The sequence below is a fragment of the Ascaphus truei genome, chromosome 15 (assembly GCF_040206685.1).
Source record: "Ascaphus truei isolate aAscTru1 chromosome 15, aAscTru1.hap1, whole genome shotgun sequence".
In the NCBI taxonomy this organism is placed as follows: domain Eukaryota; kingdom Metazoa; phylum Chordata; class Amphibia; order Anura; family Ascaphidae; genus Ascaphus; species Ascaphus truei.
This window is the reverse complement of record NC_134497.1, coordinates 14,968,420-15,038,449: the sequence shown is the minus strand read 5'-3', so window position 1 is coordinate 15,038,449 and position 70,030 is coordinate 14,968,420. Positions and strand designations below refer to the sequence as shown.

Here is a 70,030-nt window from a genome sequence, read left to right as displayed (position 1 = left end):
GGGATGGAGGGGGGAGGGGGCTGGGGTACAAATGGGGGGATGGAAGGGGTTACAATGGGGGGAAGGAGGGGGTGGCTGGGGTTACAATGGGGGAAGTAGGGGAGTGGCTGGGGTTACAATGGGGGGAAGTAGGGGGGTGGCTGGGGTTACAATGGGGGAAGGAGGGGGATGGCTGTGGTTACAATGGGGGGAAGTAGGGGGGTGGCTGGGGTTACAATGGGGGGAAGGAGGTGGATGGCTGGGGTTACAGTGGTGAGGGAGAGGGCTGGGGTTACAATGGGGGGAAGGAGGTGGATGGCTGGGGTTACAGTGGTGAGGGAGAGGGTTGGGGTTACAATGTGGGGGGGGGAGCGTTGGGGTTAAATGTGGGGGGGGGGAGCGTTGGGGTTAAATGTGGGGAGGGGGGCTGGGGTTATGTTGTGGGGTGGTTTGAGGTTGCAATGTGAGGGGAGAGGGCTGGAGTTACAATGGGGGGAGGGGGAGAGAGGGTTGTGGTTACAATGGGGGAGAGGGCTGTGGCTATACACTGCATAGTGGTAGGTTTTCAGTGGGACTTTATTTTTGGGTTTGCCTCTCTGCTGCAACCTTCTGCTCCCTTAGGAGCTCCCCCACTCCCACTCCACGCAGACTGTCCCATTCTCTCTGTATTCCTTCTATATCGTGTCACGTGCTTGCAGTGTGTACAGTGCCACACTTTGCTCCCTTAGGTGAGGTCCTGCGAGGGGACCGCATTGTTAACACTCCCTTCAAGGTGCTGATGAACAGCAACAAGAAATGTGAAGTTCTGTGCGACACTCCCCGCAAACCGCTGGTGCTGAGCCTGGAGGAGAGCAAGCTGGTCGCCGAGCGTATCCGCGAGGATTATTACGTCCACCTGTGAGTTCTCTGCCGCCTCCTCCCCGCGCTGCTAATGTCTGATCACTGTTTCTCGTTCCCTCTCGTCCTGTGTCTGGAACTCTTTACGCAGGAGTCTGGGGGGGGGGGGTTCTTTTCACAACGTAAGTTCTTTCTCTGCTGGTATCGAATGTGCCCTGGGGATCCTTGGTAATATATCTGCATATCACTGTGTACAGGATAGCGGACAACCTGCCTGTGTGCCACCAGACTGGATCAGTATTTGAACCGCGAGGAGGAGGACAAGAAGGAGAAGGATGTGCAGTTTGAGCACGGGTACCGCCTGGGTTTCCGGGACAACAACAAGGTAAGTGACCTGGTCCACCGTGTGATGTAGAAGAGGGGGGGGGGGGCGGACGGATATTGCACAACGGGGTCAGCTGCTCGTAACTTGTAGCGCATGTTCTGCTTTTCTGGGCGTTGCAGGAAGGCACCAACAGGCTCCGCCTATTTGGATTTTTGCTCGCGACCTTCTACACTAGGTCACTGCACATCCTGACAAATCGCTTTTCACAAAACGTACAGGGGAGGGAGACCAATTGGTATACTAACTGATCCAAAACCTAACAGTACAGGTGGTGCACCAACCTCCAAGAATTAATGTAGTGGAAAAAGTTCACACAAGGCTCAGGACCATCTCTAGCACACGCCAGAGTGTAAAAGCGAGACCTTCTCTGTCTGCTTGTCTTCCTAGTCACAGTTGGTGTTTTAGTGCGAGACAAAAGCTCAGGATGTGTACATGTGTCCAGTTGTGTCAGAGGATTAACAGAGGCTGGTGTGTTTTTTTTTGTTTTTGGGGGGGATTTTCAGTACTACCTGCACAATCACCTGTCCTTCTACCTGCATTATCATCGGGAGGAGGTGGAGGACAACAAGGAGCCGACGTCCGGGTAGGGAGGTTCGAGGTCATCCCCCAGAGCCTCAGATTGGAAGGTAAAGGGGCCGGGGGAGGGGACATGAAGGGGGGGGGAGGGGTGCTGTTCTGTTAGGTGCAGCACTCCGAGGGGAGCCTGCTGGGGAGGGTTCTTGGGCACAGGACACCGAGGGGGAGCCATGATGTGGGAGGCGGATCTGTGAAGACCTAATGAGGAGCATACACTAGTGTGGATTGAATGCGGTGCAGTGCCTGCTTTAACCCGGTGAAATTGCAGCGGATACATGCCCCCTTGCAGGCTTATGTGAGCTCTTCTCTTGGCTACAGATCTGAAAGCGGATGATAAAGGGTCCTGCACCCTCCCAGAGAGCTCCAGCTCTGCGCCCCAGGAGATAGACCCCTCCAAGGAGAACAAGCTGCTCTTCACATACTCTGTGCACTGGCAGGTGAGGCGGCAGGAGGACATTTATTTCTACCAGCATTTATATATAGTAAAACAAAGGTGTGGTTACATATAGATTAGAGCAGTGTTTCCCAACTCCAGTCCTCGGGGAACCCCGTCAGGTCTTAAGGATATCCCTGCTCCAGCACAGGTGGGTCAATCAGCGGCTCAGTCATTTTGACTGAGCCACCTGTGCTGGAGCAGGGATATCCTTAAGACCGGACCTGTTGGAGTTCCCGGAGGACTGGAGTTGGGAAACACTGGATTAGCGTCATTGTTGAGATGTCATTGTGGTGGGCAGGGGTTGTAAGCATTATGATTGGGCTATGGGTTAGGTGCATTGAGAGCTTGCTTGGTTAGTGGGCAGGCGTTGGGGGTCAGGTCTCTGGATTTAATCTTGTCGGCGGCATGGTGACAGTGAAGGCAATTGGATCGGTGTGTGACTTTGGAGGGATTTGGAGAGACTTTAGGAAGGGGTGGAGGGTAGGGGAAGATCATGGGCGTGAGGGAGGGGAGGGTATAGGAGGTTAAAGGGGAATCATGGGATGGAGAAGAGATGAGTTTTGAGTTTGCTTCTGAAGATCGGGAGGGGGCAGATTGGATGTGGTGAGGGAGCTTGTTCCAGTGAAGGGGGGCGAGTACGGAAAATTATTGGAATCGAGAGGAAGCACGGGGGGGGGGGGGGGAGTGAGGGTTGTGGCAGTCAAGGAGTGAAGAGGACTGGAAGGGGATGTATCGAGAGATGAGTGCCGAAAGGTAAGGGGGGCGGCAAGACCATGGAGAGATCTGTAGACCAGGGTGAGGAATTTGAAGAGGGAACGTTGTTGGATGGGTAGCCAGTGGAGTTGGGAGAGGGGTGGCGGGGGTAGATCGAGAAGTGTACGGGTTGCAATGTTTTGAATTTGTTGGGGGGGTATGGAGGGGGAGACAGGAGAAGGAAGTTACAGTAGTCGAGACATGTGAAGATGAGGGATTGGATGAGAAGTTTGGCCGAGGAGAAATGAGTGGACACATTCTTCTTACGTTGTATAGGTGGTAGCGCTAGGTGGCAGTGATGGACGAAGAGGAGGGAAGGGTCAAAGATGACTCCCAAGGTTGCGAGCAGAAGGGGAGGGAGAGATGATAGGAGGAAGCGGGAAAGTAGAGGACTTCAGTCTTAGCTGGGTTAATTTGTAGCAAGGGGGAGGACATCCAGGGGGGATTGGCAGAAAGGCAGGCAGAGATACAGGGGGGAAAGTTCGGAGGAGAGTAGTGGGAAGGAGAAATAGATTTGGATGTCGTCTGTAAACAAATGGACGTTGAAGTCATGGGAGGAGATGAGGGGGACAGACATGCTGACTTTATACTGGGGGAGGGAGTGATGATATGGGAGCAGGAGGGTATGGGTAATGCAGCCTGTGCTAGAAGAGGTCTTTGGTCTTTCTGCAGGAGAGTAACATTAAGTGGGCCTCGCGCTGGGACACTTACCTAACGATGAGCGACGTGCAGATTCACTGGTTCTCCATTATTAACTCTGTGGTTGTGGTGTTTTTCCTGTCAGGTAAGTGGGGGTGCCGGTTTTTAATGGGGGGTCCGGTGGGGGTGCTCTGAGCCGCTGCCGATGTCTGTCCTTACTCCCCAGGTATTCTGAGCATGATCATAATCCGAACGCTGCGGAAGGACATCGCCAACTACAACAAGGAAGATGACATAGTAGGGACCCTCAGTGCTGGGGACTTTCTCTTATCTCGCGGGGCTGTTGCGCCTTGGCGGTCTCTTCCGCGTGTTTCGCCCCCCTCTATCGTAGCACGTGCTTCACCGTCTCTCGTGCTCTTTTCACAGGAGGACACTATGGAGGAATCTGGCTGGAAGCTGGTGCACGGAGATGTGTTCCGGCCTCCCCAGTATCCTATGGTTCTCAGCTCCCTCCTGGGCTCGGGAATTCAGCTGTTCTGCATGATCCTGATCGTTATCTGTGAGTTGCTCATTCCTGAGGAAGGGCGGGTGCAAAGGGGCATTAGTATCTGTGCGAACACATCGTGTCCTCTGTCCACTCTAGTTGTGGATCCAGGGAAGAAGATGGCGCACCAGTGGGCGTGGCAAAAACATGTTTTAGTTGTGCAGAAGTACAAGGATCAACGTTTCAGTCCTAGTGTGGACCTTTTGTCATTTTGATTTTGCACTACCAAAACATTTTTTGCCAAGACCTCTGGAGCGCCTTCTTCTTTCTTCCCAGGATCTGCTATACCCCCAACTCGCTGGGGCTTTCTGAGCACTCGTGGCAGCTCTGCACTGTAATTGTGAGCGCTCCTATCTTCTCCTTCACTCCCAGTTGTGGCCATGCTTGGGATGCTGTCACCATCCAGCAGAGGAGCCCTGATGACCACAGCCTGCTTCCTCTTCATGTTCATGGGGTAAGACCACCTCTAACTTTGTGTTGACCCCTGGACCCCAGCTTTTCTCCTTGCCCCTCTCTCTGTGCTCGGCTCCCATAGGCTGCATAATTCTGGTTGTCTTGTCCCCTCAGGGTCTTCGGTGGGTTCTTTGCTGGTCGCCTTTATCGAACTCTGAAGGGCCACCGGTGGCGTAAAGGAGCTTTTTGCGTGAGTGATCTTGCACACGTGTAACTAGGTCCTGTGGTTGATTAGGCTGAGATAAGATATCCTGTGACAGATGGGTTACATATCATAGATTCAAGTGCAATGCTCGAATAATGGGGAACCAACGTTGATTTCTGCCATGTTACGTCTGCCCAGCAGTCTTCTCATACTTTTTCGGTCTCTCCTCTGAGTTAATGCTACCCCTTTTGTTATGGGGATAGGACGGGGTCCTCTCTGCTGTTTGTGTTAGTGAGATGTTATCTGATTTCAGACTGCGACTCTTTACCCCGGAGTCGTATTTGGAATCTGCTTTGTGCTGAACTGTTTCATCTGGGGGAAGCATTCGTCGGGAGCGGTGAGTTTCGGTTTAACGCAGGGGGGGAAGGTGGTCATCGGCAGAATGGCATCGCTCCATGTGACGGGCATTGGTGACCATCTGCTGTCTCCCCGTGGCTCCAGGTCCCGTTCCCCACCATGGTGGCCTTGCTGTGCATGTGGTTTGGGATCTCGCTACCCTTGGTGTACCTCGGTTATTACTTTGGCTTCCGCAAGCAGCCGTACGATAACCCAGTGCGCACAAACCAGATCCCACGGCAAATCCCAGAGCAGCGCTGGTACATGAAGAGATTTGTTGGGTGAGTAGTCTCTGACCCTTGAATAACATGTAGACCGTGAGGCTGGGAGCTGCACCTCTTCATGCGAACAGGGGGTTGTCCCCTAAAACCAGGTGTGGTAATGTGTGTTGGACTGGGTATAATGATCTTTAATATACCTTGTTCAGTTCTGCTTCGTTACATGGATATTGATGCCCACCAGTTTCGCCTTTTTTTGTTTTAGTGCTGTATTTATACTGACTCCAGTATGCAGCTATTCTCTACATGCACTGATATCCTGCTACATGTCCTATTTGTCCATTGGCTCCTTTTCAATCTCTCGATCTGCCTGCCCCCGTATAGATGTTTGTTTATATGTTCTATGCATGGCATTTTCATGGTTCCTGTCTGTTTCCCCCTTTAGGATTCTTATGGCTGGGATCCTGCCGTTTGGAGCCATGTTCATTGAGTTGTTCTTCGTTTTCAGTGTAAGATGTAGAATGGTTATATTTTATTAATAGGCTAGCTAAATTTAGATTTGTTTACTTTAGAAAAGAGGCGTCTAAGAGGGGATATGATAACTATATAACAAATATATTCAGGGACAATACGAGGAGCTTCCAAAATAACTATTCATCCCACGGGCAGTACAAAGGACTCGGGGGGCATCCCTTAAGGTTGGAGGAAAGGAGGTTTCACCAGCAACATAGGAAAGGGTTCTTTACAGTAAGGGCAGTTACAGTGTGTGATTCATTACCCATGGAGACTGTAATGGCAGATACAATAGATATGTTCAAAAAAAGGTTGGACATCTCTTTAGAAAGGAAAGGTATACAGGGATATACCAAATAAGTAAACATGGGAAGGATGTTGATCCAGGGAGTAATCCGATTGCCAATATTTGGAGTCGAGAAGCAATTTGTTTTTCCCCTTATGAGATATCATTAGATGATGTGTCACTGGGGTTTTGTGTTTGCTTCCTCTGTATCAATATACTGTAAGTACGGATATAGGATAAAGTGTCTGTCGTCTAAATTTAGCATAGGGCGAACTTGATAAGTGTCTCTCTTCATCCTCATCTGCTATGTAACTATGGCGCAGGTTGGGCCACATGACCTGATTCCTCTCTGGAAACACGTGTTGTTTTTGTGCAGGCCATATGGGAGAATCAGTTCTACTATCTGTTTGGATTCCTGTTCCTGGTATTCATCATCCTTGTGGTGTGTTGTTCCCAAATCAGCATTGTCATGGTGTATTTCCAGCTGTGTGCGGAGGTAGGTGCATGGATGCATATTTTTACAGCTGTCTGTGAGGTATGTTAATTGGCTATGCAATTCATTCCCCCGCGCTGTGCTGAAAAGCTGTGTAATGTTCCAAGCCATAAACTTATCCCTATGGATTTGAAGCAAAAGGTGACACTGTGCTCATTTGCATGTCATTTCCCTGAATCCCTAGCTGCAATGGAAACGCTATGCTAAGAGATAATGGCAAACCAGCCTGAGACATGAGAATGTGCTCACAAGTGATATTTTGATTTTTTTTTTTTTGTATGTATGCGCGCACTCTCTCTATACATACATACACACACACAGCCTGTGATGTGCGCGCACACACACACACACACACATGCGCGCCTGTGATGTGCACACACACACGCGCGCCTGTGATGTGCACACACACACACACACACACGCGCCTGTGATGTGCACACACACACACACACACGCGCCTGTGATGTGCACACACACACACACGCGCCTGTGATGTGCACACACACACACGCGCGCCTGTGATGTGCACACACACACACGCGCGCCTGTGATGTGCACACACACGCGCACCTGTGATGTGCTGACAGGTGACTATTTGTGGAGACTTTGTCAGGGATCAACGTGTAAAATAATTAATAAATCACCAATGTATGCCACAGCGCAGATAAAATGGAGCATGGGGATCGTCAGACTCTAGAGATAATTATACTTGGCTGACAAACTCCTGAATGCCTTAGGTGTGTAATATAGTGCGCGCTTGTGTGCTACCGTGCTGACAGGTGACTATTTGTGGAGACTTTATGTAACTGGCATTAAGATGGGGGGATGTTAAATGCTGTTACTGAGCCAACAGTGAAGTTCTAACCACTCTTATCTTTTGTACTGCTCTGATCCTGTGTTGAGTGCTGCTTGCAGCAGTGCCTCAGTCCTGGTTACTGCATGTTTGCTGCGATCACCGTCCGTGTGTTTTGACATTGAGAAGTGACCAGCTCTCTATGCTCCTCGCTCACCTTGCAGGATTACCGCTGGTGGTGGAGGACCTTCCTCGTGTCCGGGGGATCTGCTTTCTACGTGCTCATTTACGCCATCTTTTACTTTGTGACTAAGGTACGGGTCCGCGCGCAATGGTCACTTCAGACTCGTGCCGCGTATTTTGCCTGGCGCGTTCTTCATTCCGGCTCTCGTTTTGGTTTGCAGCTGGACATCGTGGAGTTCATCCCCTCCCTCCTGTACTTCGGCTACACGGCGCTCATGGTCTTATCGTTCTGGCTCCTCACGGGCACCATCGGGTTCTACGCCGCCTACATGTTTATCCGCAAGATCTACGCGGCGGTGAAAATAGACTGACCAGCCAGTTCTCTGCAGGGAATCCAGCACAAGGGCAGAGTGACGTCTCCTCCGCCAAGACGCCAACATCAGGGAGAAGTAACAAATCAAACCATCATCTTCATCCAGAATGTAATGTTTGGTACTGTGTCCATGGAGGGGGGAGGGGCGCTCGTGGAGTTATATCTAACTGAATTTTAACCTTTGGTATTCCAATTTAAGTCCGGGTTTTACTTTTTTTTTTTTTGTCAATGAATCCCGTTTATATGGACTTTCCCCCCCCACCCCCCCACCCTCTTAAATTATTACTGTCGGTAAATGATAAATGAGAGTTTCAGGAGGGGGTTTGTGGCAGCGGAAGCACTTTGACCTTTGGGGATTGCATGGCTGGTGCTGCAGTGTGAGAAGGGATGGGACTGGCGTCTGTGGGCCTAACGGAGTTAGCGCAGGTAGAATCTGAGCTCCACCTTTGGCTGCAGGTATCTGGATTTCTTGCTGCGCTGTATCCACTGGCAGCACACACAGCAGTGAGCTACCTCCTTTAGCAGGGGTTGGGCGTCTCCAAGGGCCAAGGGCCAACAACGGGTCAGGTTTTTGGGATATCTCTGCTTCAGCACAGGCGGCTCAGCCTTCGACTGCATCACCTGTGCTGAAGCAGGGATATCCTGGAAACCTGACCGGTTGGCGCTGCTTGAGGACTGGAGTTGGCCACCCCGGCTCTTGAACATGCCATGATCTGCAGCCAAACGTAAGAGATACTCAGCAGCGGTAACACCCCTGCCTGTTCCGATCCTTTATGCATTGGGATAACACGGGTGAACATTGGTCTTCCCTTCACTTATTACGTGGATCTGGCCATGCAGGTCCTGGGTATGGTTTTTTTAGATGGGTACTGAGGATGTGTAGATTGCCAACATAGTGTAAGTTGTGCCACAGTTGGTGCCATCTATTCAGTTCGGAGAAGCATTTACACTCGAGTTTGACACTAAATTATTTGCCAAGAACTGCAAACAAGTGCCTGTTTGCAGAGGGGAAGTATGATTTCAGTGTTCTCTCAACATGATCGGTTAACCAAATTTGCTTGTTTTAATCCCGCTTTAACAGCAAGGAAGGGTCCATCCTCTGAGAGAACAGCAGTCATACAAAGGGTTGTTTCTCAAACAATATCCATGTGCACCACAAATCTTCGTGACATAAGATTGAAAGCGTAATCATTTTTGTTAAGTCTTTGGGACCAGTCTAGACTTAGTCTGCACATTTTATTAATACGAAATAAAATATCTAAATTTAAAATGAAATGGATTCATACAGAAATAGTTCATGATTTGTTTTTTTTTTACTGTATCCTTGTGTCCTTTTTGTAAATAAACCTTCCACTTCTGGTGTCTACATGCTTTTGTGGTTTTTTTTTTGTTTCATTTTAACATTGCTCGTTTGTGAACGCTTTAGCGGACCTGTGCTACGAGTGGGGTAATTCTGAGGCAGGGGCAGTTCGGGGTGAGTTATTACCTATGTGAGGACATTCAGAGTTTCCCTTTGTGTTCCAGTAACCGCATGAGAAATGACAAACTTGCTCTTTAAGACTCTACTCAACTTTTTATTTCTTTGTTATGCCAGCTTCATTCTTTAAACCAAAAGCCATATTAATAAAACAGATCTGTGCTATACACAGGGAGGTTTTTTTTTTTTTTTAAAGAAAGTGTAGTAAACAAATCCAGAAAAGTACCAAAAAAAAGCCACTGCATTTATGTACGAGGGCTAAAGTGTGTAATTGGTCTGCAGTAAAGAGGAATGGTACGGACAGCTCGAAATGAAAGATCTGTACTTTCTGTAGACTTCCTGTCACAGCCATGGGACCCCCTGCCCTCCTACACAAGCACAGCGATCAGACAGGCATATCCCGCGGGTGGAGGGGCTTTAAGTGCTAACAGAAGGGAGACCGAGCTTTTCATTACTAAGGCTGCGCTTATAGTGCCTGGCGACAGCGGCGCCAAAACAAATACATTGAATCCGTCGCATGCGCTTATAGTAGGCGCGACCAAATTTGGAAGCCCAGTGAAATATGGTTTTGGGAGAGTCGCCACATGTGACTGTCTCTAAACCAATCACAGAGCGCCTATTGCACTCCCCCTTCGTGACGGCACCGGCCTTGTCGCCAGCGACGTAGCTCAAACCTAAAGTTCAACTTTCGCCGCCGGCAACGGGTGACGTCATCGGTTGCATCGCCGGCACTATAAACGCGGCCTAAATAAGCAGACCACGCTACAGCAGTAATCGCTTTCATTGTAACCTACATATTATGGAATCGACGGTTCAGTGTTTTTTATTAAGTCACCAGCTACCATTTATATCTGGTGTGTAATGCCGTTTCTGGCAGACTCCAGTGGCAGTGATGAGGTTAAAGGAGCAATCCAGGCCGCTTTGTTTTACCTTCATTTTTTTTAATACAGGTTTGATGTGGGGGTCTCGGGAGTTAACTTCATTCATTTCCACTCCGGGGACCCCCCTTCACCTGGAGATAACCCCCCAAAGGGGGTGCCAGTATCTTTGCAGTTTTCAGCTTCCTCATCCCATTAGCCAATAGAACGCCGCACTGGATCTCACAGCTTCCTGTAGCCCCGCAAGCTGTGAAAAGCCGCAATAGCGGTGAATCCTGAAGGGGCTACAGGCAGGGACGCCGATTTCCCAAGACTAGCGGCCTTGCAAGCTCCCTCCATCACCCGCCTCTCCCCATGTATTTCTCTTTCCCCCCCCTTCTCTTCTTTACTCCCCCACTCCCCCCCATCCATCACTCAATCCCCCCCCCCTCATGCACCCAATGCCTGTCCCCTACAGTACCCCCCCCCTCCCACACACACACACACACTTAGGGGTGGATGGAGAACTCTGGTGCGCCAGCTCTCCCCAGCTACTGCTGGGTCTCTTTCCAACGCGGCCTCTTCCTCACTGCGAGACCGGCCTCTCTCCCGCCGGTGCGTGCTGTAACCTGGGCCCGCCCGAAGTCATGCTCCGCTTTCCATGCGCACCGACGGGAGAGGGGCCTGCAGCAGCTGGCCGGGGCTCAACTTCCAGCACTGGCCGGCCGGGCCCGGGACACGTGTCCCCCGGCTCTCCCCCTCTCAGCAGCCCTGGTTACGAGCACCCCCTATGGGAGGTAAGTATCTCTAAAGCAGAGGCTCTCCGGCACTCAAATGAATGAAGTTCAGGGCCGGTGGCCCCCAGCTTCCATCTTGTATTTAAAAAAACAACTGCTTGGAATGACTCTTTAAAACAGTGAATAATGTCAAACTCCCAACAGAAAAGTCCCTTGAAATAGCCAGAAAGGCACAAATAAAGGATTCAGAGCCCAACCTCTAAACAAAGTAAAGAAAACAAGAACTTCTGCCCAGTCTGGGACAGATGGCTGTCCTGTTCAATTTCAGGAGTGGCCAACTCCAGTCCTCAAGGGCCACTAACAGGACAGGTTTTCAGGATATCCCTGCTTCAGCACAGAAAATGCAGTCATGACAGCCACCGGGTGCTGAAGCAGGGATATCCTGAAAACCTGACCTGTCGGTGGACCGTGGGGACTGGACTTGGCCACCGCTGCTCTATTTGATACATGCTGTGTTTGCGTAAGTGCTCTGGTTCTTGTTTTGCTTCAGCAGGTGTAATGTGCTCACGCCAAGCAGCACATACAGCCACGCAGAGACGCGAGAGTGACGCCAATCTAAACAGCTGAGCCAAGATCACTACCGAGTCCACACGCCATGAGGGTTTGTGCAGGAGCCTTGGGCTAGCAGCGCTGCGCTATGGCCTCACAGGTTATGGCAGAAGTGGCATTTTCATATAAACAACTGGTTACACTATAAAAACATGGATACTGTACAATGTTAAAACAGTTTGTAAAAAATAAAATAAAAAAAATAATCTCAAATACCAGAAGTAACTACAATAAAACAAAACATGACACTGTGTCTTCAGTTGTTGGACAGGAGGCCAAGTGTTAAAACCCAAGACGTTCCACCATGACAACAACTGCGGGAAGTGTTACTGCTGAGTTGAGGAAGTGCAGTTCAGGCAGATTTAAGGGGGTGACGTTTTCTGCATGGATGACTGAGAAATGACCCTCGCCTCTCTCCACTCGTGAAATCACCTTACAGCTGCGTGAGTTTTAAACGTCACACCTGTGATAAAAGATTAGCATTTAAAACTGGGGCCCGGTGTAACACATTTCTAGCAAATCGGGTTATTTTGTTTTGCTTTCTGCTGCCGTGTGGAGCAAAAGTTCTAGATCCATGTGCCCTGGGTCTGCTGGACCATAGAACATACCTATTTTCCTTTCATTTGCGCTTCTGTGTGTAACCTCTCACTGTGGTGCCATGAAAAGGCTTTTTTTTTTTCTTTTAAAGTATTAAAAAAATGTATATCCCCATGGGGGAAAAAAAACAGAACAGATACTCTGATTCTTGTGTATTTCTAACTGATACAAGCAGATTCCTGCTGGGACCCACATTTATATGTATATTTCACATCGTAGGACTGTGCTTTTGTAAACAGTAAAAGTGAGGTAATATTAGACATGATTGAGTGCTGTGGGTGCACTCAGCTGCTTGTACAAGGCAAATAATTAGCTTTGTAAACCAAGACCGGAGGAAGTAGCTACAGATCTCCCCTAGAAGAGGAACATTGCTGGGTCTGCATGAAACAGGTCGATAGTGTCTGCCTATTGTAGAGGCGACGCATCACTGATACAGTGTTACAGTAACAGAGGCTTCTAACAGGAAATTATATATATATATATATATATATATATATATATATATATATATATATATATATATATATATAATCACGGGTAATTGAGGACGCCTCTGGAGTTCCAAAGAAAATTACGACATCCGAGAAATGTAGAAAAATCCATTAAAAAAAATGGCGGTCAGGAAGTGTTATGATGAAAAAGAGCTGTGGAACTTCAGCGCAAGCCCTGTACTTCCAGAATTAAACATGGCAGCTCAATTCTCCATCTATCCGACCACAGCTGCTGGTACAACTATTTTCACATTGTTGAGGCTTTTCTTGTAGTCTCCAGTGAGTGGGGGGGGGGGGGGAGGGGGAGGCGACAGTCTGCGTGATTGAGGTAAGAAGCTCCCCTCTCCCATCTGGTAAAATGTGGGACTTTAAGATGATGAAGTGCAAAATATGACAATGAGGTGTCTCTCGTTTCCAGGCTCGAGCTTCGTTGGTCACCACCAGGTGGCAAAAAGAAGAAGATGTCCCGTTTGAGGTAAAAGATGCTGGTTGCACCAGGTTTACTGGAAGGCTTGGTGAAACCGTGGCAATGTGCCGTTACTGATGTTTGAGGTAAAGACAGGGTTCGAGTGAAGGGGTCCAAGAGGCAGGGATCCCCCAGGCCCTGAGCAGTCTTGAAGCTGAGTGTGGTTGAGAGTGGTAAGAAGTTGCTGCGCTTCTCCCTGGGAGAAGCCCTTAACAAGACCTGCAGTGGACACAGGCATGTTACATGGAGGGAAGCCAAGAGGCAGAAAGCCCAGGAAGTGGCTGAAGTCCATGCCAGCAGCAGATAGAGGGTCACACATGGTGGAGAGGAACGTCTCATCCAGTTGAGGCTGAGGAGGAGACGACGACAGCTCTGCGGAGGAAATGGAGAGACTGCCGGAGCCCTCCGAGAAGAAACCCTCCATCTCGCCTTTGGGAAGGTATGAGGTAGTTGTGAGCTGGTATATGGAGGTAGGAAGAGGTGGAGGCGCTGTGGATATAGTGGATGCACATTCATGCGGGTAGCTCAGCCCCACCGAGAGGGAACTTGGCACAAATGAATGGGAGATGCCAGTGTTCGACATGGGCTGGTATGGGGCACTATACATACCCACTGACATGATGTCTCTTGGCTGCATGCACATGAGTGGACTGAATTCTTCTTTCACGATCGCCGAGCAGCTCAGATGACCCAACATGTCCGGTGGCTCCACCTTAATGCGGGGTGGCTCCTCACAGTGACTCTTTTTCATGTGCCGTGTCAGGTGGTCCTTGCGGCCGAACCTCTGAGAGCAGCAGTGACACTGGAAGTCCTTGCGTCCCGTGTGCACCACTAGGTGCCTGCGCACGTCCTTGCGGGTGTAGAAGCGCCGGTCGCAATGCTCGCACGAGTACTTCTTCTCCTTGCTGCCGCCGGGGGTCCTGCGGAAGTGGCTCTTCAGGTGCTCCAGCACGGCCTGGCTGTCCCCAAACACCTGCAGACAGACCTTGCAGCTCAGGTCCCCGCTGGCAGCTGCGTGCAGGGCCAGGTGCCGGCGGTGCCCATGCTTGGTGCTGTAGTTCTTGCTGCATTCTGAACACTGCAGGGCCTCCTTGTTGGGATTGTGAGTCTGGAGGTGGTTCCTCAGGTGGTCTTTACGATGGAACATTTTCCCACAGTGCACGCACTGATGAGGCTTCTGCATGGAGTGTGTTGCCATGTGCCTGCGATCAGGAGACATGCAAAAGGTTTTAAATCAGTGAAGTAAAGAAGATTTGTTGCATGTTGTGATACCTTTAGGGGACCTATACCTAGGGTTGCCAGGTGGCTTCTCCAAAAATACGTAACACAATGGTGAAAGGTGCGCTCGAGACAGAGACACACACACACCTCTCTCTGCTCCATGCTGTTTCCTCCACTCCTTGGCCTAAGGCTCCTGAAACCCAGCAGCAGCCAATCCGGATGGAGGAAGCTGCCCAGCGCCCTAGCACTGCTCTCCTCCTGCTCGGGGAAATCCCGCACACCCCCCCCCCCCCCCTGTCTGGTCACGGCCCAGAGAGGTAATACTGGACATTTATGTGTCCAGTATTACCTCATTTTTTACTGGGCAGTGTCAAAATACAGGATAGTCCGGTTCAATACTGGACACCTGGGAACCCTACCTATACCAGTTATTCAAACATGAAATTATTAAAGTGTACAGAACTTTTGAAACTTCAAAAAGTTCTAGAACTTTTAACTACACCAGTGAAATAAAGGGAGGTAAAAGCCTCGCAGTGGCTTCTCTGGCAATGTGGGGATGAAGGCGTATGGCCCCCTCACCCTCCTAACACATCGCCTCCCCCCCCCTCCCCCATATCTCCTCTCATGATTCTTTACCTGCAAAGTTTGTACTTGGATGTGAAGGTTTTAGCACAGAGCAGCTGGGGGCATGTGAAGGGCTTCTGCTCTGTGAGAGCTGGACTCTCCTGCTCACTCGTGCTTGAAATAAGAGATCCGAAGAGGTCACATGGGTTATTTCCGGATGCCTCTTCCCTCTGGGGTCTGGGAACGGATTTCTGCTCCGTGCCCTCTTCCTGCTTTGCAGCCTCAGCCGAAAATGTGTTCATGGCAAGTGATGCTCAGTGGGGCTCTGTGTGTTGGGGTTTCGCCATTGGCATCAAGACCTATCTCCTTCCTCCCGACCTGGAACAGCAGGAGGGATCATGATTTAAAAGAGTTCCTCACACTCTGGAAGGCCACCCTACAGGGACTATAGCAGGGAATCACTGTGAGCGGTCAGTGTAAGACCACTGACCATTATGCCACTCACCTGTCCGACGAGTGAAGAGTCTCTGTGATTGTCCCTTCCGTGTCCCCTCCCTCGTCACCCAGATGGGAGATACGGTGACCAACGCCTCAGCATCTTCCAATCTGGAGAGTATGAGATGACCCTGAGATGTATGATACTGTGACAGCCCCGCTCTCACCCCCCAACCCCCCGGGGCTCCTGACAGAAATACTCAGCAGGGATTTACACAGGATCCGTCAATGCAAAACTTTACCTGCTCATTGAGCCACCCTGTGCAATGCAACATGGCGGGGGTCAGACCCCTCAACCAACTAAGGTGAGGTGGGGAAGCAAAACACCATGGGGGTGAGGGAAGCCCCCTCCTACAGACATCATGGGGGTGAGATAAGCCCCCTCCTACAGACATCATGGTGGTGAGGGAAGCCCCCCCCCCCCCTACAGACATCATGGGGGTGAGAGAAGCCCCCCCTACAGACATCATGGGGGTGAGGGAAGCCCCCCTACAGACATCATGGGGGTGAGAGAAGCCCCCTCCTACAGACATCATGGGGGTGAGAGAAGCCCCCTCCTACAGACATCATGGGGGTGAGAGAAGCCCCCTTCTACAGACATCATGGGGGTGAGAGAAGCCCCCTCCTACAGACATCATGGGGGTGAGAGAAGCCCCCTCCTACAGACATCATGGGGGTGAGAGACTAACACAGGACACTTTTTGACCACGTTATAAACTTCAGACACCGAAATGAGTGGGTTACGCGTGGGTGGAGGTCACGGGGAAGTCTCGGGCTCGGGTGGGGGAAGTCTCGGGTGGGGGAAGTCTCGGGTGGGGGAACTTACTCCCCCCCCCCTCCGAGATCACGTGGGAGAATGCACTAGTCCCTCCCCCCCGTTATACCGGCGGCGCCCGCAGGTCCCGATTCCCGCCGGTTCCCGTTATCCCCCTAAGGCCGCAGGGAGGAGCCATACCTCCCGCAGGGGATTCTGGGAGTGATGTCACTCCCGGTGGGCGGGAGCGCGTGTCAATGACACGCAGACACAATGTGACAGGGCCGTGGGGGATTCTGGGAGTGATGTCAACCCCGGGGGCGCGCGTCACTGACACGCAGACCCAATGTGACAGGGCCGCGGGGGATTCTGGGAGTGATGTCACCCCCGGGGGTGCGCGTCACTGACACAATGTGACAGGGCCGCGGATCAGTGACCTGGGAGCGCTCTCCCGGCCGTGTGTGTGATAAAAGCCTGCCGCCTGCATATCCCATCCTCTGCCAGGGGGGCAGCAGCGGTGTGATACACACAAATAGGAGAGTAAACTTGTGTCACCATGTGACCGGATCCCCGCATGGAGCACCATGTCCTAGTAAGTGCTGTGCCACCACCAAGATGGCGGCGCCCAGGAACCACTCAAAGTCCGTGTGGTGGCTGCAGGTGTGGGCGATGCGGGCTACGGTGCCGCTTCTCCTGCTGCTGCTTCTCCCGGTGTTTGGGTCGGAGAGCAGCTGGGACCCGGCGGGATATGTGCTGTACTGTCCGTGCATGGGTGAGTTACTGTTCATACTGTGTGTGTGTGTGTTACCTGCTATAACTAACACATAAGATGGGGGTACCGGTGCTTACTATTTATTATCTGTACTGTTATTTATCATTTGATTTAGTATTATATAGGGCCCTGCCATAATCTGTAATGTGAGGTCTATTAAGTGTGTAAATGAATTAATGGGATGTATACAATGATTAGTGCACTGACCCAGATATGTAGTGTCATTCTGTAGGGTGAAGAGCTAATGTATTAAAATCGCTTGGCTGGTGGTTACTCCAAATAAGGCTTGTTATATAGTAGCCGCTGGTGCGCGCGCCACATGCATGCGCAACGCCGGGCGCGCGCACCAGCGGCTACTATATAACAAGCCTTATTTGGAGTAACCACCAGCCAAGCGATTTTAATACATTAGCTCTTCACCCTACAGAATGACAGGCGTTGCGCATGCATGTGGCGCGCGTTTCGATTGTAAGCGGTGGCGTGCACGGCTAAGGTGTGTGGCTATAGACGTCACAGCGATAGCCGCGCTGTGATTGGCTTGGCAGCGTCATGTGGCGCGGCAGCTGCGCGGAAATATAATTTTTCATGTATTTGTTGTGATGTGCCGCGCCACCACTCACTGCCGTGCGCGCGGCTGAAGTATAGAACGCCAGGCCTGGACACAGACAATTCTAATTGACGCGCGCACTATATTACACACGTAAGGCATTCAGGAGTTTGTCAGCCAAATATAATTATCTCTAGAGTCTGACAATCCCCATGCTCCATTTTATCTGTGCTGTGGCATACATTGGTGATTTATTAATTGTTTTACACGTTGATCCCTGACATTGGATCAACAAAATGTTGCACTGAAACCTACACTTGTTTGAACATAATAGCGTCCACAGACCTATTGTCTTAAGTAGCCACAAACCTCATACCTGAAAGCTAAGTCGCAAGATGAAATAGTACTTCCCACTTTGTTAGTCGTTCTCAAATACAAAGAAAGTGTTAGAACCTAAGTGTATTAAAAGCTTCCTTGAATAGAAATAGAAAATATACCACATGGTATAAAGGTGAAAAAAAAAAATGTCAAATACAATATAAAACCATGGCGAGGAAATAGCTGACAATCCCACTAATATAATCAGCGTGAATTCTGTTGTGTGGTGAAACTGCAGTGTACTACAGATACCGTGTAAGTTCCTGAAGAAGCGTTCTTGGTCACGTGAAACGTGCGTCGGATCTTAATGACGGCACTTGTTACCTTCCCCATTTGCATCTACCTATTATACTCTGTACACACACACACTTAGGTCGAGCGGTGGGTCAATTTATTGCTGTGTAGTTTGCTTTATAAATAAACGCTAATAATAAGCCGATGGTTACCCAATTCTTGATTGCCATTAGCCTGTAATTTTGATATTGATTAACTACAGCTCGCTATAAATCCAATGAGTTCTCCTGTGTGTTTTTTGTTACAGGAAGGTTTGGAAATCAGGCCGATCATTTTCTTGGCTCCTTGGCATTTGCCAAGATGGTGAATCGGACCCTTGCAGTCCCTCCATGGATTGTGTATCAGCACCAGCGGCCTCCATATAGTAATGTAAGTACCGTCTCTATGTCCCGATACACTCAGACCTACGCTGTGTATCCCTTCCGGAAGACATTGGGTTGGACCGATTGTGGGCAGCTTGTAAATCATGTGAAGGGTAGTTCAATAAAACCTTGTAATGACAAGTTGTTTCTTAGATGGAGATCATGGTTGGGTTATTAGGACTCCAATGCCCTTGGTGTTGGTATGTGGATGAGCTTTTGTGAATACCATCCACCCTCAGCGGATATTCTCTTTAGGGACATATAAAAACAAAATCCAAGATTATTGGTGCTGGGTGAGAACAGCGGCCCTCAGCCGACAGGTACAAGTTTGTGTGGGTTACAGGTTAATTTATACATCCGCCTTTCATGTAAGTGCGCCCTGGGGATGAGGAGCGTGAATCAATGAGCCCGTCTAACCCAGGAACCACCTCTAGTCACATGAAAAAGGTGCCATTAAACCTATTGACACAATCAAATCACAACCTTAAAGAAAATAAATAGAAGATATGTGTTGGCATTAAAAGGTACATTGAGGGTTCCACAGGTTGTTTGTAGTTGGGGGAAGACATATTCCTGGATGAGATGCATGTTTTTATTAAAATAAAAGGGATTCAAGTTCAGCCGAATGGAACCACCTGATTGCTTTCTGTCACCTGTTCCCCAGGTGCATGTTCCTTACGAGGAGTATTTCCAGATGGAGCCTCTCCGCAAGTTTCACCGAGTGATTAAGTTGGAGGAGTTCATGGAGAAGTTGGCTCCCACCAACTGGTCCATCAACAAGCGGGTGGCATATTGTTTCAAAGCAGCGGCCCAGAGAAGCCCCGACAAGAAGACCTGCCCCATGAAGGTAAGCCTGGCTCCCCATCATTTGGCGGTGGGACTGTACAACGAACGGGAAGTAACGTGTCCAACGTGGGATCCGCTTTTTTATTATTGATTTCACATCTTCATGTGCAGAGGTTTAAAAAAAAAAAAACGTTTCAGAGGGATAACCCTCCCTTTGTCGGCTTCACCTGCACGAGGATGTAAAATCCAATAAACCGCAGGTCCCACTATATTGAACGCCTATTTTGTTGTGTTGTTACTTCACTGTTTTGTGGGGTTGGGGCTTCCCAGTAAAGCTGATGGTAGCAGGCTTTTGGTTGCCCTGTGGAATGAAGCGAGGCTTCCCATATGCACAGTGAATCTGTGCCCTCATACAGGTGATAGATTTGCCTAAAAGCCACTGGGAGGTGGCTGTCCTTTCTGTTCTTTTGCTTGACCCCACACGTGATGCTTTGCTCCTCATTCGGTGCAGGACACTTGGTGTCCTACAGCACAAGGCCTCCCCTCCCATGGCTGTGACTGCTGCTCTTCTTGTTTCAGGACGGAAATCCATTTGGTCCTTTCTGGGATCACTTTCATGTGGATTTCAATCAATCTGAGCTGTTTGATGGAATTAACTTCAGTGCCTACTATAAGGATGTGTGGACGAGCAGGTAGGAAACGCAGAGCCCTTCGTACAGGAGTGGGTACAAACCCCACGCCCCTACCTGCCATGTGATGATTTCTAACAACACCAAGCTTGTACGTTTGCATGCTCTTTATTCTGAGACTCTCCTGCACTTTTTTTTTATGTTTTCATGTGTTTTGGGGGGAAAATGTCGTCTATGAAAGTGTGTGTTTTTTTTTTTAAGATGTCTGCTTCCTTAATCAAAATATTCAGTGTAGGCCGCTACTAATGAGATACAGGTATACCCCGCCCCGCATTAACGTACTCTATGGGCCCAGACCATGTATGTAAAGCACTACCTTTTCCCCCACTTATCGATGCTTCGGTACAGGTAGGGAGCCGGTATTGCTGTTCAGGACGTGCTGACAGGCGCATGCGCGAGCTGCCGATTGCTTATTGGGCGAGGGGAATCGGCGCGTCACTACTATGGTGGTCTGTAGGGCAGAATAAGTCTCCGTACTCGCGAAGCGAGCGTATGGACACGGGTATGGGGCTATTGAAAACATGTACTTACTCGCGAGTGTCCTTAAACCGGGGTAAGCCTGTAATTACACAGAGGCTTCAAACATAAAAGAGCTGCAGAAGACGGTGTAGAGGTGGCAGGCGCTGTCTCATATTTTTTTTTTTTTTTCTCTCAACTCCATTAATTTTTTGTCTTGCCAGATTCCACCCGTCCCGGCACTCCGTTCTTGCTCTCCCTGGTGCGCCGGCCCAGTTTCCGGTTCTGGAGGAGCACCGGGCCCTGCACAGATACATGGTGTGGTCTGAGAAGATCGCATCGGAGGGAGAAGCTCATATTCGATCCCTGCTGGTCCGACCCTATGTGGGAATTCACCTGCGAATCGGCTCTGACTGGGTCAGTTTCTAGAGCTTTATGGGTGTCTCTCTTGGATGTGTAGTCGGGGCCGCAGGATCCTGCCGGTGCGGCACTCTGGGAAGATATGGCGCTGGCCGCTTTCAATGCTGCGCAGCTGATTCTTGCGAGTTTGTCTGCTCTTCCTCCTCTAGAGGAACGCTTGTAACATGCTGAAGGATGGGACAGCCGGACCTCACTTCATGGCCTCCCCCCAGTGTGTGGGATATGATCGGCACACGGCAGCCCCCCTTACCATGGACATGTGCCTACCAGACCTGAAGGAGATAAGCCGCGCGTTGCTGCTCTGGGTGAAGAAATCGAAGGCCAGAGCCGTGTATGTTGCCACAGACTCCGCTTCATACACTGCAGAGATTCGGGCGTCCTTGGGAGACAAGGTGAGCAGTTCCACAATGCTTGAGGTTGCGCCACCTTTAGCAGGACCGACATCACGTTTCCCCATAGATTTTGTAAACTAGCTGCCCAGACGAGACTTGTGCTCCTGTCACAGTAGTGGATAGGGTAAGGCTGCGGCCCCGCTGCCTGCGCTGCACGTGCGTCTGCGAGGCAGGCTGCGCGTGCCGCAGAGTCCCCCGGTCTGCAGAGAGCTGCAGGGGGGGCGTGACGGGGGCGCGGCCGTGATGTCAGCCGGCAGGTTTACCCTCATTCGCTGAACTGCCGGTGGGCGTGGCCTAGCGCTCCATCGCGACTCCTGCTCTCAATTTTCTTGAGAGCCGGAGTTTCTCTCAGCGCAGAACACAGGTAGCGGGTGAATGTGGCGGGGGAAAGGGGAAACCGACCAAGCCGGAGCGCTCACTGTGAGTTGAGTAACCGGTGAGGACCGAGCCCGCAAGCCCCGCAACCCCCACTCTTCCTGGTGTCACACACTGCTCCGGCCCTCGGCCCTGTGTAGGTACTCGCTGATTAGGTGCCGTCAGGTAGGGGAAACTGCCGTACTGCTGGTCCTGCAGGAAGCGTGCTCCAGCCGAAATGCACCTACAAAAATGGAAAAGGAAGGTGCTGCTGTCCGGTCAAAAAGGATCCAAAACGCAATCCTGTGAAAAAAAAAACGTGTTTATTAATAACATTCGGAAAAACACACTCTTTGACACAGCACCCAGCCGGCTGCGAAACGCGTGAGTTGCGCTATAGAGATGTTTCTCCGCATTTTATTAATAAACACGTGGTTTTTTTTTCATTGATTGCGTTTTGGATCCTTTTTGACCGGACAGCCGTGCACCGCTTTCCTTTTCCATTTTTGCGTGTGCTCCTGACACACACTTGTGTCGAATCTTTCAGAGACACACGTTTTGTGACCTGTAATATAGCTATTCGGGCTCAGTATAACCACTGGACCTCTCCCTCTCTTCCTGACCATAGCCATTCAGCAGACGCCACAGGCGAGAGGTAGACCTGTGTTTTAAACATCTTGGTTTTTTTTTGTTTGCAGGTTAAAGTTGTGAGTCTCCAGCCTGACGTGGCACAAATTGATCTGTACATCCTCAGCCAGTCTGACCATTTCATCGGAAACTGCGTTTCCTCGTTCACCGCGTTTGTGAAGAGGGAGCGTGATGTGCACGGGAAGCCGTCCTCCTTCTTTGGGATGGATTCTCCTGTCAAACTGCTGGACGAGCTGTGAGCGAGAGGTCTGGATTCCTGGGGCCACACACTCATCTCCTTCTCATGTGAAGCTTATCGAAGGTGAACGGGAAGAAACGGCTACTCCGATCAGGAGAGGAACCCTGTCTGTGCCTGCCAGGTCGTGATGTTTCGCTGCCTGGATAAGATGACATTCAGCACTTGGAATCGGCTGCACAGACTGCATTTGTGGTTCTGTGCTGGCTGCCAGGTTGGACAGAATGCCGTTTTCTACTCTTCTTTTACATATCTTTTTTTGAAATTCTGTGGTTATGACACAAACTCACCAGATCATGTGAGAAGTTGTTTCGTCTGAATTCACATAATCAAAGTTCTAACAATGCAACATTTCTTTTTTTTTTTAATCAATATTTTGTACATATTTTCATAATAAAATATTTGATAGCTTGTTGGAATGCACCTGTTCCGAATGAGTGCATGTAATGACAAAAAAATGAATCAGAGAACCCACAGATCCCGAGCTGTGTTCTTATCACACATCTCCCACCCCCTCCCCCAGACAGTTACAGTTGCTAGGAAGCAGCATTGTGGGGGCGGGGTTAGGAAGTGGTTGCTAAGGAAGTGAATACATCGCTGTTGTGGCCAACCCCGTTTCTAAGGAAGTGTGAGCCGGCATCCGGCGCTGGGACAGACTGGTAGGTGAGATCCGAGGCTGGTCCCGGTCCCTAGGTCACTTCTTTCTCCCTCTCCTTCCTTCGCTTTCACCCTCGCTCTCTTTCCCCCTAGTCACTTGAGGCCCTGTGGAAGGATTCTTCCAAATGCGCGCTCTCCCATCTTCATTCTCCTATTGATTTCATTCAATAGGTTCCCGTCCATTGATACTTGATGGACAAGGTAGACAAAGTCTTCAATTTCTATTTCTATTCCATTTACTTCGATCTTTGTAGGGCTGCCACATTTGTTGGGCGTCACGTTGGTCTTTCTGAGATTCATATGGAGGCCCATCTTACTCGCTTCGGCGAGTTCTGATTTGTTACTGTAAATCATCCTGGACTTGTAGCAGAAATAACCATGTCCACCGCACATCGTAGGTGACACAAGTATTCACTGCTTATTGGTAGTCCTTTTCTGCCCAATTCTATGTCTTAATTCCTCAAGGGTTGCTGTGAAAAGCTACTGTGACGTGTCTCCCTGTAGCGCGCCATCGCTAATCCTTATCTGGCTCGTACCTTCATGTAATGGTGGATGTGCCACTCGTGTAAATGTTCCTTTATATTATCGGTGTTCGCTTCTTCAACACATTTGTCTTCTTAAAGCCTTCATAACTACTGAGGTGTAGACAAAATTAATGTTGTCATCTATGAATCCTATGCTCGGTGGTAGATTGTATTCATTACTTTGGGGAACCACTTCTTGTCCAACTTGAATGTGGTCCATTAAGTTGTATCCACCGTAACATCCCTGCTTCTTCTCGAGGCCGGGCAAAGTCCATGGTCAGTTGCAGCTGATTTGAGTATCTATCTTCGTAAGTAATTGGTAGTGGGCTGATTGGTCTGTAGTTCTTGAGGTTTTCTTTGTCTCCTTTTGTTATGCATGAGAAAAAACGATAGCATTTTGATCTATTCTGGAGTTTTTCCCTTCCTCAAGCAGCATATAAGCGTTTTTGCAAGGATTTTCTCTGCTTCAGAGATTTCAGTTGTAATTCCATCTTCCTTTCCATTCTTTATGTGTTTTATTGCCTTTGCTGCTTCAGGAAGGTATATCAGTGGTGGTTTCCTATTGCTCTGTCTGCTTGATTTAGACCCTGTGTGGAGAAGGCATCAAAACTGGGTCATGTTTGCATAATGGGTGATTCTAACTATCCAGACATAGACTGGGCCAATGAGATTAGCAATCTAGCAAAAGGAAACAGTTTTTTGGGGGTGCTTAAAGACAATGAAATGACCCAAATTATTGAGGTACCAACACTGGATTTGGTAATATCAAACAATGTAGAGGTAATAACAAATATTCAAGTCAGAGAAAATTTGGGAAACAGTGATCATAACATGGTTTCATTTGAAATAAATGATCAAAAACCAGATTACTTGGGTTCAACAAAGACTTTAAAATTTAGAAAGGCAGATTTTAATAAACTGAAGAATAATACACACTGAATACATTGGGATGATGTTTTTGCAGGGAAAATGTGGAAGATAAATGGGCAGTCTTTAAATCATTGTTAGAAAAGCACACTTATCTGTGTATACCATTGGGTAATAAGTATAAAAGAAACAATTCTAAACCAATGTGGCTAAATAAACAGGTAGGGGAGCAAATGGACAAGAAGAGGAAGGCATTTAGATTCTTAAAGTCAGAAGGGACGGAGGCATCGTATCAGAATTATAAGGAATGTAACAAAAGTTGCAAAAGGGCAATCACATGAGCAAAAATGGATAATGAAAACAGGATTGCATTAGAAAGTAAGGTCAACCCTAAAATGTTCTTTAAGTACCTTAATAACAAATGAGAAAAGAAAATATTGGACCCTGTCAGTGTGAGATAAGGAAAAAACAGAGGTATTAAACAAAATCTTTACAGCTGCATTTATCAGAGAAGAAGTAATTGCAATAGTAGTGCCGCAAGAGGAAGCCACAACTTCTATATTAACAAATAATTGGTTAACTGGAAGCAGTTCATAGGCGGCTTGGTAAAAACTAAAGTAAACAAGGCACCTGGCCCCAATGGCATACATCCAAGAGTTCTCAAAGAGTTAAGTTCAGTAATAGCCAAACCATTACATTTAATATTCAAGGACTCTATTTCCACAGGCGCAGTACCCCAAGATTGGTGTAAAGCAAATGTGGTGCCTATATTTAAAAAGGGAGCTAGATCACAACCGGGAAATTACAGACCTGTAAGCCTGACTTCAATAGTAGGGAAACTACTTGAAGGTTTAATACGGGATAATATTCAGGAATACCTAATGGAAAACAAAATTATTAGTAATAGCATGAATTTATGAAGGATAGATCATGCCAAACTGACCTTATTAGTTTCTTTGAGGAGTTTAGTAGGAGTTTAGACCAGAGTAATGCAGTGTATGTGGTCTACTTAGATTTTGCAAAGGCTTTTGATACGGTTCCACATGAGGTTAGTGTACAAAATAAAGCAAATTGGACTCGGTAAAAATATTTGTAACTGGATTGAGAAGTGGTTGAAGGTTAGACAACAGAGGGTTGTCATAAAGGGAACTTTTCAGGTTGGGCTAAAGTTGTGAGTGGAGTACCTCAGGGATCGGTACTGGGACCCCTGCTTTTTAACTTGTTTATTAATGACCTTGAGGTTGGCATCAAGAGCAAAGTCTCCATCTTTGCTGATGACACTAAATTGTGTAAGGTAGTAGAATCAGAGCAGGATGCAATTTCTTCCAAAGAGAGATCACAGCATCTAAATGTCTTTCCCCAGTACGTCTTGAATCTGAAAAGCCAGGCAGGGCTTTTACAGATGTCCTTGCCCATTACCCCCTATAGGATTTTTGTACCAAACAGATGTTTTTAATCTTCAGCCAATCACAGGAGACTGGCCCACGCCTAACTGAAATGTGAAAATAAGAGGGAATCCAGCACAGAAGGGGTTACAGACAATTTAAGGAACTAATCCCAGTAGGGGTCATGCAGCAAATGGTTGAGGTTGCCTGGTACACACAATAGAGGAACCACCGGGCATCTGATAGAGGGGGAGGGTATCGGTATATCATACCGCTGTAACCTGATGCAATATACATTTCCTCATATTGTGCTCTAAAAGGATATTGCAAGGAGACAGCAGATTGGGCTCCATCTTTTACTTATAATCCGTCACAGAACCTAATTTGGGAGGATAATGAGAGAGCTACCCCTTTTTGTCCCCCAGACTGAAGCGGTCCATGGCAGGTCGTATACCATTTGTAAGCACTGGCACTACACGCAGTCCCTTGATTGAAAGGGCGATCCAAAAACGTTGGAATATACCCGTGCTTGATAACTGGCCATCGGTGGAGGACATCAGGAATGTAATATCTCATACCGGACCATACATATATACATCAATACAGCCCAGGAGGCGGAGGGATGGAAAATAAAGAGAGAAAAGAAATGTCAGTGTGATCTAATGTGTACAAACACTAGATCTCCGTGTGTATGTAGCTGAATATACCTATAGGATATACAGCTGTTTATCATAGTCTAAAGACCAGCACTAACAAGGTGGCATTATGATGATAACATCTATCTAAGAGATATATATATATATATATATATATAGATATGATGTGGTGGGTTCTGGGGTTAGAGCTTGCAGGGACTGTGTGTTTATTACGCTGTAATATCCGCGGACATGCCCCGCAATACCTGGACATGCCCTGTAATACCCGGATATACTCTGTAATACCCCCTGACATACCCCATAATATCCACGCAGTCCCCGTAATCCCCGGACGTACTCTGAGATACTCCGTAATCCCCGGACATACCCTGTAACACCCGGAGCCCAGTGCACTGACCCCATGTTATAATACAAGGAGGAGAGAGGGATACAATGCACTATATGGGGGAATCCCGGAGCAAAGAGACAATATGACAACGAGGAGGATCCCCCACAACAGGACCCTCCCACCACGAGGAGGACCCTCCCACCACAAGGAGGACCCTCCCACAAGGAGGACCCTCCCACCACAAGGAGGACCCTCCCACAACGAGGACACTCCCACCACAAGGAGGACCCTCCCACAATGAGGAGGACCCTCCCACCACAAGGAGGACCCTCCCACAACGAGGAGGACCCTCCCACGAGGACCCTCCCACAGCAAGGAGGACCCTCCCACAACGAGGAGGACCCTCCCACCACGAAGACCCTCCCACCACAAGGAGGACCCTCCCACCACGAGGACCCTCCCACAATGAGGAGGACCCTTCCACAACGAGGACCCTTCCACAACGAGGACCCTCCCACAACAAGGAGGACCCTCCCACAACGAGGAGGACCCTCCCACAGCAACGAGGACCCTCCCACAACAAGGAGGACCCTCCCACAACGAGGAGGACCCTCCCACAGCAAGGAGGACCCTCCCACAACAAGGAGGACCCTCCCACAACGAGGAGGACCCTCCCACAGCAAGGAGGACCCTCCCACAACGAGGAGGACCCTTCCACAACGAGGACCCTTCCACAACGAGGACCCTCCCACAGGGAGGACACTCCCACCACAAGGAGGACCCTCCCACAATGAGGAGGACCCTTCCACAACGAGGACCCTCCCACAACAAGGAGGACCCTCCCACAACGAGGAGGACCCTCCCACAACGAGGAGGACCCTCCCACAGCAAGGAGGACCCTCCCACAACGAGGAGGACCCTTCCACAACGAGGACCCTTCCACAACGAGGACCCTCCCACAGGGAGGACACTCCCACCACAAGGAGGACCCTCCCACAATGAGGAGGACCCTTCCACAACGAGGACCCTCCCACAACAAGGAGGACCCTCCCACAACGAGGAGGACCCTCCCACAACGAGGAGGACCCTCCCACAATGAGAACCCTCCCACAACGAGGAGGACCCTCCCACAATGAGGAGGACCCTCCCACAATGAGGAGGACCCTCCCACAACGAGGAGGACCCTCCCACAACGAGGAGGACCCTCCCACAACGAGGAGGACCCTCCCACAACGAGGAGGACCCTCCCAAAACGAGGAGGACCCTCCCACAAGAAACAGTTTTTCCGGGTTCCTTTTTTTATTGCTGCCTTTTGTAGTTTTGGTTTCTGCAGAACGATTAAAGTGAAGTTAATCTCACGGACAGGGAGGAAAGCCGGGCTACAGGAGCGAGCACTGCGGTGCAGAGCGCTCACTGCAGCGGGTTGTGGAGGCCGAGGCTCACCGATACGGAGGCTGGGGCTCACCGATACGGAGGCCGGGGCTCACCGATACGGAGGCCGGGGCTCACCGATACGGAGGCCGAGGCTCACCGATACGGAGGCCGAGGCTCACCGATACGGAGGCCGGGGCTCACCGATACGGAGGCCGAGGCTCACCGATACGGAGGCCGAGGCTCACCGATACGGAGGCCGAGGCTCACTGATATGGAGGCCGGGGCTCAATAATGTGGAGGCCGGGGCTCACTGATATGGAGGTCGGAGCTCACTGATATGGAGGCCGAGGCTCAATGATGTGGAGGCCGGGGCTCACTGATATGGAGGCCGAGGCTCACTGATATGGAGGCCGGGGCTCAATAATGTGGAGGCCGGGGCTCACTGATATGGAGGTCGGAGCTCACTGATATGGAGGCCGAGGCTCAATGATGTGGAGGCCAGGGCTCACTGATGTGGAGGCCAGGGCTCACTGATATGGAGGCCAGGGCTCACTGATATGGAGGCTGAGGCTCAATGATATGGAGGCTGAGGCTCAATGATGTGGAGGCCGGGGCTCACTGATATGCAGCATGGGGCTCACTGATATGGAGGCCGGGGCTCACTAATATGCAGCATGGGGCTCACTGATATGGAGGCCGGGGCTCACTTCCAGCACACCCGGCAGCAGATATATGAGCAGCAAAGCCTCAGCACCCCTGAAGAAGCTCACCCATGGATTGAGTGAAACGCGTCGGGTGGTCCCTTACCTGTGCCTGCTGTTTGGAGATCATGGTCCGCTGCAGTCCCCAGTATCATGGACGGAACCGCTGAGGCTTCGCTGCTCACATCTGCTGCTGAGTGCGCTGGAAGTATTGAACCCGGAAGCGCGGCGAAGCCGCAGAGAAACAAACAGCCGGTTAAGAAGCAAAAAGCCAACTGAGGGACTGATCGGGACGCCTCCTTCACAGGACCCGGAGTGGTCAAATGGCCTATTTTACCCTGGGAGCATGCGAGTGTGTGGGAGCTCACTGCTCATGTTATTTTTTTTTTTTTTTTTTTCAACTTTCATTTTTATTTGTGGAAAGCATATATACAGAAACTCACCTCCCATAGGCTTACATTATAGGCCCACCACAATTTTATGTTGAACAGCTGTTAACTTTAACAGCACTAGACGCATCACATGCAGAGACACAAGACAAGACATACTTGACTCACAATACTGGGGAGGGGGGAAACACTAGGGGTGGGGGGGGGAGAGGGCGGGGGAAGGCCCCGTATGTTGCTGGAGGAGGGTCCGAGCGGTCCTTAAATGTATAGTTATCAGCTTTCCCGGATCTGTTGCGCAATATAACTGTTGGGTGGCTCTGACTAGCGTGTTCCAACGTCTGATTCTAGTCTATCACATCCAAGGAGAACCCATCTATTGTTATTAATGCAAAATTGAGGCGGCGTCCAACCCAGGGATGATAACTTGTTCCAGCCACGGGTCCCATACTTTTAGAAATTTAGTGCCAGAGTCGTTGACCCAACTCGTCAACTGTTCCATCTGGCAAACATGCCAAATTCTGTTCCTGATTTTGGGGATAATTGGGATCTCATTCTGCTTCCACAATGCCGCAATCTCACAACGGGTGGCGGTCGCAAAGTGCATGACCAGTTTGTGCGTCGTTCTAGACATGCCCTGGGGCCGCCTGCCCACAAGGAACAGCCACGGGTCCAGGGGGATCTCTAAGTCGAGCATCCCTTGCAGCCAATCTCGAATTTTTTCCCAAATCGGGACCACCCTTGGGCAAGACCACAGCATGTGTTTAAGGTCAGCTAATTCACCGCACTGTTTAGGGCAGAGCGGCGAATAACCTCTGACAAATTTAGATAATTTGACCGGGGTATGGTACCACCGCATGAGGACTTTATATGCGTTCTCCTTTAATGTGACACATATTGAACTTTTCGCTGCAGTTTGCAATATGTATTTCCAGTCATCGTCCTCTAAAGTCTCCCCTAGCTCTGTCTCCCACTGTCGCATGTATCGTAGGCGGGGGGTGTCTTTACCAGCCGGACAGACCACCTCCCTGTACATACGAGAAGTCAGTCCCCTTGTGTCCGTTGGAATTGAACACAGCCGTTCAAAATTAGTTCGTGCGGGTCAAATGGGAAATTTATTATAGAATGCCCTGACCTGGAGGAATCGAAATAACTCTGCATTTGGCAAATTTGATTCTTCTTTAAGCCAATCGAACGTCTTGATAGATTTTGTACCCTCCAGGTCAATTAATCGATTATACCCAGCTTGCGTCCATCTTATGAATTTATCACCTGCCAGCCCCGGAGCAAAATCCGGATTGCCCCAAAGGGGGGTCATCAGAGATTGTGGTGACGTTAGGTTAGCTTTCAATTTGACTGTCTCCCAAACCGCTAAGGAGTTCGCTATTGCGCAGAGCGGCGACCCAATGTCTTTTTTGCATTGTTTTGGTAACCAAATTAGCTCGTGTAGTGTAACTGGCTCGCAACATTCCCTTTCCAGTTCCGTCCATCTTCTTTTTTTTGGGTCCGCGTGCCATTGAATAATTTGGCTTAATTGTGCCGCTTTATAGTACGCCATCAGGCAAGGTACCGACAGTCCTCCTTTTACTACTGGTTTAGTCAGTAGACTTTTTGCAATTCGTGGGCGTTTTTTATTCCAAATAAATTGGATGATGTGAGCTTGAAGGGCTTGGATCTCAGATTTAACCAGCGGTATTGGTAGGGTCTGAAACAGATATAGTAGCTTAGGCAGCAAGTTCATCTTTATGCTACTAATCCTGCCAAACCACGATATCCCGTAGCCCGCCCAAACCCTGAGATCTTCCTTTAGCTTCTTCATCATCTTGGGGAAATTTGCCTTATATAAAGTATTGTAATCCCTGGTGATATATACCCCTAGATATTTGATAGCGGAGGGTTGCCATTTGAAATTGAAGTTTAGTTCTAATAGTTTTTCAGTTGGTTTTGGCAGATTGATATTGAGCGCCTCTGACTTGGCCTGGTTAATTTTAAACCCTGAGACCATGCTAAAGGTGCCCAGGATCTCAAAGACATTGGGCAGGGTTGTCAGTGGTTTAGAGATCGTTAGGATCACGTCGTCTGCATACAACGCAGCTTTATGATGTTGACCCCCTGTCTGAATTCCTGTTATATTGGGGTTTAACCTTATATGGGCTGCAAGGGGTTCAATACAAAGGGCAAAGAGTAATGGGGACAGCGGACAGCCCTGACGGGTCCCGCTCCGTATATTAAACAGTTCTGATGGGAAACCCTGGTGTCTTACTCTCGCAGTGGGTCCTGAGTATAGGGCCATTATGGCCTCCAGCAGGCGGCCCCCAAACCCAAACACCCCCAGCGTCTCTCGTAGGTAAGACCAATCAATACGATCAAATGCCTTCTCGGCATCCAGGCTCAACACCATTGACGGTATGTCTTTCTTTTTTGCCAAATCTATCAGATCTATTATCCATCTGGTGTTATCTGCTGCCTGTCTGCCTGCAATAAAGCCTACTTGATCCGGGTGAATCAGAGCCGGAAGGACGCTACCCACCCTGTTAGCTATGAGTTTGGAGAAGATTTTAATATCCGAATTAATCAGGGAGATTGGCCGGTAGCTCTTGTAGTCTACCGGGTCCTTACCGGGTTTGTGGATCACTGAGATTGACGCCTGAAGCATCTGGGTCGGGAAGGGCTCCCCCTCCAGGATCCCATTAAATAGTTTCAACAGATGGGGGGCTAGGATCTTACAAAAAATTTTATAGTATAAATTGGAGTAGCCATTGGGGCCCGGGGCTTTGGCTGGTTTAAGGGACTTAATTACCTCTGTTATCTCTTCCAAGGTGAAATCACCTTGTAAGGCCTCTTTCTCCACCCTGCCCAGGGTCGGGAGCTGCGCCTCCGACAGGAACCTCGTTAAGGTAGCTGAAGTTTTTGGACTGTGGGTAACCTTGTCTCCATCATACAGTGTAGCATAATATTTCTGAAATGCTTCCACTATCTGTTTTGGATCGTAGGTAAGGTCACCCTGCTGTGTTCGAATTGTCGCTATCCGGAAATTTGGAAGCTTGTTTCGGAGCTTATTGGCTAGTAAGGTATCTGGCCTGTTGGCTTTTTCATAAAATCTGCGTTTGGACCATGCTAACTCCACTCATGTTATTTTTAACGTACACGTTTTGATCTGTACTATGCTATTCTCCTCTTTCATATCATTGGGAGGTCCAGTTACACAGCGCCACCAACAGCATCTGATCAGATTTATCTGCATAACGCCCGACTATTTCTACTATCGTGTGAGTGGGCATTTGGAAGATTTGATCACATTGTGCAAATGTGCTAATAGCAAAGATTCCAATGTACACTTTTTTTGCTTTTCTTTCATATACCGTTGAGAGTTCCTTGCGCTGAGAAAGCCTTGCTATCTATATCTACGTGATTTTGGGTCACATCCCCTGGTCCAGCAGCAGCTCTCCTGCATTGTGACATCCTCACTTGTTACATTGTTTGGTCACTTGTTACCCCCATTGTCACATTTTGCCTTGAGCAAAGTTATATATTGATTATTACGCTGTTTTCGCTGGGTGCTGTACAGTTTGCGCTTTTTATTTTCCTACGACTCAATTATTTAACAGCATGTAATAAATATACAGTGTATTGGGGAATGACAATACAAAAATACTTTGAAATGGAACGGCGCAGCCAGGGGAAGACGGCGAGGGACTGCAGGGTGATCAGAGCTGCCAAACACAGGGTGTGACAATCCTCTGTGCACGCCACAACTTTCTGTGTTATTTTCCCCGTGTTGTGAGACACGTGGACGGCCCTGGGATCCACACGTGGCACTTTGCAGTTGCAACGTGGCACACAGGAGTTGGAAAGGGATCGTGTTGGGCCTTGTTAGCGAGACGGTGGAGGCACTCCAGTCCCATTGGGTTTGGTCTGCATATTATTACCTTCATGGGGAGTCACATTCTCCATCCTGTTCTCGCTTTGAAAAAGACCCTCTGGGCTCATGGAAAGTAGTTTTTTTTGTGTTGTAAAATGAAATATGTTCGTGGTAATCAAAAGTTGTGGAGCGCATAGAGGATTGTTCTACTCTTAGTTATATACACACACACACACATCACAATCTCTGACACACACACACACACACAATCATCACAATCTCTATGACACACAAAAATTATACAATTTGCATGACAGAAACACATATCTCCCTCGTAAGGCGATTAGTGATTTTGCCCTGTGCAGAAATTACAGAGACTCTGGTGTGGCAGGGTCAAGGTTCATCTGGTGGCAGGGTCAGGGCTGCTGTTGGTACTGGATCTCGGTGGCAGTGTAGAAGTCCTCCAGGACGCTCTGCGTGTACTCGAACGTGGGCCTCTGCTCAGGTTCTCGCTGCCAGCACTCCATCATGATGTGGTAGAGCTCCTGTGGACAGTTCTGAGGGCACGGCATGCGGTACCCACGCTCCACCGCAGTGATCACCTCCAAATTGGACATCCCTGGGGATCAGGTTGGGAGGGAAGGGGGCAGAGTCACCAAGGGGGCAGCACAGCACAAACCGTATCACTATACACCATATTTACTAAAGGACCATATGATGTCGGGTAGTGTTTGTATATGTGCGTATCTGCATGTGAAATATATAATCATATATGTGTCAATCATTATCATCTTTAGCCCATGTCAATCTACTGCTGGAGACCACCCAATGATCTTCCAGGTACTGCTGTTGCAAGCCCATCTTATTTTGGTTGCCCCAAGAAATGTTCTACTTTCATCCTCCCATTTTACTTTTGGTCATCATCTTGGTCTTTGGATATCTCCTGGAGTCCAGTAGCGTACCATCTTCATCCAATGATGGTCATTTTCTTCTTCTCGATAATACAGGCCCACTTGTCAACGTAATTTCTTCACCTTTGTGTTGAGACTTTTGTTTGATTCCGAACCCATTTCATTCTTTTTCTTCTTTCCATACTTTGAGTTGTCTGAAGCCTCTGCATTACCCTTGCCTTTGGCATCCAAGGTCACACACACCCATCTGGGAGCACAGGCAGAATACACCTGTCGAACACTTTCCCCTTGAGGCGCAGTGAAAGGTTCCCTGTGTAAGATGTCTCGTTTCTTCCAAATGTCCTCCGTCACATCGTCATTGTCCTATTGATTTCATTCGCAAGGTTCCCATCCATGGATACTTGCCGTCAAAAAGGTAGAGATCGTTTTCGACTTCTAGTTCTATTCCGTAAATTGGGGGAAAAGGCAGCGCACTGCCAAAAAAGCAGGAGGAGGCTCACAGATAAAATAGAAAAATGTATTCCATGATGGGATCAAACATAACCCTTAGCCCCAACAGCACCACACCAACGCGTTTCGGGCCATGTGCCCTTTATCAAGGTGTACTTATAAAAGGATTCATCTGTTTTTGATGCGCCGGCTACCTACGTTTTTTTTCTATTCCATAAATTGTAGTCTTTGCAGAGTTGACATTTGTTGCACATCGTTTTGACCTGAGATTGATATGGAGGCCCATCTTTTTATGTGCTTCAGTGAGTTCTCCGATTCGTTGCTGAAGGTCCTCTGGCATAAATCAAGCAAATAAAAGAGTAAGAACATTTACAACATTTTCACAAAAAGGTTCCCTGGAGTTTGCCATGTCAACCATTTCATCTAATGCTTGATGTGACGACATCCAGGGTCTGTTACGGCAGATTAGTGAATATCGCCGTAAGAGTCCTGTGTCTGATTCCAAGTAGACTGCTTGGTCTGTTATTTCTTTAGGTCTTGGTTGTCTCCTTTCTCACGGATAAGGAAAATTATAGCATTTGCCTGGTCTTCAAGCAAAGGTGTGTGCCAGAATTTTCTCTACTTCTTCCCCAGCTTCCAAAACGTCAGCACTTACTTCCTCTTCCTATGGGACCTTTCAAAAATTCTTCATCGATTTTATTGCAACTGCTACTTTTTCTGGACAGATACCTGGGTCATCACTGGTGGTTTCTTCTCGCTCTTTACCTGCTTGATGTTGCCCTGCGTTATCTGTGTCCTCGTACAGAAATCGGCCTCAGATCCCTTTATGATGAATGCACAGTCCTTTATTGTTGATCCTAATGGAGTGTGAGGATTTGCTTTTTCCCAATCCTGCCCCTTCTTCAAACTTGTGTTACCTTTGATAGGTTGTCTTCACCATGTTGCAGTTCGTACACTTGTGGATTGTCTTGCACAGCTCTGTGTGGTTAATTTCTGTTCTTGTGTCTCGGGATTGCTTCATTTCCTCAAATAACCACTTTGTTTCATCTGCTATTTTCTTATCCTGTTTTGTTGTTAAGGATCCTTCCTGTTTTCTCTGTGCTTTCAGGTATTATTTTTCTATGTATTTTTTTGCCAACGTATTCCTGTGCATCTTGAGCAAGCTGAAGTGCTTTTTTCCAGCTTTACTTGCAATTATTTGTCGTTGCCTTCTTTTTACATCAGGGGTGCGCAAACCTTCTGCGCTGTGCCCCCCTGTCTGCTCTCCCTCAGTGTTGCGCCCCCCCTACCTTTAGTGATGCCGCAGGGTCATGTGATGTCACGTGACCCTTTGGCGTCATCATTTGATGCCGAGTTGCCATGGCGCGCGTCGCCCGAAGCCGGCTGAATTACAGAGGCCTCGCTCTGAAGAGGGCGGGGCCTCTGTAACCGGTGGCTCCCCCCCGCCCCCGTTTTACATTATGACGTAATTAGCAGCAAACCAATCGGTGCAGACTTCAATCACGTGTTTCTTGTTATCTACGATAGTCCATTTCATGCTTAATTCTATTGTGTCCATTTCAAGTCCATTTTCTATTTGGATTCTTCCTGAAGAATGAATTTATGATATAGAAGTGTTGACATTTTGCAAATTCTACCAAATGCGTCTCCATGTTTATTGCTGTTGCTGTAGCCATACGCAACAAATGATGCCTTGTCTTTTCGGCTGGGCACCAATCTTGGCAATGAAATCTTCCATCATCTGAAAGTGTACAACAAGAAACAAAGAAGCCCAAAGCTACAGCCAATATGACAAAAATACACAGTGAAATACCTATATATTCTCTTGAAAAAGGGTCATTTAGTTTAACCATTTGGCCAAAGTGTTTTAATCCTGATGCCACTTCAAGGCATGACCGTTAGCAGGTCCTAACACTACCCAAGTTAAAATTCTTATTTACCGCTATAATTAGAGGAAGAATGATCAACATTGGATCTGTCACAACCCAGCAAAATGAAACTGACCTGCTAACTTGGAAAGAATTTTAACTCAGGACCTGCTAATGGTTATGCCTTGATGTAGCAGCAGGCTTAAAATGCTTTAGCGAAAGGGTTAAAACTAAATTACCCTTTTTCAAGAGATATACAGGTATTTCACTGTGTATTTTAGTCATATTGGATGTAGCTTTTGGGCTTCTTTGATTTTTGTTGTATACATTTAGCCACGCCCAGAAGCACTGCTTTTGACACACACACACACACACACATAGTTTTTTTGGTGGGGTTTCAGAGCTTGCTGGATATCTGTGTGTTTATCATCTGAAGGTGGCAATTTCTTTTATTAAGTTGATTCATTTCACGATTGAAGCCTTCTACTTCATTGTATTGTATGTCTTTATTTATATAGCGCCATTAATGTACATTGTCTGTATGGCGTGATATTGGGGCATACACTTGGGTAAATGTATCTTTTTGACAATTGAATTAGGATTCTGGCTGCTCTTTCTGATGTCTTTTATACTCCACCATGCTGTCTTTCCATTGATGAAACCTACTCCCCTGATTCATCTATTCTATTTTCTGTACAACTGTAATACAATACGTGTCCATGATTGAGCTCAATGAGTCCTTCATATTTTCTTCTTACATACTACTAAAGCCAACAATATCCCATTTCATCTTCTAAGCTGGTCTTCCAGTTCTCCCAGTGCTGCTTCATTGGAGAGAGTGCAGAGGTTGTAGGTAGCCAGCTGGTGTTTAATCATTGGTGATTCTTCGCACCCGTTGCCTTCATACTGAACTCTGTCAAATGTAGGGACAATCCGGGCTCCAGAGAAAAAGGTCCATCGGTTTTCAGTGTCTTTCATATTTGGGGATTAAGGCCTTCTATTCCATGCTGGCCTCAACTGCATGTTGGCAAGTCCCTTTCCCATTGGGTGTCTTGTTCAAGCTTTCATTGCATAGTTGAACCTGCCGGCACAAGGGCCACTACACATCTTCTTGACCACCCTTTCACCTTCCAACCACTTTGAGGAAGTGAGATAAGGGTTTGAGGGAAGGAAGTGTATATTAATATCATAACCAGCAACAGGCCTCGTCAATTCACAGCTGGATGAAGGCCTCCCCAATTATCTTCCAGGTACTGCGGTTGCAAGTCTCTCTTATCCACTTTGCTCCAACAAATTTCCTGATTTCATCCACCCATCTTACTTTTGGTCGTCATTGTGATCTCCGTTGTAATCCAGTGGAGTAGCGTCTTTGTCCGATGGCTATGTCTTCTTGCGATATGTACTGTATGGCCCATCCATTTTTAATTTCTTCACCCTTATGATGATGTCACCGACTTGTTTGGATTTGAAACCATTCATTCTTGTTCCTGTCTCTGGATAATACCCAGCATACACCTCTCCATACTTCTTTGAGTTGGCTGAAGCTTCTGAATTGTTTTTGCATTTAGGGTCCAAGTGTCACGTCCATGCGTGAGCGCGGGCAGGATACACTGGTCAGACGCTCTCATTTTGAGGCAGAGCAAGAGGTTCCCCTGTCAGAGATTGTTTAGTTTCTTCCAAATGCTAATACTACCTATTACGCATTTACATCCCTGGCAACGCCGGGTCTCTCAGCTAGTATATATATATATATATAATGTGGTGCACATATGCGTATGTGAGCGTACACTTGAACTTATCTGTGTGTGTGTATATATATAATGTGTGTGTGTATATATATATATATATATATATATATATATATATATATATATATATATATATATATATATTTATATTTGCAGACCTGTCTAAGACATGTGAATGTGCTCACAAGTGATATTATTTATTGGAGATCTATATATATATATATATTCATTTTGTATACAGAAGGCTGCTGCTCTCACCTGGATATGGGGTCTTTCCGTATGTGACGATCTCCATCAGCAGGACCCCAAAAGACCAGACGTCAGATTTGATGGTGAAAGAGCCGTAATTAGCGGCCTCGGGAGACGTCCACTTAATGGGAAACTTGGCTCCTGGTGAGCAGAGAAATATTCAATGAGTGGGACATTTATCACCGTCACGGCATTAAGTGTCACCGTGTCAGTTTGTGCCCCACTGCGCATTTCACTTTGTGTCACCGTCTACCAGCGCTCCCATCCTCCCTGACCATGTTCTCACTGTCTTGTGTGCGTTCCCTGTGTGTCCGTCTGTGTCGCCGTTCCCTGCTCTAACCCATTTCAAGCCGTGTACTCTCTCTCTCCGCTGCGTGTCGCCGTTCCCTACTCTCACCCTCTGTGTCCTGTGTGCGTCACTATCCCGCTTTCACCCTCCCTCGGCACAGGGCCGGATTTAGAAGTTTGCGGCCCATAGGCCACCACTGTTTGCCGCCCTCCTCCTCGTGCAGCGTCTCACATGGCAACACGTTCCCGTGACAACGTGATGCCACGTTGTCATGGCAATGCATCGCCATTTGACGCCACAGGAGAAGGTAAGAGACCTTTACAGAGACCCTGCGCTCTCCCACAGCAATCAGTGTAATTGTTGTGAGGAATAGAATGGGGCCTCTGTAACCGCCGTGCCAAAATTTGCCACCCCCCCACTCCCTAATATTTGCCGCCCCACAACCGCTGAAATTTGCCGCCTTGCCTTGTAGGCCTATGCCTAACTACAGGCCTGCCTGGGCATGTCCTCACTGTCCTCTGTGTGTGTCATGCTGTATGTCCTTGTCCCCTGCTCTCACCTTCCCTGGCCGTATACTCGCTGTCCTCTATCACTCGCGCCAGGCCGAAGTCTGCGATTTTACACGCCAGTGACGCAGACACCAGGCAGTTTGCTGCCCGCAGGTCCCGGTGAATATAATTTTTCTGCTCGATGAACCACATTCCTTCCGCGACCTGTGGAGACACAGAGCTCAACCAATCAGAGCAGAGCTCAGACACAGATACCAACCAATCAGAGCAGAGCTCAGACACAGATACCAACCAATCAGAGCAGAGCTCAGACACAGATACCAACCAATCAGAGCAGAGCTCAGACACAGATACCAACCAATCAGGATACGCAAAAGAAAAAGAACTCAACTAGTAGCACTCTGTAACTCTAAAGTAATGGTAGAAATAATGATGAATGATTGGAATTAAAATAGCTTTAATAGTATATATCTAAAATAAAGGGGTGTACATAAATGAGAATAAAATTAAAAATGACCGTATATCCCAGTCAAAAGCCTGCTATAACCCGGGTATGGTAAAGTATGTGCTAAATAACTATATAGTTGGAAAGCTTGGCACACAGACCTGTACCACCATATAAAATATATATGAAGTGGTATGTTTGGCAACAGGTGCGCCCTCCTAAATGTAGGAGGTCTGTGTGCTAAGCTTTCTAACTATACAGTTATTTAGCACATACCTTTACCATACCCGGGTTATAGCAGGTTTTTAACTGGGATATACGGTCATTTTTAATTTTATTCTCATTTATGTACACCCCTTTTTTTTAGATATATACTATTAAAGCTATTTTAATTCCAATCACTTATTATTATTTCTACCATTACTTTAGAGTTACAGAGTGCTACTAGTTGAGTTCTTTTTCTTTTGTGCATCGTTATTACAATTCTCAGCACAGCACCGTTACTCCATCCCCTCATTAAAATGTATTATTAGCTGAGCAGAGGTTTTCGTCCCCTTCCCCCCCCCCCCCCTGTATACCTACCAACCAATCAGAGCAGAGCTCGGGCACAGACACCAACCAATCAGAGCTCGGACCAGTATACTGACCAATCAGAGCTAAGTTCGGACACGAATACTGACCAGAGCAGAGCTCAGAAACAGATACCAACCAATCAGAGAAGAGCTCGGACACAAATACTGACCAGAGCAGAGCTCTGGACACAACAAGCAGAGATTACGAGCCTCGGTGACAAGAAATCCTTAGAATTTTCTGTAATCAGAATATTCTAGACTCTCCTAAATCACGTTACCTGCAGGTCTTGGCACCAATTAAGAACGGATCAGAACCAGAACACATTGTGTTTATTACACAGGGGCTGGCAGCAGAGCCATGTCTCCTGTCAAGGAGACTAACAAGGGGTCTCCGGAGCCTCACCTGGGCAGAGAAGTCGATGAGCCGGGGCAGGGGCTGCTTGCTGCCCTCCTCACTCTTCAGGAAGTCCAGCAGGCTGCCCTTCTGCATGAACTCGGTGATGATGTAGATGGGCTCCCCCAGGGTTACCACCGCATGCAGTCGCACCAACCGCTCGTGCTGCAGACTCTTCATTAGATTCGCCTCGTCCAGGAAGGCGCCCGGCGACATGGTGCCCGGCTTCATCGTCTTTACTGCCACCTGAGTGTGCCCGTTATATGTGGCTGTGGAGAGGGGGGACGTGGAAGGTGTGAGTGTGGTTTTGTGAGTATAAGGAGGGGGGAGAGACGGTTTATGTGTGGGGACTGTGTAAATGTGGAAGAGTCAGACTGTGAAGGGGAGGGGGTCGGTGTGGGGGGGCGAGTCAGGGGCTGGGAGATGGGGAGTCGGGGGCTGGGAGATGGGGAGTCGGGGGCTGGGAGATGGGGAGTCGGGGGCTGGGAGATGGGGAGTCGGGGGCTGGGAGATGGGGAGTCGGGGCTGGGAGATGGGGAGTCAGGGGCTGGGAGATGGGGAGTCAGGGGCTGAGAATAGGGAGTCAGGGGCTGGGAGATGGGGAGTCGGGGGCTGGGAGATGGAGATGGGGAGTCAGGGGCTGGGAGATGGAGAGTCGGGGGCTGGGAGATGGGGAGTCAGGGGCTGAGAATAGGGAGTCAGGGGCTGGGAGATGGGGAGTCGGGGGCTGGGAGATGGAGATGGGGAGTCAGGGGCTGGGAGATGGGGAGTCAGGGGCTGGGAGATGGGGAGTCAGGGGCTGGGAGATGGGGAGTCAGGGGCTGGGAGATGGTCAGGCAGTAGGGGGAGCGAGGGGGTCAGTGAGTGATTTGCCGATTCCCACCCTTACCCAGCCAGACGTCCCCAAACTGCCCAGCTCCGAGCTTCTTCTCCATGCAGAGCGATTCCCGTGGGACCTCCCAGGCATCCTTTTCCCATGGTTTCTCCGGCCGTGCAGACTTACAAGGGGAGGTCAAGCGCTGGCACAGCCCGTCCACCTGCCCTGTGGCAGAAAACCAGGGGGCAGCAAGAGGTGTCAGACTAACACAGAGACTAACCCCCTATATATACACACAGACACACAAAGCCCCTCCGCCAAACACAACCCTCCCCCCCATTCTCCTCTAGGTCTCACTCTGGTAGTGGCTGACCAGTCCGTGAATGCTGGGGAACGTGAGCCGGGTTGTGATGTAGAAGCCGCCGTCGTCCAGAGTGCGGATCTTATAATGTTTCACAATGTTTCCGCTCTGGGGGGAGGAATCTCTGACTGAGAGAGAGAAGCTGCCTGAAAGAGAGGGAGAGGAGAGAATGAAGAGAGAGGGAGAGGAGAGCATGAAGAGAGAGGGAGAGGAGAGAATGAAGAGAGAGGGAGAGGAGAGAATGAAGAGAGAGGGAGAGTAGATAATGAAGAGAGAATGGGGAGAGAGGGAGAGTAGAGAATGGGGAAAGAGGGAGAGAGTAGAGAATGAAGAGAGAGGGAGAGAGTAGAGAATGACGAGAGAGGGAGAGAGTAGAGAATGACGAGAGAGGGAGAGAGTAGAGAATGACGAGAGAGGGAGAGAGTAGAGAATGAAGAGAGAGGGAGAGAGTAGAGAATGAAGAGAGAGGGAGAGAGTAGAGAATGAAGAGAGAGGGAGAGAGTAGAGATTGAAGAGAGAGGAAGAGAGTAGAGATTGAAGAGAGAGGAAGAGAGTAGAGAATGAAGAGAGAGAGAGAGGATCAAGAGGATGAAGAGAGAGAGAGAGTAGAGGATGAAGAGGATGAAGAGAGAGAGAGAGAGTAGAGGATGAAGAGTGAGAGAGAGTAGAGGATGAAGAGTGAGAGAGAGTAGAGGATGAAGAGGATGAAGAGTGAGAGAGAGTAGAGGATGAAGAGAGAGAGAGAGAGAGTAGAGGATGCAGAGTGAGAGAGAGTAGAGGATGAAGAGTGAGAGAGAGTAGAGGATGAAGAGTGAGAGAGAGTAGAGGATGAAGAGTGAGAGAGAGTAAAGGATGAAGAGTGAGAGAGAGAGTAGAGGATGAAGAGTGAGAGAGAGTAGAGGATGAAGAGTGAGAGAGTAGAGGATGAAGAGAGAGAGAGAGAGAGAGAGAGAGAGAGAGAGAGAGAGAGAGAGAGAGAAAAGAGGATGAAGAGAGAGACTGACTGAAAGTGAGGCAGAGTAGAGGATGAAGAGAGGCAGAGTAGAGGATGAAGAGAGGCAGAGTAGATGATGAAGAGAGAGGCAGAGTAGATGATGAAGAGAGAGGCAGAGTAGGGGATGGAGGGAGAGAGGGAGGGGCACAATGAAGGAGAGTAATGGTGGATGAGAGAGGGTGAGGAATGGAGGGTGAGGGAGGAAGGGAAAGTGGAGGAGGGGGAGCGAGAGATTGATAGGAGAAGAAAGAGATAGGGTATGAGGGAGAGAGGGATACTCAGAGGAACCCCTCATTCTCCGGCAAGTTGAAGCCGACACGCAGGGTTCACCTTTCATCGTCTCGCTGTCCCGGATCATGAAAGCTCCGTTCTTATTTTCAGGAGACAACAGCTGCCGCTCTGCGTCCTTCCGACCGATGCCCTTAAAGAACCATCTGCAGGACAAGGGTCAAAGAGAAATCAACCACAGGGACCATCTCGGAGGAGGCTTTCAGGGGTCTGGGGCATATTACATCATTTTAGCACACGTTGTCTTTAATTCTCCGCTATTCTCCCTGCTGCAGTCACACAGAGCCTCCGGTTATGGACAAGCAGAGCAACGCTAGCCCAAACTCTCCAGCCATCTACACTGACCGGGAGCCTGAAAGCACACCAAAGCCTTCCTCTGTATAGCAGCAGGGGGCCTTATATAATAGAAAGATAGTGCTGACACTTACTCTTCGGACTCCAGGGAATTCACTTGGCCGACGTAATTACTAGGGATAAAACCTTCTTCCCCTGTGTGCACCAAGCGTACCTTCCACCACTCTCCGGATCTGCAGCAAGATGGGGAGAGAAGAAAGAGGGGGGGGGGTGAGATGTGAGAGCGGAGGGGGAGAGGAGCAATGGGTGTCACATCACTAAGACAAAGGGTGGGGCAGTGACCCAGAGGGGAACAGGGGGACCCAGCGGAATAGGGTGATGGGGGGACTGTTACCCAGCAGTAAGGGGTTGGAGTGTCCAGCGGGAGGGGGGGGGTAGAGGGCGGGGTTAGAGGGTGGGGGGGAGTAGAGGGCGGGGGGGAGTAGAGGGCAGGGGGGTTTGGGTTAGAGGTCGGGGGGAGTAGAGGTCGGGGGGAGTAGAAGACGGGGGGAGTAGAAGACGGGGGGAGTAGAGGGTGGAGGGGAGGGGGGTAGAGGGTGGGGGGTTTAGAGGGCGGGGGGATAGAGGGCGGGGGGATAGAGGGCGGGGGGATAGAGGGCGGGGGGATAGAGGGCGGGGGGATAGAGGGCGGGGGGGGAGGAGGGTGTAGAGGGCAGGGAGGGAGGGGGGTGTAGAGGGCGGGGGCGGGGGCGGAGGGGGTGTAGAGGGCGGGGGGGAGGGGGTGTAGAGGGCGGGGGGGAGGGGGTGTAGAGGGTGGGGGCAGGGGGTGTAGAGGGTGGGGGGAGGGGGTGTAGAGGGCAGGGAGGGAGGGGGGTGTAGAGGGCGGGGGCGGAGGGGGTGTAGAGGGCGGGGGGGAGGGGGGTGTAGAGAGCGGGGGGGAGGGGGGTGTAGAGAGCGGGGGGGAGGGGGGTGTAGAGAGCGGGGGGGAGGGGGGTGTAGAGGGCGGGGGGAGGGGGTGTAGAGGGTGGGGGGAGGGGGTATAGAGGGTGGGGGGGAGGGGGTAATGAGGGGGATAGGTGGGCAGTATCCCAGGTCTATGGGGGGGGGGAGAAGTCACTCACTCCTCTAGCAGCTGCATGTGGTCTCCTTTGTTAAACGTGAGGTCGTCCGGATGTATGGCCTCATAGTTGTACAACGCCAGAAGCACCACAACTTCCTGTCCTGTATGAGGACATGTCACCGTGAGGACACCTTACCGCACACACAATGATGTCACAGGTCACCTCACATACACAATGTTGTCACAGGTAACTACACAAACAGTGATGCCACAGCTCCCCACACACACAGTGATGTCACAAGTCACCTCACATACACAGTGATGTCACAGCTCCCCACATACACAGTGATTTCACAGCTCCCCACAAACACAGTGATGTCACAGCTCCCCACATACACAGTGATGTCACAGCTCCCCACAAACACAGTGATGTCACAGCTCCCCACAAACACAGTGATGTCACAGCTCCCCACACAAACACTCAGTGATGTCACAGGGCACCTACCTCCCCCCGCTGGGGTCACAGGTGAAGTCTCAGGTCTGCTCTGAAAAACATAAATTTACCAGATTTCTTTTAAAAACACAATTCACCTGTATAACACGTGTGTTCTTTAACACCCGCACCCTGTGCTGACGCTACATATAAGTGTCAGGAGGATGGGGGATCTGCGGTTAAAGAGCAACACACAACTTTAGCTGACTGGTAAAATAATTAAAATAATGACAACAAGATTGGAAAAATGGGTACATATAATTATCATCATCTTCATGCCCACTGCCCATTATAACCCCTCCTATTCCCTCATAACCCCTCATAACCCCTCCTATTCCCTCATAACTCCTCCCTATAACACCTCCTATTCCCTCATAACCCCTCTTATTCCCTCATAACCCCTCCTATTCCCTCATAACCCCTCCTATTCCCTCGTAACTCCTCCCTATAACCCCCTCCTATTGCCCTATACAACTGCTCCCTATAACACCTCCTATTGATCCATATAACCACTCCCTACAACTCCAATTGCACCATATCCTCTCATATTGCAGCATAACCTCTCCCTATAACTCCTCGTATTGCAGCATAACCTCTCCCTATAACTCCTCGTATTGCAGCATAACCTCTCCCTATAACTCCTCCTATTGCAGCATAACCTCTCCCTATAACTCCTCCTATTGCAGCATAACCTCTCCCTATAACTCCTCCTATTACTCCCTATAACTTCTCCTAATGCTTCATATAACCCTTCCCTACAACTTTGATTCTCCATATATCTGAACCCCATAACTCCTCCTATTGCCCCATATAAGTCGTCAAATTGTTCCATATATCCCTAGAACTCCTTCTATTGCCCCTATAACCGCTCCCGATACCTCCTCCTATTTCTCCATATAACCGCTTCCTATAACTTCTATTTATCCATATAGCTGCTTCCTGCAACTCCTCATATTTCTCCATATAACTTCTCTCTATAACCCCTATTGCTTCATATAACTGCTCCCTATTACTCCTCCTATTGCTCAATAAAACTGCTCCCTATAACTCGTATTACTTCCCAGAACTGCTCTCTGTAACTCTTCCTATTGCCCCATACAATCTCTCCCTATAACTCCATATAACTGTTCGAACAGCTCCATTATACTGTAACTGCTCCCTATAACTTCCCTTATTTCTCCATATAACCGCTCCCTGAATCCCCTTTATGCACAGACACTAAACTATTCTGATCCCAAATAAATCAGGTGCCCATTGTATGGTCTCACGCATGGTGTTGGGTCTCGTGCCCAGTGTAGGGTCTGGTGCCCAGTGTAGGGTGAGGCACTTCATGTAGGGTCTGGTGATTGTGTACAGCCCGGTGTAGGTTCTGGCACCCATTGTAGGGCCTCATGCTTGGTGTAGGGTCTGGTGCCCAATGTAGGGTGAGGCACTTCCTGTAGGGTCTGGTGATTGTGTACAGCCCGGTGTAGGTTCTGGCACCCATTGTAGGGCCTCATGCTTGGTGTAGGGTCTGGTGAACAGTGTAGGGTGATGCACTTCCTGTAGGGTCTGGTGTAGGTTCTGGCGCCCATTGTAGGGCCTCATGCTTGCTGTAGGGTCTGGTGCCCAATGTAGGGTGAGGCACTTCATGTAGTGTCTGGTGTTTGTGTACCGCCCCGTGTAGGTTCTGGCGCCCATTGTAGGGCCTCATGCTTGGTGTAGGGTCTGGTGCCCAGTGTAGGGGCAGAGTTCGGCACACCAGCCCCCATGCTCCCAAGTTCTCTCTCAGGTCCGTCTCTGGAGAGCTGTCACTTACAGTTAGATTCTTAGATGTGGGATCCTTCACATACAGAGTGTGAGCCTCGGAGGGGGGGAGAGATTCCAAAACCTTTGCAGGCACCTGGGAATCCTTTGACTTGACACAACCCATCCTGAGAGAGGAAGAGACTGAGGGATGAAGAGAGGGGGGAGGAGAAGCATAAATAGAAGAGGAGAGAGGAGTGGAGAGCTTTGTGAGCTGAAAGTCCGGGCACCGAACACAACGTCTCCTGTGAAACGGTTCTAGGTGTCTCAGTTATACCGGACGGTCACTGCCGCCCAACCTCACACAGCTGTAGGTCAGGATCAGTCCACACAGGAGTGTGAAGGAAGGTAAACACGTTACATATACTGTAACATGCACATATACACAGCCATGTCTGTGTCAGGAACCTGATACCAAGAGGACATAGCTGTGCAGGGTCACCGAGTTGGTGACACAGAGCAGAGAAGCACAGGCAGCAGTGTCATGCAGCAGGTGTAACAAGGCGGGTCTCACAGTGTGGCGAGGGGGCAGGCAGTGGGGTGGGAGATCACACCGTGAGATACCCCGGTGATGGGGAGGGGTCACACAGTAGGGGGGGGAGGGTCATGATGGGTGTGAGATTTTGTTCTCATGCTGCACAGTTACATGAAATTACTTCACAGAAACAGCTACCCCAAAAAACAGGCGTGAGGCTCAGAGACACACAGAGGGGACAGTGACACAGAGAGGGGGCACACAGCTACAGAGGGAAAAGTGACACTAATAAGGGACAGTACTGGGGTCTGCAACCGTTCGAGGAAAAAGAGCCTTTTTTTGTTTTTTTTAATTTGGCCAACATATTTCGAGAGCCGCAACACAAGCGTGAACATAAAAATGATCCCCTCATGATTACGCCATATAAAAATGATCCCCACAGGATTCCGCCACATAAGAATGATCCCCACAGGATTCCGCCACATAAAAATGATCCCCACAGGATTCCGCCACATAAAAATGACCCCCACAGGATTCCGCCACATAAGAATGATCCCCAAAGGATTACGCCACATAAAAATGACCCCCACAGGATCATGCCACATAAAATAACCCCCTTTCCCCACTCCCACAGTATAATCACACACAGAATGATCCCCCCACATAATTATCCCCCACGCATACTTGCAGGACTTTAATGATGAGGTCTGTCGGCGCTCCTAGCAATTGCGGTGCGGGCAGACTAGGGCTTGCGCGGCACGCACTTCCGGCGCGGCACGCACATCCCCGCAGAGCGCCGACACACAGAACGGGGCCGTGCTCTTCCCCGCGGAGCCCCGGCGACCTGCCCGTCACGCCGACAAAGCAGTTTCAACTGATTCCTTGCGGAACGCGCACCCCCTCCTGCCGTCACGCGCGGTCTATGGGCGCGATCAATACCTATAGGCAATGTGATCGCGCCTCGCGCGGACGCCTACGCGGGGTCTGCGACGCCATGGACTTAGCCTTAGAAGGGAAGAGATATATTTATAACATGTGTTACCAGGAAGTAACACAGTGAGAGTTACTTCTCGTTTTCACGTATGTCCTGGGCACAGAGTTACGGTGACAGATACTTGGTTACAAATACAGTTACATAAGTGAGCCGGGTATACATTATATACAGGACTCTGCATGCACAGTGAGGCTGCGGCCAGGGGCTGGCAGACCGCGTGGAGGCGTGCGCGTGCGATCACATTGCCTTAAGGTATTGATCGCGCCCATAGACCGCGCGGCGCGCCAGCAGGAGGCGGCCTGATTTCTCGGCGCGACGGGCAGGTCCCGTGAGCGGTTTCGCCCAATGTCACGTCTGTAGACACGCCCCTTCCCCCCCCGACGGCGCGTCTAGCATGTCCAAAACACACACCCACTTCCCGCGGGTGACGTCACGGACGCGCACGCCTCCGCGCGGGCGAAGGCTGTATGGACGCAGCCTAAGAGATAGTGACACTGAGGGGACAGTGACCCTAACAAGGGAAGAGACAGTGACACTGAGGGGACAGTGACCCTAACAAGGGAAGAGACAGTGACACTGAGGGGGCAGTGACCCTAACAAGGGAAGAGATAGTGACACTGAGGGGACAGTGACCCTAACAAGGGAAGAGATAGTGACACTGAGGGGACAGTGACTCTAAGAAGGGAAGAGATAGTGACACTGAGGGGACAGTGACTCTAACAAGGGGAGAGACAGTGACACTGAGGGGGCAGTGACCCACAAGGGAAGAGACAGTGACACTGAGGGGACAGTGACACTAACAAGGGAAGAGACAGTGACACTGAGTGGACAGTGACTCTAACAAGGGAAGAGATAGTGACACTGAGGGGGCAGTGACCCTAACAAGGGAAGAGATTGTGACACTGAGGGGGCAGTGACCCTAGCAAGGGAAGAGATAGTGACACTGAGGGGACAGTGACACTAACAAGGGAAGAGATAGTGACACTGAGGGGGCAGTGACCCTAAGAAGGGAAGATATAGTGACACTGAGGGGGACAGTGACCCTAACAAGGGAAGAGACAGTGACACTGAGTGGACCGTGACCCTAAGGGAAGAGACAGTGACACTGAGGGGACAGTGACCCTAAGGGAAGAGATAGTGACACTGAGGGGACAGTGACCCTAAGGGAAGAGATAGTGAAACTGAGGGGACAGTGACACTAAGAAGGGAAGAGAAAGTGACACTGAGGGGACAGTGACCATAACAAGGGAAGAGATTTGTGACACTGAGGGGACAGTGACCCCAACAAGGGAAGAGATAGTGACACTGAGGGGACAGTGACTCTAAGAAGGGAAGAGACAGTGATACTGAGGGGACAGTGACTCTAAGAAGGGAAGAGACAGTGATACTGAGGGGACAGTGACCCACAAAGGAAGAGACAGTGAGACTAAGAAGGGAAGAGATAGTTACACTGAGGGGACAGTGACACTAAGAAGGGAAGATACCGTGACACTGAGGGGACAGTGAGGGGAGATAGTGACCCTAAGCAAAGAGATAGTGACACTGAGGGGGGCAGTGACACTGGGGGGAGACAGTGACAGTGAGGGGAGATAGGGACACTGAGGGGGGCAGTGACACTGGGGGGAGACAGGGACACTGAGGGAGGCAGTGACAGTGAGGGGAGATAGGGACACTGAGGGGGGCAGTGACACTGGGGGAAGATAGGGACACTGAGGGAGGCAGTGAGGGGAGATAGGGACACTGCGGGGGGCAGTGACACTGGGGGGAGACAGGGACACTGAGGGAGGCAGTGACAGTGAGGGGAGATAGGGACACTGAGGGGGGCAGTGACACTGGGGGGAGATAGGGACACTGAGGGAGGCAGTGAGGGGAGATAGGGACACTGATAGGACTCACGCTGCTCCCCGGGTGAGCTCGGCTGCTGACCCCCTGCGGCCCCGGACTGCCTGTGGGTGACCACATGGACCGGACTCTGGGACACAGCTGGGGCTCTGAACCCGCCCACATATAACAGACACGCCCATTCCTGGAAGCACCTCGCACTATGACCACGCCCACAGCACACATAGGCACGCCCCCTATCAGCAGGCAGACGTGTCTGTAACATGAACAGCCACGCCCATACCGCTCTAATTAGCATAACCACGCCCATTCAGGCCCTTCCAAGTTCCTCATTCCCCTCCCACTACTGAAAGTATCAGAGCTCCCACTACAAAGATCAGCGCTGCAACAACCACAATGACAGCAGTATTATCCTGTGTATAAGCATGACCCTTATTGTTAAAAGGGAAAAAGAGAAAAGTGCAGACGTATTCAAAAGTAAAACTCTGTATCCCTACAGTCTGTATCACCAAGTGTATAGTTGTGCTGAGTATCTACAGACAGGTCTACATGTGCATAATAACTACTCCTATTACTATATATTATTGCGGCATATAACACCTCCCTATAATTCCTATTGCCCCCATATAACACCTCCCTATAATTCCTATTGCACCTCATATAACACCTCCCTATAATTCCTATTGCCCCCATATAACACCTCCCTATAATTCCTATTGCACCTCATATAACACCTCCCTATAATTCCTATTGCACCCCATATAACACCTCCCTATAAATCCTATTGCACCCCATATAACCGCTCCCTATAATTCCTATTGCACCCCATATAACCGCTCCCTATAATTCCTATTGCGCCCCATATAACTGCTCCCTATAATTCCTATTGCACCCCATATAACCGCTCCCTATAATTCCTATTGCACCCCATATAACCGCTCCCTATAATTCCTATTGCACCCCATATAACACCTCCCTATAATTCCTATTGCACCCCATATAACACCTCCCTATAATTCCTATTGCACCCCATATAACTGCTCCCTATAATTCCTATTGCACCCCATATAACCGCTCCCTATAATTCCTATTGCACCCCATATAACCGCTCCCTATAATTCCTATTGCACCCCATATAACACCTCCCTATAATTCCTATTGCACCCCATATAACACCTCCCTATAATTCCTATTGCACCCCATATAACCGCTCCCTATAATTCCTATTGCACCCCATATAACACCTCCCTATAATTCCTATTGCACCCCATATAACCGCTCCCTATAATTCCTATTGCACCCCATATAACACCTCCCTATAATTCCTATTGCACCCCATATAACCGCTCCCTATAATTCCTATTGCACCCCATATAACCGCTCCCTATAATTCCTATTGCACCCCATGTAACCGCTCCCTATAATTCCTATTGCACCCCATATAACCGCTCCCTATAATTCCTATTGCACCCCATATAAACGCTGTCTATAACTCCTCCTATTGAGAGAGAGGGGGGAGAGAGGGGGACAGAGAGAGAGGGCGAGAGAGGGAGAGCGAGAGGGAGCGTGGGGGACATAGAGAGAGAGGGGGAGAGAGAGGGGGATAGAGGCGACAGAGAGAGAGGGGGGAGAGAGAGGGCAAGAGAGAGAGAGGGCGAGAGAGAGGGGGACAAAGAGAGAGAGAGGGGAGGAAAGAGAGGGCGAGAGAGAGAGAGGGTGATAGAGTGAGAGGGGGAGAGAGAAAGAGAGTGCACACGCGTGTGAGTGTGTGTGTACAGACCCCTTTAGTTTTTTTTATTATATTTTACATATTTCTCGGTCAATCCCCATGAAAATGTGCACAATGTAGCTAAACCCTATATAGGAAGCACAATGTAGCTAAACACTATACAGTATAGGAAGCACAATGCAGCTGAACACTATATAGGAAGCACAATGTGGCTAAACCCTATATAGGAAGCACAATGTGGCTAAACACTATACAGTATGGGAAGCACAATGCAGCTAAACCCTATATAGGAAGCACAATGTGGCTAAACCCTATATAGGAAGCACAATGTGGCTAAACACTATATAGGAAGCACAATGTGGCTAAACACTATACAGTATAGGAAGCACAATGTGGCTAAACCCTATATAGGAAGCACAATGTGGCTAAACACTATATAGGAAGCACAATGTGGACAATCAATGTTAACTAAATTAATGTCACTATATTGTGTGAACCGGTCCAGATACACTGCGGCAAATTCATTAAAAGCGTTAAACTGTTGTAATGTAATCTGAAACACTAAGATTACTATAAAATTTGAGTACAAATTATGGTTCATTAAGTGTGTTCAAGCTGTCCTCCCTCTGCTGAAACGCGCGCCCGAAGACGAGAACGCGCTGATCCAGCTGCTCCCGTCACGACTCCCGAGGAAGCTTTTTTGAAGCGAAACGCGTAGAGTCAAGACTGAGTAGGCCACGCGAGCTCCTGTGACCGCCCTGCACCCACGGCACCGAAATCAGGATCGTCCGTAACCGGAGGTGACGCGGACGACCGCCGGAAGTGACGCGACGCAGTCAGGGAGCCACCTTTAATTTCTATATGTACATGCCACTTTATTGAAATGTAAGTGCGCTACTATTCGTTGTAATACAACATGTATTGAACATACAATGTTGCACTAAGAGTGGGATTTTTCTGGTTTGCATTGAGGAGAAACGCGCCGGGTCCACCCGAGCTGACAATCCATTTGGTCATCCACTGCTGTATATTCACTGGGAAAGTGTGAGTCCCCATTTCTGCTTATACCCAAGAAAGTCTCCCATTTAAGAAACTACTACACTATATATTGTTTATTCTTTCCACATACGGTGATATCTGCGCTCCCCAAATCTGTCTCAGGAGATCTGCCTAAGGAGGATTGGACCGTCTCTTTAAAGTGTTGAGCTGCGGTTTTATATCACTTATATCATTATTAAAAAACACATTTGCACGTTTATTAATGTAAATGAGAACATTTATTATTATTTAATACAATTTATTTAATTCACATTATAATTGCCTCATTAAGGAGCGCCAAAGTCGCTTTTTCCTGCACATTAGTGTTTCAGATTACATTACAACAGTTTAACGCGTTTAATGAATTTGCCGCAGTGTATCTGGACCGGTTCACACAATATCGTGACATCAATTTAGTTAACATTGATTGTCCACATTGTGTTTCCTATATAGGGTTTAGCCACATTGTGCTTCCTATATAGGGTTTAGCCACATTGTGCTTCCTATATAGGGTTTAGCTACATTGTGCTTCCTATATAGGGTTTAGCCACATTGTGCTTCCTATATAGGGTTTAGCTACATTGTGCTTCCTATATAGGGTTTAGCTACATTGTGTTTCCTATATAGGGTTTAGCTACATTGTGTTTCCTATATAGGGTTTATCTACATTGTGCTTCCTATATAGGGTTTTTCTACATTGTGCTTCCTATATATAGGGTTTAGCTGCATTGTGCTTCCTATATAGGGTTTAGCTGCATTGTGCACATTTTCATGGGGATTGACCGAGAAATATGTAAAATATAATAAAAAAAACTAAAGGGGTCTGTACACACACACGCACACGCGTGCGCACTCTCTTTCTGTCTCCCCCTCTCTCTCTATCACCCTCTCTCTCTCCCTCTCTTTCCTCCCCTCTCTCTCTTTCCTCCCCTCTCTCCCTTTGTCCCCCTCTCTCTCTCTTGCCCTCTCTCTCCCCCCTCTCTCTGTCCCCCACTCTCTCTCAACCTCTCTCCCCCTCTCTCTCTGTCGCCTCTATCCTCCTCTCTCTCCCCCTCTCTCTCCCCCTCTCTCTCTCTGTCCCCCACTCTCTCTCAACCTCTCTCCCCCTCTCTCTCTGTCGCCTCTATCCTCCTCTCTCTCCCCCTCTCTCTCCCCCTCTCTCTTTGTCCCCCCCTTTCTCCCTCTCGCTCTCCCTCTCTCGCCCTCTCTCTCTGTCCCCCTCTCTCCCCTTATCTCTCTGTCCCCCTCCCCCCTTATCTCTCTGTCCCCCTCCCCCCTCTCTCCCTCCCTTCTCTCTCCCCCCCCTCTTATTTTTATATGATCATTCTTTCTGTCTCTGCCAGCAGATAATCCCTAGTTATTGAAATGACAAGTCTCCCCTTCCCCTCTCCTCTCCCCTTGGTCTCCCCGGTCCATCTCCTCTCCTTTCTCCTCTCTCCCCCCCCCCCCTCCTCCTCTCGTCTCAGTCCTGCTAATCAGGGGGGACACAGAAAGGGCTGTCTGTGCCTGGAAGATATTTGCATGAGGAGAGTTATAGAAATAGGGAAGGAACCAGCGCTGCGGTGACAGAACTGAACCGTGAATTCCGGTGTGACATAACCGCAGGGAGAGGAGAACAACAGTTTAGGCACCAATGTGACAGGAGTGTCTCAGTGACACGGTTAGTGGCAGTGGGAGGAGCTATGGAGGGCAATAGGAGTTAGAAAGAGGGGTTATATCGCTAAAGGGTTCCCTGAAAGGTTTTGGTCAATTGAAAATTGTATCAAATACAGAAGAATTTATAATGCATCTGATCTCAGACGCGCTATTAGAGAGGGTTGGGGCTCCTTACAATGCATCTGATCTCAGACGCGCTATTAGAGAGGGTTGGGGTTCCTTACAATGCATCTAATCTCAAACACGCTGTTTTGATCAGATGCATTGTAAGGAACCCCAACCCTCTCTAATAACGCGTCTGAGATCAGATGCATTGTAAGGAACCCCAACCCTCTCTAATAGCGTGTCCGAGATCAGATGCATTGTAAGGAACCCCAAACCTCTCTAATAGCGCGTCTGAGATCAGATGCATTGTAAGGAACCCCAACCCTCTCTAATAGCGCGTCTGAGATCAGATGCAGTGTATGGAACCCCAAACCTCCCTGACGCGCTATTAGAGAGGGTCGGGGTTCCCCAGAATTTCACTTAGGGTTCCTTAATCAAAAAAAGGTTGAAATCCACCGTTTTCACACACACCCCACAGGGACAATAAGTGGAATTCCCAAATCCATTTATCAGACACACTGTGGCAACATACAGCTGCACAATATCCTTGTTGTGTGTTACAGAGAAGCTTATTGTGTGTTACAGAGCTGCTTATTGTGTGTTACAGAGCTGCTTATTGTGTGTTACAGAGTTGCTTATTGTGTGTTACAGAGCTGCTTATTGTGTGTTACAGAGCTACTTATTGTGTGTTACAGAGCTACTTATTGTGTGTTACAGAGCTGCTTATAGTGTGTTACAGAGCTGCTTATAGTGTGTTACAGAGCTGCTTATTGTGTGTTACAGAGCTGCTTATTGTGTGTTACAGAGCTGCTTATTGTGTGTTACAGAGCTGCTTATTGTGTGTTACAGAGCTGCTTATTGTGTGTTACAGAGCTGCTTATTGTGTGTTACAGAGAAGCTTATTGTGTGTTACAGAGCTGCTTATTGTGTGTTACAGAGCTGCTTATTGTGTGTTACAGAGCTGCTTATTGTGTGTTACAGAGAAGCTTATTGTGTGTTACAGAGCTGCTTATTGTGTGTTACAGAGCTGCTTATTGTGTGTTACAGAGCTGCTTATTGTGTGTTACAGAGCTGCTTATTGTGTGTTACAGAGATGCTTATTGTGTGTTACAGAGATGCTTATTGTGTGTTACAGAGCTGCTTATTGTGTGTTACAGAACTGCTTATTGTGTGTTACAGAGCTGCTTATTGTGTGTTACAGAGCTGCTTATTGTGTGTTACAGAGCTGCTTATTGTGTGTTACAGAGCTGCTTATTGTGTGTTACAGAGCTGCTTATTGTGTGTCACAGAGCTGCTTATAGTGTGTTACAGAGCTGCTTATTGTGTGTTACAGAGATGCTTATTGTGTGTTACAGAGCTGCTTATTGTGTGTTACAGAGCTGCTTATAGTGTGTTACAGAGATGCTTATTGTGTGTTACAGAGCTGCTTATTGTGTGTTACAGAGCTGCTTATTGTGTGTTACAGAGCTGCTTATTGTGTGTTACAGAGATGCTTATTGTGTGTTACAGAGCTGCTTATCGTGTGTTACAGAGCTGCTTATCGTGTGTTACAGAGCTGCTTATAGTGTGTTACAGAGATGCTTATCGTGTGTTACAGAGAAGCTTATTGTGTGTTACAGAGCTGCTTATTGTGTGTTACAGAGCTGCTTATTGTGTGTTACAGAGATGCTTATCGTGTGTTACAGAGCTGCTTATAGTGTGTTACAGAGCTGCTTATAGTGTGTTACAGAGATGCTTATTGTGTGTTACAGAGCTGCTTATTGTGTGTTACAGAGAAGCTTATTGTGTGTTACAGAGCTGCTTATTGTGTGTTACAGAGCTGCTTATTGTGTGTTACAGAGCTGCTTATTGTGTGTTACAGAGTTGCTTGAAGGGGAAGTCCAACCTCAGACAAAAATTAACTGAGGTCAGTGACATGTTCAGTAGGTGACAGGGACCTAATTTCTATGGTAAACAAATGTTTTGGGGGATTTTGTCATCTGTATTTAATGTCTTCTAGTGATAGGACTATAAGTCGTTGAAACTAGATGTGAATTGTCATTACGAAGCCATAATAAGTCTAAGCGGATAAACAAGTCGCTGATATGGCGAATTCAGTGTTTATTCCAAGCTACAGATAAGTAAAACATACTTTAAAGCTGCAGACCAAGCAATAGCCTACATGTGTTTTTTTTTTATAATAAATCCGTTCTGTACTATGAGAAAATACTTGTAGCATGTTTTTTTTTTAAACATCTCTGAATGACATTTTTATTGTATTATAATGTAACAAGCATTTTTTTGTTTCTATAACAACCATTTACAAATGTGATCTAAAAGAAAATCTGCAGGATTAGAGCTGATCCGGAGGAACCAACACCGGAACGCACCGGCATCCATTAAGAAAACTTCCTATAAGGTTTATTCATCCAGGCGAAGGAGAAGCAGGGCACGTCGGATTTGAATAAAGTATATATATTGAGCCATTAGATTGACTGTAAATGGCCATTTACTCTTGAGAAAGGCCGGCTGAAGCCGAAACTTCCATCACCTGGCTCAATAAATATACTTTATCCATATCCGAAGTGCCCTGCTACTGCTTCCTCCATATTGACTGGGATTATTGCACGGGTTTTTCTGGGACCAGGAGGCACCGGTAGTTGTATCTCCCCCTTTTTTCATTATTATTCTATGTGGGGTGCAGCACCCCCTCATACTATTATCCATCCAGGTCTGTTTTTCTACTAGATACATATTCTGGTTGCAAGAAAACCAGGCTGACTTTTTAGGCAGTAGCTGGGCTTCAAGTATATTAGATTGATTATTATTTTAGTATTGCACTGTTATTGTTGTTATTTACACATTTTGTCACTAGCGCTTTTTGCACTAACATTCACCCACCAACCATTTACAAAGTCACATCCCCTTCCTCTTCTGAAACAGGCTCTGGCACTCCCCTTGTTGAGCCCCGCCCTCTCTCTAGCAGCGCACCAATTGTATCTAGTGACTGCCTGGTCACATGATCTTCCACACAGAACTTTGCATCTTTGGTTCTCTTCTGTTGCACTGACAGCCATTTAGTGAACCCCCGAGCCGAATCTTCGCCGATCGATCACAGGAGAACAGATCATTCGGCAACTTAGCTAATTACTGATCATTGTGTGGGTTGTATTGATGCACATATTAAAGGGAAAAGCTTTAAAAGCAGCAAGAACATGTTTTTTTTTTAAATAAGTATGAACCCGTGGGGCTCCAGACCTGAACCCCATTAATTTCAGCTCCCAGGACCCCCTGCGTCCCAGGATACATAACCCCACATTGGGTGCCGGTAACAGCTCCGCAGGTTTAAACCTCCCGGTCACTCTGACCAATAGGAATCCAGGGATGACGTCATGGCTTCCAAATACAGGACAGTCCAGTTCAATACTGGCCACCTGGCCACCCTAGCCGTCATTTGATGCTGCGATTCGAAAGCAGAATGAGGGCGGCAGGAAGGAGGCGGACGCCACACGTGTGCACCCTCCCATTAGGCCTGATTGACCCAAGAGCGCGGCAACTGTATATGGGGGCGGATATTTTTGCCAGCCCAAAATGTTGCCATCCTAAGCCAGGGCCTAACAGGAAATTTGCCACTGGTCCCACCCCCATCCCATAAAGATCTTCCCAAAAGGCAAAAAAAAAGGTGTTATTTTTCACTTCCCACTGGCAGCCAGCTGACAAACTCAGCGAGTGACTTATTGCTACAAGACTCCAACTACCGGGCACAGCCTGAGTCACAGCACTGCCAGGAGAAAGGGGAAAGTCTGTACCCCTGTGTGTGCGGAGATCACAGGCCACAGGTGGCACTGTCACAGCTGGGCTGATATCCACTTTATGGCCACAGATGTGGTCACTCCCTCTGGACAAGTGGACCTGTGTCATGTCCCAGGGACTTAAATATTTGAGGTGAAAATTAGCTGAATTGGCTAATCAATGAGTGAGCTGCCAAACTGGATCAATTCGATCACACATGATGTCACACGTCACATCCCAATTACCAGAACGCCACGTAACAGATGTGTCACTCTGACTCTGCAAAGGCTAACACCACACATAGTGTACATACAAACAACGCTGACACACTCACATACACACGTACATACAAACAACGCTTACACACTCACATACACACATACATACAAACAACGCTGACACACTCACATACACACGTACATACAAACAACGCTTACACACTCACATACACATGTACATACAAACAACGCTGACACACTCACATACACACGTACATACAAACAACGCTTACACACTCACATACACACGTACATACAAACAACGCTGACACAATCACACACACATTTTTATGTCTGAAGCACTTATTCCCATGACCTGTTATTTATATTACAGTATTTGTTATTTATATGATTACATGTATTACTACTGTGAAGCGCTATGTACATTTATGGCGCTATATAAATAAAGACATACAATACAATACAAATCACGCTGACACAATCACATACACACGTACTTACAAACAACTGTGACACACACATATATACACATGTACATACAACACTGACACACTCACATACATACACACGTACATACAAGCAACGCTGACACACACACACACACACACATGGAGAAGAGCACACAATCCTCGTGCAGGGTAACCAAACTATGGGACCCCAAGTCTGTGTCCCTGAACCTCATCCAAGTGACCCCCTTGTCCCCCGTCACCCTGTCAGCTCTTGGGCACAGAGGTCCACATTAGGGTCGCACATATCCTCAGCACGGGGCTCCTAACAGTGGGGAGGGGAGATCTCTGGGTCCTGGACGCCCCCCTCACCCCCCGGGGAGTGGGACCTCATGCAGACATCGGGGAGTTTCACTGGTTTTGCAGCCTCAGGCTTATCACACAGGAAGTATGGAGAGGAACCAAAACATGCCTAGGATGTGGAATACTGAATACGTGGCGCTATCTGTGTGTCAGTGTGGGACACGGGGACAGCTGAATACGTGGCGCTGTCTGTGTCTCCCAGCACCGTCAGTGTGGGACACGGGGACAGCTGAATACGTGGCGCTGTCTGTGTCTCCCAGCACCGTCAGTGTGGGACACGGGGACAGCTGAATACGTGGCGCTGTCTGTGTCTCCCAGCACCGTCAGTGTGGGACACGGGGACAGCTGAATACGTGGCGCTGTCTGTGTCTCCCAGCACCGTCAGTGTGGGACACGGGGACAGCTGAATACGTGGCGCTGTCTGTGTCTCCCAGCACCGTCAGTGTGGGACACGGGGACAGCTGAATACGTGGCGCTGTCTGTGTCTCCCAGCACCGTCAGTGTGGGACACTGGGACAGGTGAATACATGGCTCTACCCCCCTCCCCACACAAAATACAATACCCCCCTCCCACAAAATACACAATCCCCTACACACACACACACACACACACACACACACACACACACACACACACACACACACACACACACACACACACACACACACACACACACACACACGCACAATACAATACCCCCCTCCCTACACAAAATACAATACAAACCCTCCCACACACACACACAAAATACAATAACCCCCCACCCCGATAGAGAAACGGAGGTTGTGACCAGTTTCCGACACGCACCTGCGAAAGAGAGAGGTTCAATAATGCGTGTGTATTTTTGTGTGTGTGTATACTATAGGTAGGGTGACCAGATGTCCCGGTTTTGCCGGGACAGTCCCGTTTTTTCTCTCTCCTGTCCCGGGTGCCGGTCCGTCCTGGAAATGTCCCGGGTTTTGTCCCTGGTCCCGGTATCTAGATGCGGCAGCCGGTAAGTATTCTCTATGTAGAATGAATGTACAGTACTGTATGCTGCCAGGCCTATAGGTAGATACAGACTACTACAGTATGTGACACAGGTGATGGATTTTTCTTTTAATACACCTGGCTTTTACAGCTATTAACAGTAAACCTCCCCGTTAGTAATGGAGTTTATAAAGAAGAAGCTATTGGCAGAATAATAAGCATCCCTGTATTTCCTGAGGCTTGGGATGGCTGTAGTAATAGAATGAGGCAGTAGAGAGCAGAAAAGTTTAGGCATATGTGTCAAGCAACAGGTTTCTACAATAAGTGACTAGTGTGTGTGTGTGTGTGTGTGTGTGTGTGTGTGTGTGTGTGTGTGTGTGTGTTAGTTATTGGGGGAGGTGGGTTATGAGTATTGGGGGGAGGTTTTTTGTGTATTGGGGGAGTTAGGTTTATTGGGGGGTTATTATGTGTATTGGGGAGATGAGGTGGGAGTGTGGGAGAGGCAGGTGGAGGTGTGGGACAGGCAGGTGGGGTTGTGGGAGACAGAGGTGGGGGTGTGGGGGAGAAAGAGAGGGGAGTGGGGGAGGGGGAGGGAGGTGGGGGTGTAGGGGGAGAGACAGGTGAGGTTGTGGGACAGGCAAGTGGGGGTGTGGGAGACAGAGGTGGGGGTGTGGGGGAGAAATATAGGGGAGTGTGGGAGGGGGAGAGGGGAGTGTGGGAGGGGGAGAGACAGGTGAGGTTGTGGGACAGGCAGATGGGGGGGTGGGAGACAGAGGTGGGGGTGTGGGGGAAATAGAGAGGGAAGTGTGGGAGGGGGAGAGGGGAGTGTGGGAGGGGGAGAAACAGGTGAGGTTGTGGGACAGGCAGGTGGGGGTGTGGGAGACAGAGGTGGGGGTGTGGGGGAGAAAGATAGGGGAGTGTGGGGGGGAGAGAGGTGGGGGTGTAGGGGGAGAGACAGGGGTGTGTGGGAGAGGCAGCTGGGGTGTGGGAGAGAGAGGTGGGAGTGTGGGGGGTGAGAGAGATGGAGGTGTGGGTGGGAGAGATGGGGGTGTGAGGGATAGAGGGGGAGGTCTCACAAGGCTGCCGACACTGGGGGGGGTCGGGAGCTGTTTCATTAGACAAGCGGAGCGCAAACGTTTGGAGCTGCACCCCCTGCCTGCTCCCCCAGGTGCTCGCGCCCCCCTTACTTTTTTACTGACGTCACATGACTCCATTGCCATGGCAACAGGCATCAAATGACGCAGCGGGTCATGTGACATCACGTCACATGGCCCTGCGGCGTCATTTGGCGCCGCGTTGCCATGGCGAGGCGGCACAAGGCTTCTGAATCCCGGAAAAGTAGGTTACAGAGGCCCACGCGATCCGCTGGCATTTAATTTAAATGCTTTGTGGTAGGGCGCAGGGTCTGTGCAACCGCCCGCAACCCCTCAAAAAAATCCTGCGTCCCCCAGTTGGCGCACCCCTTTACTAGACAACGGACCAAACATGGATTCCATTGACATGGATACAACACTTTCAACTTTTCACGGTCTGTTTATCTGATACAACCTGGTACTCACTAGTTGATGCTTTATAAGCTGCAGCAAGAGGTCTCATTGTTGTTCTGGGTGTAACAACAGCTAGTGTGGGAGTGTGTATGGTTTTAACTACTGGTGTGAACACTGAAGAGACAGAGGATGCAGAAGTTTTGCCATTGCTACATGTAACATAGTAGATGAGGTTGAAAAAAGACATGCGTCCATCAAGTGCAACCTATGCTAAATTTAGACGGCAGATACTTTATCCTATATCCGTACTTACAGTATATTGATCCAGAGGAAGCAAACACAAACCCCAGTGACACATCGTCTAATGATATCTCATAAGGGGAAAATAAATTCCTTCCTGACTCCAAATATTGGCAATCAGATTACTCCCTGGATCAACATTCTTCCCATGTTTACTTATTTGGTATATCCCTGTATACCTTTCCTTTCTAGAAAGATGTCCAACCTTTTTTTTGAACAAATCTATTGTCTCTGCCATCACAGTCTCCATGGGTAATGAATGCCACAGTGTAACTGCCCTTACTGTAAAGAACCCTTTCCTTTGTTGCTGGTGAAATCTCCTTTCCTCCAACCCTAAGGGATGGCCCGAGTCCTTTGTACTGCCCTTGAGATGAATAGTTCTTTTGAAAGCTCCTTGTATTGTCCCCGAATATATTTGTATATAGTTATCATATCCCCTCTTACACGCCTCTTTTCTAATGTAAATAAATATAATTTAGCTAGCCTCTCCTCATAAATCAGATTGTCCATCCCCTTTATTCATTTGGTGGCTCTTCTCTGCACTCTCTCTAGTTCCATAATGTATTTTCTAAGGAGTGGTGCCCAAACTGTACTCCGTATTCAAGGTGTGGTCTTACTAATGCATTGTAAAGGGGCATTTACTGTGTATCTGCACTCTGTTTTTGCCCATGAGTTAGGGTGCTCATCTCCAGTCCTCAAGCGCCTCCAACAGGTCAGGTTTTCAGGAAATCCCTGCATAAACACAGGCGACTCAATCAGTTCCTGCTTCAGGAGAGGTGGCTCAATCAGTCCCAGCTTCAGCACAGGTGGCTCAATCACTCCCAGCTTCAGCACAGGTGGCTCAATCAATCCCTGCTTCAGCACAGGTGGCTCAATCAGGGGCGAGCACGCGACATGTATGCAACCAGGGTTAATACTCTACCCAACTCACCGTTCTCCTGCGCACATCAATAGATTCAGGCGATTATGACGGATGTAACAAGACTTATTATGACTGCCTTGCTTCTAAATTTGAGTGACAAATGGATGTCTGCCCTTGGCATCTCTTACCCCTGTTGTGTGTGGTCTCACTGCGTGCGTCTCTTTACAACGATTACAGATATCTGAGCATTATACTCTTGCGTAGAGGTTATCACTGGATATCCTCATTTTTAATAAATTCCCTCTTTGGTGGAATACTTCCTTAGCCACGCCCCCCTGAACCTTGCAGAACCCACTAGAGAATGCCTTGAAAGTACATCTAAAAGGATCCTGTTTATAAAGATGTCAAGAAAGCCATATTTTCTGGCAAAACAACCGCCCTTATCTCATCAGCCCCATACAACACATCTTGTACTTTAAGTGGCCATAAGGGATAACCCACCAATGAAGTCCTCTGAAGCTCTGGACAGACCCAGGAAGAGTCTTGACCTGCCATAAACCCCATATATTGTATTTTTAAAACAACCCGTAACCACAGTAACCCCATAAGCACCAGATTGATTAAAATACATCATATTTCATGATATTATCATGACATACAGTTTGTAATGGGGATCCACAGACACACAAGATTTGGAAAGATGCAAAGAGTAAGACTCTGAGGACCTTTACCCAGAAGGTAGAGAAGCGTCATTGGTGGACAAAGCAAGAAACACGCGGGAAAGAGGGCGTCGTTTGACACAAATGTAACACTGACCCTCAGACACGTCCCACCCTCACTTCTGATTGACTGTGGGTGTGCGCAACACAAATACACTTCTTCGTATGCCACAGGAAGTTCATCGTAGTTTCACAGGAAGTTCCCCATAGCCTCCACGTGCTGCTCACAGGAAGTCCTCGTCATCCTGTGCTAGGGCCTCAATGTTGTGCGTGATGTCTGTGATCATGCGGTTGAAGCAGTTGGATTGGGAGCCCGGGGAGGAGCTGTCGTAGTTGCGCACGGCCGAGGCGGACATGTTACTCATACTTCGCTTTATCCTCCCGAAGCTGTCGGTCAGGATCCCCCCATCACGAATACCAATGCTCTCCAGGAAGCTCTCAAAGTATCCGATGTCCAGGTCAGGGATAAAGGGCCTCAGGCCTTGGGAACAAGACACAAGGGTCCACTGCACATTATGGCCATGCGTTTCTGACCGTCCCGTCGCCCTGCCACTCCCACGTCTCGTCGCCCTGTGTCTCCCACCCTCCCGTCGCCCTGCTTTTCCGACCATCCCATCGCCCTGTGTCTCCCATCGCCCTGCGTCTCCCACCGTCCCGCTACCTTGCGTCTCCCACCGTCCCACCTCTCCCAACGTCCTGCATCTCCCACCGTCCCGGCGCCTTGCGTCTCCCACCCTCCCGCTGCCCTGCGTCTCCCACCCTCCCACCGCCTTGCGTCTCCCACCCTCCCGCCGCCCTGCATCTTCCACTCTCCCGCCGCCCTGCGTCTCCCACCCTTCCGCCGCCCTGCATCTCCCACCCTCCCGCCGCCCTGCGTCTCCCACCGTCCCGCCGCCCTGCGTCTCCCACCCTCCCGTCGCCCTGCGTCTCCCACCCTCCCGCCGTCCTGCGTCTCCCACCGTCCCGCCGCCCTGCGTCTACCACCCTCCCGCCGCCCTGCGTCTCCCACCCTCCCACCGCCCTGTGTCCCACCCTCCCGCCGCCCTGCGTCTCTTTGTTGTGTGGCCCTCACCCAGCAGTAGGAATTTCCTCCTCTCTCCGTACAGCTGCAGGAGGTCACTGCAATATTCCTGCACTTCCATCCCAAGCCGATACTCGCGTAACAGCAATGCAAAGCGCTGAATCTCCGCGGGCGACAACTTGTTCCTCAACTGCAGGGGAGACAACCACACAACCAAACCACATAACCACACAAGACAAGACACAGCTACACAACACAATGCACGACTACAAAGCTACACAACACAAATACACACCAATGCAAATCAACACAACCCGAGAGGACACAACAATACAACACCATACTAATAGTTAGTCTGCAACTTTCTTTGTTCTGTCCTGCCTGGTTGAGCTGGCGGTGGGTGTGGTTAGTTGATTGCTTACCGATTACCGAACACGATTGGTGAGTGTGTCCCTCTGTAAAACAGAGGCTTGTAACAAATGCTGAGCTTGCGTGTCCTGATCTGTGTGAGTGAATGTTTGTCTTACGTTTGGCGTTAGAAACCAGGAGTTTTTAAAATACAACTCTAAATGACATTTTTAATGTATTATAATGTAATAAGCATTTTTTTGTTTCTATAGCAACTATTTACAAAGTCACATCCCCTTCCTCTTCTGAAACAAGCTCTGGCACACCCCTTTGTGAGCCCCGCCCTCTCTCTAGCAGTGCATCAAATGTATCCAGTGACTGCCTGGTCACATGATCTTCCCCACAGAACGTTGCATCTTTGGTCCTCTTCTGCTGCACTGACAGCCATTTAGTGAACCCCCAAGCCGGATCTTCACCGATCGATCACAGGAGAACGGATCGATCGGCAACTAAGCTAATTACTTATCAATGTGCGGACTGTATTGATGCATCTATTAAAGGGGGGAGGGGCAGCTTGGACTTCTGCTTTAAGTGTGGAGTTAGAACCAGGAGTTAGAACAAGGAAGAGGTGAAACAAGGTATAGTATAGTGAAGTGCAGTTAACTGTTAGTACTTATAACTCCATAGTTGCAACAACGAGCAGGATTGAGAATGCCCCTCGATGCACATCTTGCCACATGTATGTGCACTTGGAGCAGCTGTTCCAGGGAGGGTATCGCTGTGTGGAAGTGTGAGCGGGTGGTCTCTTTGGAGTCTCAGATTGCTGATCTGAAGGGGAAACTTGCAATATTGAGGGACATTGACAATCTTGAAAGGAGTTTAGTGCTCACTGAGCAGGCCCTGGCTGGGACTAGTGGTGCAGATGGTGGAGCTGTGAGTAGGGAGCAGGTAGGTAGTTGGGTAACAGTTCGCAGGGGGAAGAGGAAGGCCAGTTCTGAGCTGACCCATCCCAATAGATTTGAAATATTGAGTGAAGATATTGGGAGTGTCAGGGCAGAAATGGCAAGGCTGGGGGAAACTGATTCCTCTAGCAGCCAGGGGAATAGTTCCTCCAGCACAGAGGGGACTCGGGATACTCAGAGACCAAGAAAGATTGTGGTGGTAGGGGACAACGTTATTAGAAGGTAGATGGGGCAATCTGTTGCCGTGAGATCGCATGAACCGAACAGTTTGTTGTCTCCCAGGGGCTTGAGTTCAGCACATTGTGGATCGGTAGACAAATTGTTGGGAGGGGCTCGGACTGACCCGGTGGTCTTGGTACACGTTGGCACTAATGACCAAGTTAGAGAAAGATGGAGGGTCCTAAAAATTATTTCAGGGGATCTAGGCTGCAAGGTTAAGGCATGGACCTCCAAGGTAGTATTTTCTAAAATACTGCAGGTGCCATGCGCTACCCCAGGGAGAGAGTCAGAGATTAGGGAGGTTAATGCGTGGCTAAGATAGTGGTGTAGGAAGGAGGGGTTGGGGTTTTTAGAGCACTGGGACTCCTTTTCTGAGAGGTGCTATCTTTATGGTAGGGATGGATTACACCTCAATGAAGAGGGATCTTCTGTGCTGGGGGGGGGGGGGGGTGGGGTGGGGGGGTGAGAGGGGGAGCGGGAATGTTAAAAACATTGGAGGAGATTTTAAACTAGGACGGAGGGACGAGGGACAAGAAACAGATGATGAGCTAAATAGAATAGAAGAGAATAGGGAAATAGCAAGGGGTCATGGAGGTAGAATGGGGGCAAGTGAGAGTTTGGCAAGCCCCTGATTTTTAAATGTAATATGAGACACCCATATTAAATACGGATAACACTAAAAAAAACTTCTATAAGATAATAGTACAAACTGAAAACAACCTTAAATGCTTGTCTGCTAATGCAAGAAGCCTGACAGATAAAATGGGGGAGCTTGAATTAATAGCTGCAAGGGAGCCGTATGATATCATAGGCATTACTGAAACATGGTGGGATGAAACTCAGGAATGGACAGTTAATATAGAGGGTTATTCCCTTTATCGGAAGGATCGAACAAATAGAGGAGGAGGTGGAGTATGTTTATATGTTAAACCGGATCTAAAACCTATTATAAGGTAAGGTATTTATGAAGGGAATGATGAAAATGTAGAGACCTTGTGGATAGAAATTAGCAGTGGAGGTAAAAGTATGAAGAAAATGTTTGTGGGAATATGCTATAAACCACCAAATATCTGTGAGATTGAGGAAGCTAAAATACTTTTGCAAATGGAGAAGGCATCAAAACCATGTCATGTTTGCATAATGGGTGATTTTAATTATGCAGACATAGACTGGGGCAATGAGATTAGCATTACAACAAAAGGAAACAGGTTTTTGGGGGTGCTTAAGGACAATTACATGACCCAAATTATTGAGGAACCAACCAGGAGCGGGGCAATACTGGATTTGGTCATATCAAACAATGTAGAAGTAATAGCAAATATTCAAGTCCTGGAACATTTGGGTAGCAGAGATCATAACATGTTCTTATTTGAAATAAATGATCAAAAAACAGATTACTTGGGTTCAACAAAGATTTTAAACTTTAGAAAGGCAGATTTTAATAAACTGAGGAATAATCTACAAGTAATACACAGGGATGATGTTTTTGCAGGGAAAAATGTGGAAGATAAATGCTGTTTGTAAAACATTGTTAGAAAAGCACACTTATCAGTGTATACCCTTGGGTAATAAGTATAAAAGAAACAATTCTAAACCAATGTGGCTAAATAAACAGGTAGGAGAGGAAATGGACAAGAAGAGGAAGGCGTTTAGATTCTTTAAATCAGAAGGGACTGAGACATTGTATCAGAATTATAAGGAATGGAACAAAAAATGCAAAAGGGCAATTAAATGATTAAAAATGGATAATTAAAAAAGGATTTCAATAGAAAGTAAGGTCAACCCTAAAAAGTTCTTTAAGTACCTTAATAACAAAAAAATTAGAAAAGAAAATATAGGACCCTTTCAGTGTGAGATGGGCAGGCAGATTATTGGAGATAAGGAAAAAGCAGAGGTATTTGCCTCTGTATTTACCAGGGAAGAATCAATTGCAATAGCAGTGCCGCATGAGGAAGCCACAACCTCCATATTAACAAACAATTGATTAACTAAGGAAGACGTTCATAGGCGGCTTGATGAAATTAAAGTAAATAAGGCACCTGGCCCCGATGGCATACATCCAAGAATTCTTAAGGAGTTAAGTTCAGTAATAGCCAAACCATTACATTTAATATTCAAAGACTCCATTTCCACAGGCTCAGTACCACAAGATTGGCGTAAAGCAGATGTGGTGCCTATATTTAAAAAGGGAGCTAGATCACAATTGTGGAATTACAGACCTGTAAGCCTGACTTCAATAGTGGGCAAGATACTTGAAGGTTTAGTACGGGATAATATTCAGGAATACTTAATCTACAAGAAACGTATTAGTAATAGTCAGCATGGATTTATGAAGGATAGGTAATGCCAAACTAACCTTATTAGTTTTGTTGGAGGTGGTAAGTAGGAATTTAGACCAGGGTAATGCAGTTAATGTGGTCTACTTAGATTTTGCAAAGGCTTTTGATACAGTTCCACACAAGAGGAGTACAAAATAAAGCAATTTAGACTCAGTAAAAATATTTGCACCTAAATTGAAAACTGGTTAAAGGACAGACAACAGAGAATTGTCATAAATGGATCTTTTTCAGGTTGGACTAAAGTTGTGAGTGGAGTACCTCAGGGATCGGTACTGGGACCCCTGCTTTTTAGCTTGTTTATTAATGACCTTGAGGTTGGCATAGAGAGCAAAGTCTCAATCTTTGCTGATGACACTAAATTGTGTCTGACTGGCAGCAGAATCAGAGCAGGATGTAATTTCTCTCCAGAAGGACTTGGAGAGACTGGAAACTTGGGCAGGTAAATGGCAGATGAGGTTTAATACAGATAAATGTAAGGTTATGCATTTGGGATACAAGAATAAAAAGGCGACTTACAAACTAAATGGAGATATATTGGGGGAATCCTTGATGGAGAAGGATTTAGGAGTTCTTGTAAACAGCAGGCTTAGCAATAGTGCCCAAAGTCATGCAGTAGCTGCAAAGGCAAACAAGATCTTATCTTGCATTAAACAGGCAATGGATGGAAGGGAAGTAAACATAATTATGCCCCTTGACAAAGCATTAGTAAGACCACACCTTGAATATGGAGTACAATTCTGGTCACTGCTCCATAAAAAATACATTATGGAACTGGAAAAAGTGCAGAGAAGATCCACCAAATTAATAAAGGGGATGGATAATCTGATTTATGAGGAGAGGCTAGCTAAATTATATTTGTTTATGTAGCAGGGTAGTACTCCACACCTCTAGGGGGAGTTGGGTTAGCTCTTCAGGCAGGTTCTGTGGAGGTGCATCAGCCATGTTGGGTTTGGCAGAGCTGAGTAGCCAGACATTCTCCCTGCTATGTGGAGGCGCGGCAGCCATGTTGGGCTTGGCAAGACTGGCGAAGAGAGACAGGATATCTTCTGGAGAGACAGGATATCCTGGGGGACTGGAGACCACAAGGTCAGAGCTGCCTGGGACCGCAGAGTGGAAGGTTGTGTCCTGGGAGCCAGTCAGATTGCCTTGGACTAGGCCAGAGAAAGCCCCATAGGCCTGAGTTAGGCCCTGAGCCACCCAAGCGGAGTATTGTAGGGACGGACATATTTCAGGGACTTGACATTTAGCCCGATCGCCAGCGGAGCGACGCAGCAG

The 70,030-nt window shown here is 48.6% G+C and overlaps 5 protein-coding genes across 9 annotated transcripts in view; 2 read left to right on the top strand and 3 right to left on the bottom strand.

Annotated features, from left to right (window-relative positions):
- TM9SF4 (transmembrane 9 superfamily member 4) overlaps positions 1–9,368 on the top strand; it is a 22,200-nt gene extending 12,832 nt beyond the window's left edge. The window contains 17 exon segments of the mRNA XM_075571756.1: positions 708–876; positions 1,074–1,095; positions 1,097–1,201; positions 1,705–1,777; positions 1,780–1,827; positions 2,096–2,214; positions 3,639–3,750; positions 3,832–3,902; positions 4,032–4,164; positions 4,522–4,603; positions 4,717–4,792; positions 5,061–5,144; positions 5,249–5,424; positions 5,807–5,870; positions 6,537–6,656; positions 7,671–7,760; positions 7,851–9,368. Coding sequence (XP_075427871.1) covers positions 708–876; positions 1,074–1,095; positions 1,097–1,201; positions 1,705–1,777; positions 1,780–1,827; positions 2,096–2,214; positions 3,639–3,750; positions 3,832–3,902; positions 4,032–4,164; positions 4,522–4,603; positions 4,717–4,792; positions 5,061–5,144; positions 5,249–5,424; positions 5,807–5,870; positions 6,537–6,656; positions 7,671–7,760; positions 7,851–8,000 — 1,694 coding nt within the window. The 3' untranslated portion in view covers positions 8,001–9,368.
- Positions 9,369–10,814: 1,446 nt separating this feature from the next.
- Positions 10,815–16,710, bottom strand: PLAGL2 (PLAG1 like zinc finger 2). 2 transcript variants are annotated; one of them, XM_075571752.1, is made up of 4 exons: positions 16,401–16,710; positions 15,527–15,627; positions 15,094–15,399; positions 10,815–14,438 (listed from the first exon to the last, which is right to left on the bottom strand). In XM_075571752.1, the coding sequence occupies exons 3-4, from the start codon at positions 15,321–15,323 to the stop codon at positions 13,271–13,273; spliced, it is 1,398 nt and encodes a 465-aa protein (XP_075427867.1). In that variant the 5' UTR covers positions 15,324–15,399; positions 15,527–15,627; positions 16,401–16,710; the 3' UTR covers positions 10,815–13,270. The 2 variants fall into 2 exon arrangements, with proteins under 2 accessions (XP_075427867.1, XP_075427869.1); XM_075571754.1 differs by having other exon boundaries at positions 16,472–16,710.
- POFUT1 (protein O-fucosyltransferase 1) lies at positions 16,595–23,022 on the top strand. Its single transcript, XM_075571755.1, has 7 exons — positions 16,595–17,042; positions 18,509–18,630; positions 19,288–19,470; positions 19,989–20,101; positions 20,779–20,971; positions 21,124–21,366; positions 22,419–23,022. The coding sequence occupies exons 1-7, from the start codon at positions 16,886–16,888 to the stop codon at positions 22,605–22,607; spliced, it is 1,200 nt and encodes a 399-aa protein (XP_075427870.1). The 5' UTR covers positions 16,595–16,885; the 3' UTR covers positions 22,608–23,022.
- A 10,069-nt stretch (positions 23,023–33,091) lies between these two features.
- HCK (HCK proto-oncogene, Src family tyrosine kinase) lies at positions 33,092–50,331 on the bottom strand. Of its 3 annotated transcripts, none has more exons than XM_075571749.1 (12): positions 50,236–50,331; positions 46,884–47,014; positions 45,098–45,137; positions 44,654–44,753; positions 43,667–43,765; positions 43,281–43,384; positions 41,953–42,102; positions 41,668–41,820; positions 40,788–41,047; positions 39,418–39,571; positions 38,579–38,710; positions 33,092–33,962 (listed from the first exon to the last, which is right to left on the bottom strand). In XM_075571749.1, exons 2-12 carry the CDS (start codon positions 46,995–46,997, stop codon positions 33,760–33,762), a joined length of 1,509 nt encoding a protein of 502 aa, XP_075427864.1. In that variant the 5' UTR covers positions 46,998–47,014; positions 50,236–50,331; the 3' UTR covers positions 33,092–33,759. The 3 variants fall into 3 exon arrangements, with proteins under 3 accessions (XP_075427864.1, XP_075427866.1, XP_075427865.1); XM_075571751.1 differs by having other exon boundaries at positions 46,884–46,998; XM_075571750.1 differs by lacking the exon at positions 50,236–50,331 and adding an exon at positions 48,030–48,142.
- A 13,432-nt stretch (positions 50,332–63,763) lies between these two features.
- Positions 63,764–70,030, bottom strand: part of CCM2L (CCM2 like scaffold protein) — a 19,969-nt gene continuing 13,702 nt past the window's right edge. For both annotated transcript variants that reach the window (XM_075571746.1, XM_075571747.1), the window contains exons 9-10: positions 64,939–65,077; positions 63,764–64,347 (exon numbers count right to left, since the gene is read on the bottom strand). In XM_075571746.1, the coding sequence (XP_075427861.1) occupies positions 64,091–64,347; positions 64,939–65,077 (396 nt within the window). In that variant the 3' untranslated portion in view covers positions 63,764–64,090. The remainder of the gene's footprint in view (positions 64,348–64,938; positions 65,078–70,030) is intronic.

Excerpts from the sequence above, each read along its gene's own strand:
- POFUT1 (XM_075571755.1), top strand. The coding sequence starts at position 16,886 with ATGGCGGCGCCCAGGAACCACTCAAAGTCCGTGTGGTGGCTGCAGGTG. Across the intron at positions 20,102-20,778 it reads AAGGATGTGTGGACGAGCAG|ATTCCACCCGTCCCGGCACT; the intron begins GTAGGAAACGCA and ends TTGTCTTGCCAG. Across the intron at positions 21,367-22,418 it reads GGGCGTCCTTGGGAGACAAG|GTTAAAGTTGTGAGTCTCCA; the intron begins GTGAGCAGTTCC and ends TTTTGTTTGCAG.
- HCK (XM_075571749.1), bottom strand. The coding sequence starts at position 46,997 with ATGGGTTGTGTCAAGTCAAAGGATTCCCAGGTGCCTGCAAAGGTTTTG. Across the intron at positions 44,754-45,097 it reads TGTGACCCCAGCGGGGGGAG|GACAGGAAGTTGTGGTGCTT; the intron begins GTAGGTGCCCTG and ends GTCCTCATACAG. Across the intron at positions 41,821-41,952 it reads ACTGGTCAGCCACTACCAGA|GGCAGGTGGACGGGCTGTGC; the intron begins GTGAGACCTAGA and ends TTTCTGCCACAG.
- PLAGL2 (XM_075571752.1), bottom strand. The coding sequence starts at position 15,323 with ATGAACACATTTTCGGCTGAGGCTGCAAAGCAGGAAGAGGGCACGGAG. Across the intron at positions 14,439-15,093 it reads TCCAAGTACAAACTTTGCAG|GCACATGGCAACACACTCCA; the intron begins GTAAAGAATCAT and ends TCCTGATCGCAG.